The following is a 72,089-nucleotide window of genomic DNA, read 5'->3' as shown; positions in this document are numbered from 1 at the left end:
AGCTTATATCTGAACTGATTCGAGCTAATAGTAGGTCTGCTTATTTTAAGACAAGTTGTTTGCAACACAAAAGTCGCTAGATTTGTAAGTAAGTCGCCAAATCGTTATTCCCAAATCACCAAAAAAGTCGCTAATCGGTAAAATTATTTTTTTGACGCTATCTTGGAAGGGTAATGCCCTAGATTTAGCGACTTTTCCCCCAAATTGGAAACACTGCTATAATTGAATCATTTCACACATACACAGAATCAACAATAACCCAAATTGAATTGTATTTACCTAACAATTGAGAATTAAAATCAAATTTCTCTTCAATTTATTCAGAAGTATTTTTGTTTCGCCCACACACCTTGTTCGTGACGAGAGACAGTAAACGATAAGGAAAATAAAAAACTAGAAAACCAAATTAAAATATAAGAAAGATAATAATGTATTTTGCACAGAAAAAAAAGGAAAGAAATTTTGCTTCGATTTGTATGCATGGTGGAGACTTTGAAGTTTATTTTTGGTATCAGTAAATGAATTAAAAGAGGGAAAAAACACATCTCCGGATGACTGCCCTGTGAGACTCACTATTCAGGTTTTCTTTTCAGAATTCTTAAAATAAAATCTCTTTCTCCCTTCCTTGATAGTTCTGGGAATGGTTGTCACAAAGGAACAAATACTAGGAAGTTACTATCTAATTCATATTTGTATATATATATATATATATATATATATACAGGGTGTTTCAAAAAACATTAACAACGTTTGGGAGGTGATTTCCGGCACCAGGATAAGACAAAAAGTAAAGACCAACCAGGGTGCACAAATGCTTCCTTTCGGAGTTACAAGCTGCCGAAAGCATGAAAAAGTGAATTTTAAAGGTAGATAACTCCAAAACTACGAAACCTACCGTAGTCGGGTCAAGACTTAACTTAGGAATTAGTATGTACCCTAATCAAATTTCCAAAGTTCAGAGTCCTGCAGTACTTGCGCACAAATTTTTATAGAGGTAGTTGGTGAGTACTTCAAATTATATGCCTGTAGTCAAGCTCTCTCTATAAAAATTGTTGCGGAAGGATTCTGAAACATGGACATTTTAATAGGACACATATTAGTTCCTAAGTGAAGTTTCGACCTGCCTACGGTAGGTTCCATAGTTTTTCAGCTACGGATCTTTAAAGTTCATTTTTTTTATATTTTCGGCAGCCTATAACTCCAAAACAAAGTATTTATGCACTCAGGTAGTATTATATTTTTTGTCTTATCTTGGTGTGAGGAACGTCGTCGGTGTTGTTTTGAAACACCCTGTACATATCGGAAGCGGTGGTGGGGATTATAAATGAGATTAAAGAGAAAGTGAAGTTATAGAAATTAACAAATTAACGCTAGTTTTAATTAAAAACATTCTGGAGTTTAAACTCTAATGATATCGCTGAAAGAAGATAAAAAACGTTAGTGACAATTCTCTGGAAGAAAACTTTCGTACAGTATTGGTGATCAGTAGAGTATTTTTAGAAGCGTCTTAACAAAAGTTCTTTATTATTATTACGGAGTTAACTTTCAGCGCCGCTTCTGTTGTCCCCCTCTTCCGTCTAAACCCCAGGAGACTAACTTGCGTGCCCCCTCCCCTTCCCAGTGTTAGTCCCCATCCCAACCAGTTCTACTGCTTCTCTCAGGCACTTGTTCCAGTGACCTATTTTTCCGGAGGACTGGTTTTGCATCTTTCTAATTCTCGACTCTCTTTTCCCTTTCTCGCGCCTACACAGCCTGAAGCACACTGGTTTGCGTAGACTTCGGCTGAATTAGGTCATTCATTTATTTACTGATAGTGTTGACGTCTTTTGTAATAATGTTTTTTCTTTCTTTATTACCAAAAACGTTTTCTAACTACATCTACTACCTACGTTCTTTCAAACATTACTTAGTTGTTGCACGTAAAGGATTTTTAACAAAATAGTTTTCATTTGGATATATACAGGGTGTTAATAAACTCAGTGTCATAAATTTACGAGGTGATACCTAATCTAATATAAATAAAACAAAGAGTTTGTTTGTGTATTTGTCTGTCTGTCTGTCTGTGTGCGGTCTGGGGACCAGACGAGTGGACCGAGAGTTACCAAATCTTGATCAGGGATACCTTGTACCAGGCCCCAGATCAAGACGAAGCCCTTTTTTTTAAATTTCGAACCAGTGGGGTCTCAGGGGGCATTTACCGGAACCGGCTTGGGAATCAGATAAATTGACCGAGAGTTATCAAATTTTAGTCACATATACCTTGGCCCAGGCTCCAGACCAGAGTTAAACGTTTTCGTCAAAATTCGAACAAGAGGGTTCTCAGGGGGACGTTTACTGGGACATTAGTGTAGAATTCATAGTTTTCGCGATCGCTGAAATCAATGGTGAAACTCCGATCGCATTAACTTCCAAATTCACGCTATTCGGCTCCGGGCCGGGGGTCACCAGGGGAGACATATAAAAGTAATCAAAAATGATCTATATTAGTGTCAAATCCATAGTTTTCGCGGTCTCTGAGATCAATGGTGACACTTCCATTAGCGATGACTTGCAAATTCAGCTACAATTCTATGCGGGTCGGGGGTCGGCGGAGGGGGATACCAAGACATGTAAAAAAAAAATAGCCCAAAATGACTTATATTAGTATCAAATCCATAGTTTTCGCGGTCGCTGAAATCAATGGTGAAACTCCGATCGCATTAGCTTCCAAATTCACGATATTCGGCTCCAGGTCGGGGGTCACCGGGAAGGGTGAGGTACCGAGACATATAAAAGTAGTCCAAAATGACCGATATTACTGTCAAATCCATAGTTTTCGCGGTCGCTGAAATCAATGGTGACACTTCCATTAGCGATGACTTGCAAATTTAGTTACAATTGGATGCGGGCCGGGAGTCAGCGAGGGGGATACCTAGACATGGAAAATATAGCCCAAAATGAATGATATTAGTATCAAATCCATAGTTTTCGCGGTCACTGAGATCAATGGTGATACTCCCTTAGGCGTTGACTTCCAAATACAGCACCCGTGCGAAGCATGGGTATATTAAACTAGTATCAAATAAAAGAAAAAGTCTTAACAAACATTGCTCGAGAAACGCTTCTTTCAGAGATAATAAATCACTCAGAATGCGAATTATTACAATTTGAAACGCCCTGGCGTGAAACTTACGGGACCTCTTGGAAATTGTTTACGAAATTACACAGGAAGCAGGGCGAAATCACAGGAGGCGGATCAACCCAATCCAAAACTTCCTAACTAAATATACATTTGTACATTTTCTCAATAAAAATATATTGGTTTAATAGGGAACTGATTGATGTAGCATGAAAATTTGAGCTTACACTTCATCTGTGCTCTTTGTCTTATTAAAACAATCTAGTTCTCTCATTTTTTTCTGAAAACATACGCGGAAATATTTTACAATTACTTATCGTCTTTCCGGGTGAAGAATAATACCCGTTCACTACATACACATGGTGGCTTCTATAAAGGTAACCAAGAGAGTTCTGTGGCTTTTTCACCCACCGCCTTCGAACATCGATGTCACCTAAGACATACCTGGAAGATCAAAAATAGTCCCCATCAGCATCGACGACCTTCTGCCAACGTTCTGAAAGGCCATGGATTCCATCGCGATAGAGCTTGGTGGGCCGTGAAGCCAAGAAGATATCAAGTGCATTTTACACCTCTACTAGGGATTTGAACTGACATCCTCTAAGGTGATTGTCTAAGGAATGGAATAGGTGATAATCAGACGATGCTGTGTCCGGGGAGTATGTCGGATGCAATAGTTTTTCCCATCCAAGGCGTAAAATGGTGTTCCGAGTCTTCCTAGCCATGTGGGGTTTAGTGTTGTCCTGTAACAGAAGGACTCCTTTGCGATTCAGAAGTGGTGGTTCCAGAGTTTTGGGTTTTGCTGTAATACGGTTCAACTGCTGACAGTACACAGTTGCATTGATGCAGTTCACCAAATACACAGTAGGACCTTCTTGCTGTGCAGTGCTGGTTTCGGCTGTTTTGGAACCAGTTCATGGGATACTAATCAATGATGACGGCACCGTGGACCCTTGTACAGCACTCACTTCTCATCGCATGTCTACATCCTGTCCAGAAATAGCTCCTTCCTCAGACGAGAGAGCAAAGAAACACAGCTGTCTGCTTGCGTTGCCTTCTGGCCCGGAGTCAAATCATGTGGGATCCATCGATCCTACTTGTAGTGTTTCCCAAGTTGATAGACGTGCTATCGAATGGTTTGTCCACTCACACTGAATTGTAGTTGCAGTTCCTTACATACGTGGCCACTGTTCTCCACAGTTTGTCTGAAGATCTTCATTTTGTACTTGTGTTAGTCTTCCGGCAAGTGGTGTGTCTTCGAGTGTTTCGTCACCGTCCTTAAACTTGTTAAATCACTTCTGCACTGTTCGCGTAGTCACGACACCCTCACCAAAGGCCTGGCACATCTTCCGCCCACTGCAGCGGTATTTGACCCCAGTTTGAACTCGTACAGCATTCACGCCCTTATGACGCTCTGTGGAGGTCCCATGTTCACCTTGTCCTTACTAAAGTTCACGGTGTAATTGAACTGCCACAACCACGTAGTATGGTGGATATACCCAAACCAAGAACTGACCTTCGCCTTATCTTCATTCGCATTCAACTCACGGTGTGAGGGCCAATTGAACACAGACCTCCACAAAAAGCGACAGAACTTTCTTGGTTACTTTTATAGTATTGGACCCTCCTTTCCAAAAGTTTAGACCCCTCGGAACAAATATTTCTGGAGGCGCATCTGACAGGAAGTAATACGCAATTATCTATCTGAATATCAATGTTTGACCAATCCTGTGATACCCACATAACTGGTACTCAATTACTACTTCAAAGTTTTTCTCCGTACCCCAATTCGTTCCGCCAGTACCTGGATATTGCGAAATATGCATGCTCAGGCAAAGTACACAGTATTTTCTGTGTTATTGGTTAAACCATTTAAAAAAAAAGTCCCATAATTTTTCAAGTCAGGGAGCTTTGAAACACCGTGTTTCGCATTTACGGGGGGGGGGGTGTTATAACTCTGAAGAAGAGGCGTTTTACGACCCTTTTCTTTCATCATTTCGCTGACAGTAGAAGACGTGGAAGCACGTTGTCTAACGTGAGTACGACATAATCCAAAAAGAAAGTTCTGGAAGGATATGGAGCAGTTGCTACAGCGATAGTGCCGCTGAATAGAGCTTCACGGAGACAAAGTTGAAAAAATGAAAATATCTATTGCCTCAATATTATTATGATTCATTTCAAGGTCAAAAAATAATGTAGATTAATGTGGAACGCTTCTTGCACAGTATAGGCACTGCTTGCTAAGTTACAAATGTGAATTTGGGACACAGAGAGTCTTTTCTTTTTAATTCAAAATAGTAGTGTTTCATGTTACTTTTTTCAGGAGTTCTCAAGGTCTATGGTGACCTTTCTGTTCATAACTTCTCTTAACATGTGTCCTGAGAAAAGCAATTTATACTTTTAAACTTACTAAATGGTTCTGATATCCAATTAAACCTCCCCTTTCTACAAACAAAGTCTTTATTAAAAGCTATGCAGGTTTTTAAATACAAATTTAGCTACGAACTGTGTTGAAATGTCCTATTTTCACCTCATCGCAAAACAAAATCAATGACACTTACGCCATAAAAGTCCTTTTGTAGTCACTTCCAATTTAATGCAATGTGTTTGTCCCTCTGAAGTTCTAATTGCTCTAAAAGTGTCTATGAAACTTTCTAGATTGCCAGAGAAAGTTGTTCGTTCAATCTCAACTTACGTTTCTGGCAGCACGAGAAGAGTTGAGAGAACGGCAAGAGTACTTCTGTGCGGAAACCAAGAAAATAGTGAACCTAATGGCGTATTTATAGGGTGGGCTTTTGTGCCCAAGCAACCTCCTCCCGAAACAAATTTGTTAGTTTTTAGTATTCCACGTACAACAATAATCCTTCTTATGATTTCTAAGAATTCCATTTACTTTCCATTTTCTTATGCTATTTTTTCAGAAATAATAATGTATTTGTCAAATTTCATTCAATGTAACTACTGCGTTCTTTTTTTCTTTCTTTCGTCTTGTTTCTTTTTCTTAGTTGTTACTTTCTTTTGTTTCTCCTGCCATACTTTCGACCATTGTTTGTGATTCAAGTCGGCCGTCTCAGTAACACCAAAACTAGAAGGATCTGCCTGGTAAGCGAAACTGGTTTTCCACACTAATTTGCACGGATATCAACATAACAGGACTTTAGTTATTACAGCAAAGGAATATTTACATCGTAAGTAGCGCGGGAAATTAGGTAGACAAAGAGGATGCTTCCTTTTTCTTCTATGAATAGAATAAAAGATTAGATTCACTGCTAAAATTGTGTGTATCATATCACATAAGATTCAACAGTCTGCAATTCTTGCCATTAAAACTGCAATGAGCATATTTCAGCTTCAACTTGTCTTAACATTTTCTTTCAGGTAAAAACGCACATAGATAAAACTTAATATTTCCATTTTTTCTAAAATGAAATCAGTTAATTGCTGCCTGTTTTCTCGTGTTGCACATAGCCCCCCCCCCCCCCAAAAAAAAATTCTAAGCCACTGCTTCCTGTTAACTACTTAGAACAATGGAGCACTCATGTCAGGGAAATCCTTAGAGAATCCAAAGAATTAAACCATATGAAATTGTTTAACATTGCACTCACATCTTACTGCGCTATTGGTTAGCGTTGTAAAATCTAAGATGGTAGTTGGTCACCTACAAACATGTTTGGATTCCATTGCAGGCATTGAAGAAATTCCATTGGAATAGAAACAATGAAGTTTCTGAGCTAAAGTAATTGGTTTATGGTGTGCTTCCAAACTATGGGGATTCAATACTAAAACCGGAAGTTATAGATCTACCACTTCCGGCTTTAATAGAAGAATAAGATATTAGATAAGATCTCAGAATCTATTTTTGAGATTCTGAGAATATTAAGATTACCTGATCTTAAATCTTTCTCGTAGCTTTTAGTTGTTCTGACAGCTTTCACGTTACAAGATTTTATTTTGCTTGTAAAACAATTTAGTATATTCCTTTTTAAAAGTAAATAAAGAATATATAGCTTGGGCGCTTTAAAAATGCTTTTATAAGTTAGTGAGAAAAATTCATTTTTTCATTAGAGGCCAACAATATAACTAAGTATTGTAATATTCAACGGTACAGAGGTTATCCTTCACTTTTTTTAATTATGAAAGATGTGCAGTTTATATCCAAGTTTACAAATAAGTAATCATCCAGAAAGTTGTTTCCTCTATAATTAGTCTTCCTGCCTGTTGCAGCTCAGTTTATTTTTTGCTGCTTACGAACGATCCTGTCCGTTGCAGCTAAGTTTAAAAGAACTTCTTGTCTGTTGTAGCTCAGAGATATTGTTGTATCTCCTGCCAGTTACAGCTTGGAGAAGGATACTGAACCTCTGGCCTGTTGCGGCTCTCCTCACAATCTTGGCGATTCTGTGACGATCAACGTTGAAATCGGAAATCGTTGATTTTTACCACTTCCGGTTTGAATTGAAGGTCAAAGGGAAAGGTGAAACCTATTCATGGGATACTGAATCCGTTTAAGAAACAAATTTTGATATCTCTTACCGTTTGTTCTTTATGTAAATCAACATTAAAACTGGAAGTACTAGGAAATTTTTACCACTTCCGGCTATGGTTGATTGTTCCTGGTGATTTTGATGTACGAGGAATGTCCAATAAGTTATCTACGTAGACAGGAAGGAATGGAGATAGGCTCCTAGGTCATCACTGTTTTTTGATATAGTCCCCATGGAGGTCTATGTACCGTCGCCACTTTGTGCGCAGCGAAGAAATCCCAGAGAAAAGATAGTCTTTGTAATGGCCTGCAAACAACTGGGAAACAGCCTGTTGGACTTCATTGTCCGACCAAAACTGTTGTGCCCGCAGGTGCTGTCCACTGCATGGACTCCTGCTTGCTCTCAGGATCCCAATAGTGAATCCAGGTTCCGTCCCCTGTCATCAGATGTAACTTGTGCAAATCCATTGTTCGCGGTGTAACACAAACCCTGTGCTCATGGCCACTCCGACTAACCTCAAATTGCGCAACAGGGTTCTGCACCGTGGTCTTGGAGTCCATTATGCTCCGCCTCACCCTTCCTGTCTAGGTAGATAACTTGTTGGACGCCCCTCGTATTTTCTGGAGACGCTACATCGATTACAAGAAAATTGCCATTTTTGTTCTATGACGAACAACGCTGAAGCCGGAAACAGTTAATTCCCACCATTTCCGGTTTGATTAAAGGGTTAATGGAGGAGATCGAAACTTTTATTGGCATATTGAGTCCATTACCACTTCTCGATATGCCTTAACTTTTTTACTCTGTTACCTGTGCACAGGTCGACAAGCGGACGTTCGGACATGGCCGTTCAATGTATAAGACTTCCTATATCAATACAAACTATAATTTGAATATGTAAAAAAACATGCATACATATAGATATATATCACATTGAGTTTTGTTCATTGGTATAAATATAAACAGCTCAGGAACCATTGATTGAATACCGAGTTCTTGTTTTATTATGCATTATCTGTTTCTCTGGAGAGATTAAATACAATCAACCGCCCCAACTTCTCTGGTATCATTCATAACAACGTTCGTGCGTTGTATGTTGATTCTCCCGTCCAATCCAATTACATGCTAACTCCAAAGTTTGTCTCTTTGTTCAAAAGCGCTTATATTTATTTGTTTAGGAGTTCAACATCCCACACAATCTACTTCACCTGTCCGTGCAACAACTATCATTAAACAATGTGTACATTTTCCCTTCCCAGTACTCATAACCTTATATATATATATATATATTCCACATTTGCCAGTAGGTGGTGCTGTACGTCTGTACAAGAACATTTCTCTCTTCATAAACGCTTATATTGATTTGTCCTTGACATTTATTCAAATGAAGATGAGCAAAATGCGTGTGTGTTGTGTTATGTTGTGTTGGAGGAGGAACAGAACGTGTGTGTGTGTGTATGTGTGTGTGGCGTGGCTTTGCAGCACCATAAGCAAAAAAAAAATGGAAAAATAAAATGAATAAAACAATCAGTGAGCGAATCTCTGGGATAGTACAGCTATTTGCATTTTGCGTGGAAGAAGCAACAGGCTTCTAGAAGCTACTAATCTAACGAAAAGAGACTTGAGTATGAATCAGGGTTATAGGGTACGTGTACAGAACAGCAAGTTGTAATACTGCCAGATAGAAAATTTTCAGGTCATGTTAGGGCCAGTTCTAGGCAAATTGCCGTCCTGTGTTTTGGTATCATTTACCGCTCCCTGTCTTTCTTCAGAAAGAGCAAATCTTAAAAGACACAATTTTAAGTATGCTACCCTATGAACAACTAAGGAGAGGCGAAACTGTACTCGCATTCGGAAAGAACTAAGCACTACAAATACAATCTCGTTGTGTCTGTTTTTTTTTTTTTTCTTTAAATAATAATCTATTATATTAGTGAAAGATAAGCAAACACACTTGCAAAGAAAAGATGGTAATCCTTTTTTATAGAATTCATTGTAGAGTTTCAATCTCAATATATCAGTTTGCAATTCCAGTGCAACTAGTTCTTTTATCTTTATTTCTTAATTTTCCTTCTAAATTTGTTAAAAAAATAAAAACTTGTTTCCACCTTCAATGATAAGGAACTTGTTTGCGACAAAGACAAGACTAGTTTTCATATCAAAACTGTGATAACTAACTAAGTGGAACTAACTAGGTGTTCGCTGCTGATTGAGAATTAAGTTCTTGTATTTGAGAATAGTCAAGCAATTCATGCTGGAATTTGTTCGACCATTTGCTTTAGTACTGTCCGTGTGACCTTAAACTAATGCGACCTAAACACGATTTATGAATGTAATATTGAAATAGAAGGTCAGCTTAGTAAAATTTAACTACCATCATCATCATGAAGTCTGTTTCCAATAACAAATATTAATTTTAAACTAACAAATTCGCACGTTCTGCACAAGCGCAGGACACTATTGTTGTCTGAATGATTGAATATGATACAAAATTTAAAATATTTATGGCTAGAAAAGTAGTTTTAATAACGCGTTAAATAATATCTTTAATTAAGAATTTCTCGATAATTACTCGAATTTAAGACGTCCTCGAATCTAAGACGCACCCCGATTTCGCTGGCTTAAAGCGTTCTTTGATATTGGTCATTTTTGGTGATTTTTATATATCCTTCTTCCCCTCCCCATGTTGCGGGGCACGGCATGATAAAAATTATCCCAGGCCCGAATGTCATGTATATTGAAAATTTGATCAAGATCGGTTGGATGGTTCAAGAGTTAAGTTCTATTTATTTTTATATACTAATCTCCTCTTCTCCTCCCCTACTCTAGGTTCTACCGTCAAATTGAAATATTTTAAAATACTTTCCAGGCTCGAATGTCATCTATGTTGAAAATTTGAACAAGATAATATCAAAACCATCCCGGATCCAGACCTCATCTATGTTGATAATGTGACTAAGAGCGATTCCGTGGTTTACGCGTGATGAAGTCACAGAGATAGCATTTTTTTCTTTTGCGTATATGTCCCCCTTCTTCTCTCCTACATTGCGCCTTCAAAGTAAAATGATAAAACATCCTAAGTCCAAACTTTATCTATGTTGAAAGTTTGATCTAAATCGGTCGGGTGGTTCAAGAGTTATTAAGTTTTATTAATTTTCATATATCTCTCCCTCCCCTTCTTCTATTCTAAGTTCCATCGTCTAAGGGATATGGGTAGGGTTATTTTTAATTAGAGTCGACTTGATGTTGTAACGGTACTCTAAGAAGAAAGTCGTTTCTGGTGTACGTAAAAACGTAAGTTCCATATGTAGTTTTTGGACTTCACATACAGCCAACGTATAACTGAAAAAAATATATTTTATACGGATTTTCCGTATAAGCATTCTGAATAAACGAACTTTCCGTACGAACGGAAGAACTGTGTACAGGCGGTCAGGATTTCACATATAGCTGAAATTGTATGTAACTTACATATACATATGTAATATACGGAAGACTGTTAGATGTTAGACATCCTGCAATGGCATGATGTAACATCTAACCGGGAAAAGTGCAGTACATATGTAGGATATGGATAACGTATGCTTCGTACTGATTTCTGTAGTAAACATATGGATTCCGTATATTTGTACAATAAACTGCTGTCTAAATAACGGATTTTTCTGAGTATGTGTAATATTTCCACAATAACGCCTTTTCTTTCTTAATATGAAAAAATATATACATTAAAAAAACTTTTGCACAGAAGCTGCTTTGTTAGTAAAACGGAGAGAAGAAAAAGCGCTACAATATCATAAACATTTTATTTTTTTTTTTATAAAAGCACATCACAAAACGCGGTAAATGAAAGGAAATAAAGGACCGCAGTGCGGTGAAGCTAAGGAAGAGGGGGGGGAGAGCTAGGAATATATCGAATAACATTGCATACACAACGTAAGCAAATGACACACACACACACTCACTCGTCTCATGCTTATAGAACAGAGGAGTACAGAAATCCTTTTGTTTTGTTTGTCTCTGTATGTATGTTGCAAAGAGATCATTAAACACTAAGAAAAACACTGAATATACACGTATATACAGAAAGTCTTTCTTTCCTATTATTACATGATAGTTTGTTTGTTAGTAGACAAACAGGACACACAAATACTTTTTAGTAGGATATACAATATATGTGTTTTTAAAACTAATCAACTAAAGAGAGATAATTGGAAACAATAACAGGGAAAGAATTTTACTATTGAAACGAAAGATAACTTTATCTAGACATACACATGTGGGTTGACAAATAAACACTGGTGGGTAGTATGTAAGGACGAACCAATTAGCGTGTCATTTGTATTGTTGGTGCCAAAGGAAATATTGTTGGGTTGCGAAGCAAACAGAAAGACCCAGTGCAAAAAAAAAAAAAAAATAATAACAAATTAATATTGTTGTCCATAATTTGTAGACTATGGCCCAGTGGTAGACCGCTCACCTCTTGTGCGTGAGGTCCCTAGTTTGATCCCCGGTTGTGCCCGTTTGTTTTCTCGGGGTCCTTCCACATGATTATGCAACCAAACCTTAATCATCTCTCTCCCTTAGCCTAAAGGGCATAATAGTGGGGCGTTAAACTGAGGATAAAGATTAAGATAAAAGAAGGTGGACGACACCAATCCCCAAGGGCGCCGATTTCTCTGTAAATTTGGGGAGGGGGGGTTATTCAGATGCGGAAGGTATATATATGAAGATTTTAAGACAAATTACACTCAAATTATGCCAAATATTGTGTACTTATAAATACAATAGAGGGTCCCACATGAGCTTTGGGGAGTTCGGTCCCCCTCGGCACCCCCAGGATCGGCGCCCTTGCCAATCTCAAAAGCCGACCCCAGCTTACTGAGAAAAATTCTTAGAAGAAGAAGAATACTTGCACACACGTAAAATAAAATGGTTTAAGCTCTTTTTCATTTGTACGTGTTTATGTTCTTTATGTGTTCTTTATGGTGTGTTCAGTACATAAAGGAATATAGTCCATTTTTTTTCATTTTCGACATATTTCTACAAAGTCCTCTAGCGAAATGTCTTTGTCATCGTCTATCAAGACATAGGCATTGACAACTGTCCTGAAATTTAAGTATGTTGTAGTATGGTATTTCGCCCAACAGATGTCGGCATTCTCTATTGTTTTTAAGTTAAAATTATATTTTAGTACGGTTTTACGGTCAACAGATGTCAGTACTGTCATCACGGTTAGTGAGATCACAAAATGGCAGGAGCACGCTTGACGTTCAAGCAGCGTTAAGTGCGTTTTAAAGAGCTTTATCAGGTTTGGGAATGCCATCGAAGTGCAGGGTTAGTGGAGAGGGGAGTTTGGTACCAACCCGTCTAACAATCAAACGCATTGTTTGACAAGTTTGAGGCGCATGGAACGATTTGCGATATTCGCAAAGGAAGATCGAGAAGAACGCCTACAGCAATAAGTCCTGCTTCGTCGACTGTCGTGTTAGAAAACTTTGAAACGTCAGCACAGAAGTCTGCTACGTAATGTGGAAGGGAGGTGGGGGTTGCACTACAAGTGTACAATGAATTTTGAAAAACGCTAAGTGGGAATGCTACATTCAGCGATTACTGCATGCCGTTAATGGTGATGATCCCGATCATCGAATGCAATTATGGGAATGGTATCAGCCCATTGAGTTTCCTCCCCGTTGGCCAGATCTTAACCCCATGGACTTCTTCTTGTGGGGAACTATGAAACAGGAAGAGTATCGAAGTAAGCCGCGCACTCTCGAGAACCTTCGCCGGAAGATTACAGAGGCATGTGCATCAGTCTCCATTCATACATTGACCTCTGTAGCTGCAACAACCGCTCGTCGTTTTGTTAGGTGATTGACCACCAACGGCGAACATTTTGAACATCTTACTCGAAGGTTTCTAATACCTGTTTGAACAATAATTAAACGTAATTAAAAATATGATATGTAGTTATTTTCTCCAACAGTGTATACATTTTTCTGGCTAACTCTCTATTTAAGATCTCTCTTTGAATCTCTTCCCAGAGCTTAAAACATTAAGGTCCATACTTTGTAACTAATTCTTAAAATGTTAAAACAAAAGTATTTATTTTTTCATGTACTTAAGCGTATCGTTCAGAACTTTGATAACTAAACATGATTACTTTGTACTCTGATCGCCCCACATGTTAAAAAAAAGCATTATAATGTCAGGTGTGTACATGGTTAAGTACTGGAGATGAAAGTGCAGAGACTCAACTCCTTCACGGAAAAACAAGTCATCGATAAATAAATATATAAATCTTACAGATCGATGTTTTCACCATCTGAGAGGTTTGTCACTTTGTTTTTCTCGTTGCGTAAAGGTTGAGCTCAATAATTTCACCATAACTTCTTTACGAGACAGCTCAACTGACGAGGAAATATAAATTGGTTACAGTCACTGATCACATATGCACAGATCAGATTCATCCTTATTTTTCTGGAATATTTTTCCTCCAAATGTTATATAACGCTTTAAGTAACAAGAATTGACTTCTCTACGAGGACTGAACTGTTACGAATTTGACATTCTGTAATAGTTGTGTAATCTATTCTAAGAAATGAAAGAAACATGACAAATGCCTCATTTCGCTGCATATCTGTGACCTTTAATATCTTCAAGAAGAAGTACAGAGCAACTGCAGAGGCTAATTTCAATAATTTGTCATCGAATTCAAACCAATTGTTTTTAGATCAAAAGATCGAATATTTTTCAGTCAAAAATTTTTTTGTAGGTCTTATATCTTGAAAACTACATGTAGTGTAGCCAAACCTAAACTATCCGTTAACTAGTATGATGTGCATATTCCATAAAAAAGTACGAAAACTCGATTTAGGGGCCGTTCTAAAATTTTTTGGTCCCTGATCCAAAAATTAATTATTGGCCAAAAATGCAATCTTTCGAAGCATTTTTTTGGATCATTCCTAAAATTCTTGTTAATAGAATAATTGATTTTGAGATCCGTGCGGCTTAAGAGTCTTCATCCCAGCGAAATTAAAATACCGCTAATTTTACAGTAATTATGTGATATCTTGAAATAGATAAAAGATAATCGAAATATGGAACAAGAGCGCCCTAAACAATATTATTTTACATGAAATGCCGTTATTACAACTCACTTATCGGCATTTATTTTCGTGTTTCTAAACGGCTGAAATGGAAAGCCACTTGGTGACTCGTGATAACGGTACCTCACGCAAAATAATATTGTCTAGGGCGCTCTTGTTCCATATTTCAATTATATTTGATCTATTTGAAGATATCACATAATTACTGTAAAATTAGCGGTATTTTAATTTCGCCGGGATAAAGACTCTTGCCTTGATAGAGCGCTTGCCTTTGGTGCTTAGGGTCTCTGCCTCGATTCCAGATTGCGCTAAGTGAGCTCTGTGGTGGACAGATACAATTTGCTTGAATTTTCTCCATATTAATCCCTTTTACACCCACTTTCTTCATTTCACCAGTTCGTTCATGATCATACTCACTACCAAGGGCGACGATTTCTCTGTAAGTTTGGGGGGCATTCAGATGTGTGTTTGGTTACAGATAAGGGTCTAAGAAGGCATATATGAGGATTTTAAGACAACTTGAATTCAAGTTATGCCAAATATTGTATGTTCATAAAAATACATATAACAGTAAAACATACATATTCATAAAAGTACATGCGGGGTCCACAGGAGCATTGGGGGGCCGTGCTCACCAGGATCACCATTGCCTTTCTTATACTGAGAGCACAATCATGAAATATTAAACTAAACTAAAGTTATTTATTTTGGTTTTGCTTTGCTATAAAATCATTCACTGGTAAAGAAAAATATTGTAACTGGAATGTATCAAAACAATTGCTACAGTTTTGCAGCTAAATATGCAGGAACTCTCTTGTCTACTGTATATGTTTAGAATACTCCCTTTTGGCGCTGGAAACCGGAGTTTAATTCTGGGTGGGAAATCATGTAGCTTGAATCAAAAGTAAGACGTGCAGTAGCTCAGTGGTAGAGCTCTTATCCTTGGTGCGAAGAGTCACTGGTTCTATCCCAAGGCAAAACAGTTTATGATTGACAACATTGTATCCATGGATATCCTTCCTTTCCCTCCTACATTATCATTCCAAAAATACTTCCATAATCCTTCACTGGGGCTCGCTATTATCAATGCTCTTGGGGTTCGGTATATTGAATGGGTTTGATATCCTTAATGGGCTTCGTATCCTGAATACGGTTGGCTATCCTTAATGATCTCAGTTGCCACAATCAGGATTGATATTGTCAGTGAGGGACATTACCCTCAATAGAGTTAGCAATCATCAATGGGATTCGCTATTCTGAATGGGGTTCGAGATCCTCACTTTGTTTCGTTATCCTCAATGTTGTTGGCTATTCTCAAGGGTTTGCTATCCTAAATAGAGTTCACAATCCTCGACTTGTTCATTTTCGCTCTCACTAGTTTCATTGGGATTCGGATTGCTCAGATTTGGCCTGGGGCTTGCTGTAACTGATAGGTCTTCCGTTTATACAGGCAGTCGCTTAATATTTGCACAACAGGGTCATCTACTTGTATTAAATTTTGTGAATGTTCTTTCAGATTGCAGCATGAATGTATATCTTGTTCTATTAAACAAAGGCAATTAATTTCTGACACAAGTATTCTGGTCAGAAAATTTGTATTATTTCTGTAAAGCAGGGTTTCTCAATCTGGAGATCACGACACCCTAAGGGATCGCGAGTGGGTTTCATGGGAGTCGCGGAGATAATCTGAAGAGATAAATATAAATAGAATCTAAAACCGGAAATTATTTTTGAGTATTATTTTGAATTTTGTTCTGATAGGCATATTTTCACTTTTATACATACTGTTAAGAACAACACAAAATAGGTCTACTAAACATTTTCAACGGGTGTAGAGTTGTTTAAAAATCAATTTAAGTGAAAGGGTACAGTATGAAACTAAGAAGAACTACGTACTGAAATACCAGAGAAATACAAATGCAACAAAACCTGCATATTGAAACAATTATAATGAAAACTAATGAGATGCTTGAACATGATGTGGTTTCACTAATGCGGCAATGTCCAGTTCAATCTTTGTGACGCATATTATGAAGTCATTTTCAACTCATAAGCGATTCCTTGTCGTTGTGTTAATGCTTACCATGGAAGAAAAACCACTCTGGCCAATGGTACTCATTTTGAATCAGTATGAGGGATCGGATTTGATATTTCTAATATGAATGAACTGACTAAATTTGGTTTTAATCCATTCACTGTTAGGGAAGTTACTGTATCCACTATATACTACAAGAAATATATTCTACTCTTATAGAAATAGATTAATATCGTGAGATCTCCGCAATAAGTATATTAAAAATCCCACACACGCTTATTAAAAACCAGAAATTATAAGGTGGTCACAGGCAAGAGAATGTGATAAAATGGGTGTCGTGATAGGAATTAGTTGAGAACCACTGCTGTAAAGAATACTTTATCTCCAACCCTTAAATAAAAAGTCATTTCAGTAGAGGTCATTCAAAATATTAAAGAAAAGAAAGCAATGACTTTTTTTAAAAAAAAAATGCATTCAATAATGAGAGAAGAAGAACCAATTTCATTTCGTCGAAGGTCTCGGCATCTTATCTTTGTTTGGCTTTTGTCTGGTGATTTGTTCCCGCGTTCAATCTTAAAGCCTGGCTGTGTCTGCTGTCTCATCCTATCGTTGCATTACTTGTCACGCAGCCCAAGTGGTTTAACTCCAAGATTCAACAACAATCCTCTGCCACTCACTCAGACTCCAAGAGATTTGATGGTGGGTCATTTACCTTAAGGCATCGAAAGGATTTAGTAAGAAGTTAAACCAATCTGGCGACTTCTTTGTCAATAAAGCAATCAATCAGAAGTTATCTGTTCTTTCTTTACAAAATAATCAATCACACACACACACATTTATATATACATACGGCTTGGCAGACTCCGGTTAAATACCCGGTTAGAGTTTGTAAAGTTTATATTTCACGTTTAGCTATAGAGCATATCTAGCATATTCTCGAAATCGAAACAATTGATGTCTACTGTCAACAACACGTTCACAATAGATTTTACACATTATTTAAAAAAAAAACTATTCTTTTCTAAAATCTTATCGTGAGACTTCCATAGGCATTTACCTTCTCAGATGCCAAACACTGGCAAACAAACATGTTAAAAGACACACAAAGGTATTAATTATATCTGAACAACACATTGTCAAAGAAATATGTCTTATAGAAACACACAGCTAAATAGGCGAATAAACATGTTAAAAGACGCACAGAGGTAATAATTATATCTTAGAAACACACTGCCAAAGAAATATGTCTTATAGAAACATACAGCTAAATAGGCAAATAAACATGTTAAAAGACACACAGAGGTATTAATTATATCTGAACAACACACTGTCAAAGAAATATGTCTTATAGAAACACACAGCTAAATAGGCGAATAAACATGTTAAAAGACACACAGAGGTAATAATTATATCTTAGAAACACACTGCCGAAGAAATATGTCTTATAGAAACATACAGCTAAATAGGCAAATAAACATGTTAAAAGACACACAGAGGTAATAATTATCTCTTAGAAACACACTGCCAAAGAAATATGTCTTATAGAAACATACAGCTAAATAAGCAAATAAACATGTTAAAAGACACACAGAGGTAATAATTATATCTTAGAAACACACTGCCAAAGAAATATGTCTTATAGAAACATACAGCTAAATAGGCGAATAAACATGTTAAAAGACACACAGAAGTAATAATTATATCTTAGAAACACACTGCCAAAGAAATATGTCTTATAGAAACATACAGCTAAATAGGCAAATAAACATGTTAAAAGACACACAGAGGTAATAATTATATCTTAGAAACACACTGCCGAAGAAATATGTCTTATAGAAACATACAGCTAAATAGGCAAATAAACATGTTAAAAGACACACACAGGAAAATAATTATATCTGGGAAACACACGGCCAAATAAATGTGTCTTATAGAAATACACGACAAATAAATGTCTCACAGAAATACACAGCCAAATAATTGTGTCTCACAGAAACAGAGTAACACACAGGCAAATGAGTGTGTCTGAAAGAAACACACAACGAAATAAGTGTATCATACATAAAAGCAGAAACACACAGCTAAATAAATGAGACTTTGATACACACTGCAAATAGATGTAAAACTTCGAAACAAAGGAAAACACAAGCAAATAAAGCTATCTTAAGAACATGCTGGAAAGCAAATATGACACATTTAGTGCACAATGAAATCAAAAAATCTTCTAGACATTTTGAACATATTTTATCTTTATAATCTCTATCTAAAGCTCCTTTCAAAGCTTAAAAAGTTAATGTCCACATATTGTAAACAACTCTTGCAAGTTAAAAAATAAACCGTGTAAACTTTTCCATTTAACTAAGCGTTTATTTTTCTCACAACATTGATAATATGACTTCATTCCCTTGTCTTCTGAACGCCTCATATATCATAGATACACCCAGAAATGCACAGGAAAATAAATTTGTATTAGAAACCTGTAGGCAGATTAATGCGTCTTAGAAGGCAAATAAATATGTGTCATAAGTGCACAAAATAAATGTATATGGTTCACATAAGCACAAAGGTACACATGCTAACAAATGTCTGAAACACAGAGGCAAATAAAGTTGTCTTAGATACTTATTGAAAACAAGAACAAATAAATGTCTCTTTTATACAAAGTTGAATGAAAATGCGAATTCAGTTCCTGCACACGCACAGACACACATGTGATGTAGGGTTGACAATCACAGCTATGTATGCTCGCTGTTTTATGGAAGGAGCTTTTAAAAGAAAAAGAAAATATGCGATTAAACCTAGTATTATTATTATTTTCAATCTTTATTGATTTTTCTGAAAAATATAGAATACTATATATTTCATACAAGTTCAACTCAACTCATCCGATCTATAATAGATCAATCTTCGTATAGTGGTAGACTTTGACCTATTGCTGGGTGATCAGAAAGTAAGGTAAAGGGTAAGAAAGGGGTCACGGTGGCTCAGTGATAGAGCGTTCACCTCTGGTGTTTGGGGTCCCGGGTTCAAATCCAAGTGAACTTTGTGGTGGACAAACACCGTGTGCGTGGGTTTACTCGGGGTTCTCCCGTTTCCTCCCACTTTCTTCATTCCACCACTTCATTCGTTTCTCATCGTCGTCTCCTTTAGCCTAACCAGCATTACCGTGGGACGTAAAACTCAAAGACTTCATTTCATTTCATTTTTTTCGAATGTGTTAAGTAAATACATCCATTACAAATGTAAATATAACGTAATATCGAAATGTTGTGCTCAGTGCTTGAATTACTGTAATCCCCTTCCGTAAAGAAACAAAAAGTGTCGCTGAGGGAAGTGTTTATATGGACTTGTACTAAAGGATGAATGCGTAATAATTTCCGTAAGTCATGTCCCTTACGGACTGTATTAAAAGTAAAAAGAACTGAATGTGAACATGCAACATAATTATGGAAAACTAAGAATGCAGACAGAACTAAAGAATCATAAGGATTTATGAGTTTCTTGGGGGAAATTTGATTTTATTCTATTTTTAGTTTACCATCTCTTTCACACAGAAAAAAATTGTAGGTGGCGTACTTAAAAAGATAGGTTACATGCGTAATTCCTGTAGCTTTTGGACTTAACGTACAGCAGACGTATAACTGAAAACGCCTGTTTTATGATACTTTCTGTATAAGTGTTCCATCTATACGTACTTTCCGTATGAAACAATGTAGGCAGTCAGGATCTCACATACACCTGGACGTATATAACATATAGCTGACGAAGGTAACATAAATATATGTATGTGATATACGGAAAACTGTTAGATGTCAGACATCCTGTAACGGCATGATGTAACATCTAAGGGTAGTGCCTATGTAGCATGCGGATCACGTATGCTCCATACTGATTTCTATAGTAAGCAAGAGGATACCGTATATTTGTACAATATACGCTGTCCAAAGAACGGATTTTTCTCTGTGCAGCAGCTAGGCTATATGAGACGTGAATTTACAACTTAACGTGGAATTCAAACCACATGAGCCCCCGCCGGGAATCGAGTTGAGTTGAGTTGATCTTGAGTTTAACGTCCTTTCAACAGCGAGGCTATATGAGACGGGACCTACTGATTGACTTGGAATCCGAACCACATGAGCTCCCGCCGCAAATCGAACTTGGGTCTCCCAAGCCAAAGGCGTGTACGCTAATCTCTTTGCAACGAAGGAGCTTCCTCCGGGAATCGAACCCAGGTCTCCCACGCCAAAGGCTTGTATGCTTGGAAAGACTAAAATTAGTTTTCTGTCGTGTAACCGTGCAGACACTAGTTTCTGATCGAAATTTGTTTATGACTGCCGAGTTCGATAGGCCGCAATTAAAGATTTATTTTTAAGTTGCAGAAAGGATTTTGTGTGCTGTATACGTATGAACTGACAATAACTCTGTCCGTTATGTAGAGCTTTCTAGAACGTTTGGAGTAAAACAAGAACGTGTCCGTGTCCGTATCTGAGAGTGTTCGTAGAAAAGCAGGGTTCTTTCTCGTAATAATACATATATTTTGCCTAGACAAAAAAAAAGTTTGTGCTTATTATGGAAGTGCCCGCTATTAAAAGATGTCCATTTCACCTCAATCATTTAAGGCAGGGATTCTCAACCTGTGGTACGCGAGACGCTGTTGGTGGTATGTACGACTTATAGTAGTATTAATTAATAATATGCTTCGGTGGTACGCTTGTCGAAAAGGTTGAGAAACCTTGACTTAAGGTATCCAGACCAGCACGAATTTTAAAATATGTCAAAACTTAGTGCCCAACTAGTGCTAAATTCTGACAAGATCAAAATCTGCTATTATACAAACGTCAAAAAATCACATGAAGATAGTCCCAGCTGCCTTTAATAATGTACCACTTATTTCGTAAACTATGTCGAAAATTAGTGTTAGATTAATGCTAACGATATCAAAAAGGAAGAAAATAAGTGCTGTTTATCTCATCATAGAAATGAGGGATTCATTGTTTTCTTTGATGATGCCGCCTATGAAGATTTTCGTATATTTTTTTCATTCTGATACGAGTGTTAAATTTCTCTCTATGCGATATCGTCAGGACTAATTTAATTGTAACTTTGTGTGTATGAGTTTAATCTAAATCAATTAAGTAGGTAGGGGAACCTAGCCCCATCCAGATTTTTTTTCACGTTTGTGTAACAACATATTTTTTAAAAACATCATGGTCGTCAGCACTAATTGGGTACTAAGTTTTGGCATAGGTTTTAAAATTAGTGTGAGTGTCCGTGGGGCCAGGTTCACGGACATCATTTTTACTGATTTTAAGATATCTGTGTGGATAGGATTATTATTTACTCACAAAACAATGTGTTTTATTCCTATTCGTAAATGCTGTCTTTCATTGTTTTTTCAACTCTAAATTTCATACAGATTTCAGAAAGCAGAAACGATAAAAACCTTCCAAATGTAACGTCTTTTAACAGGATATTTTCTAATAATTATAATGTAATGTATTTAAATCTACAAGGATTCAAATGTGTCTTACATATAAGCAAATTAATGTCTCTTAAAATGTAAACAAATAAACGAATTGGTCATTGTTAAAAGAAGATATGGTCTACTAATTGCATTGTATTTAAATTTATAAGAAGTAAAATGAGTCTTACATATAATCAAATTAAGGTCTCTTTAAATGTAAACAAATTAACGAATTGGTCATTATTAAAAGAGTATATTTATGTTCTACTAATTATAATGTATTTAAAGCCACACGGATTCAAATGTCTTACATATAATCAAATTAATGTCTCTTAAAATGCAAACAAATAAACGAATTGGTCATTGTTAAAAGATAATATGTTCAACTAATACAGTGTATTTAAATTCATAAGGAGTCAAATGTGTCTTACATATAATCAAATTAATGTCTCTTAAAATGTAAATAAATAAGCCAATTGGTCATTGTTAGAAGAAGATATGTTCTACTAATTATAATGTATTTAGATCTACACGGATTCAAATGTGTAAAACAAATATAATGAAATTAATGTCTCTTAAAATATAATGAATTGGTCATTGTTAAAAGAGGATATGTTCTACTTATTGCAATGTATTTAAATTTATAAAGAGTCAAATGTGTCTTACAAAATAATCAAATTCAGGTCTCTTAAAATGGAAACAAACAAACAAATTGGTCATTGTTAAGAGAACATGTGTTTTACTAATTAGAGCGTACTTAAATCCACATGGATTCAAATGTGTTTTATATATAATCGAAATTAATGTCTCTTTAAAGTAAACAAATAAATGAATTTGTCGTTGTTAAAAGAGAATATTTCCTACTAATTTTAAGGCTTTTAATTCCACGAATTCAAATGTGTCTTACATATAATGAAATTAATATCTCTTAAAATGTAAACAAATAAACGAATTGTTCATTGCCAAAAGAGGATATGTTCTACTAATTATAATTTATTTAAATTCACACGGATTCTAATGTGTCTTACATATAATCAAATTAATGTAAATAAATAAACGAATTGGTTATCGTTAAAAGAAGATATGTCCTACTAATTGTAATGTATTTAAGTCCTCACGGATTCAAATGTGTCTTACATATAATCAAATTGATGTCTTAAAATACAGATAAATATATGTGTGTTAGGAATACACTGTGCCATTCTACATTTTTGTTCTACTAATTATTTTATAATTACTGATTTGTATTTAAGTTTGATATTATTTCATTTCTCAATGTATATGTATTTAGGACCTCTTTGTCAACACTTGTGAGATTAATTTCTGCCTTTTATGTGATGTATCAATTCGAACAGTATTATCTTGGTTTGGAAATAAATAAATAAATAAGGTAATATAATTCAAAGGGAAGAATATACAATTTTGGAAGTCATTCATAAATTCCCACTAGTCTTCCTCTGCGTCTACTGTCTCGTCCATTTTGACTACGGGGTTCGATTCCATTTATTTCACCAGTAGCTCTGCAGTCTGCAGCCGATTCTATGAATGAACGTAAACTCGAGGTAGAGGGGTGAGGAGAGCGCGAGAAGGTTATAGCTGGTCGGATGACGTCAGGGAACTCTGAAAACGGAACGACACGGTTTCCCCCTCCCTTCCTCTCTAACCCTTAACGCGAAACCACTCTCCCGGCCTCACTGATGCTTCCTGCTGTATGAGCTCCGAAATTCTGCTCAAATTTCTACGAATAACAAGAAATTTAACCTTATTTAGAAAGCTTTTACGGAGAAATAGATATCTCTAGCACAAATCTATTTTGCTTTCAGATATGTAAACAAGACTATAAAAGGTAACGCCCATAAACATATTCTGCAGCATATCTCGGACTTACCATATGGTAGCAAGAACTCGAACCTTTGCTTATCTATTTCTACAATTTAGCAACCTAAAACAAAGTATCGACACTATCTAATTAATACTAAAATATCTATCATACTGACCCATCCCACAAAAGCTTAAGACAATCCTCAAAAATGAAAGATCTCACGTGTTACATCCAAAACAATGTTTACTTTGTTTTGTTTGTCTGCAGTATGAAGCGTATGAGCACTTGTCTATCTCAGCCAGAATCGATATCATGGCCCCCACACGATCCGTAACGCCATTCGCTACTTGGTCACTAAGCAACCAACTGCAAAACCGCTCTTTACCGAATTGACCAATCACGGTGCTTCTTACAAAAAAGACATACTGGCGAGGGTTTCTGTGCAGTTTCTTTATGCAGCTGCTGGGTCAGGGTTGGAAATCCTATTAGAATCATTGACAAGTGTCGTAGAATATTGTTTTCGGCACATCTTCGCGCTAGTGTCCCTTTAATTTAATAGATATGAAACCTTTAAACTCATCAGTTTTATTTGCATCAGAAGAAACAATTTGTTCCAAATAAAGAAAACAATGAGAATTCTTTAAGTATTAATAGAATATATACATATTTTCTTCAGATTTTTTGTGAATAACTCATTAAAATTAAATAATAAAAATTTTTAAATTTGGAAAGTTTTATCAAATAAAATTGTTTTGAAGACGTTTTTTATTAGGAGATGTATGTTTGTACAGTAGTGCACCCACGGAGAGGTTAGGAAAACTCAAGTTTCTCTTTTTCAGTAACTTAGAGAAACAGAATTTGGAATATAAACAATAATGATAGTAGTAATAACTTTTATTATTATTATTATTATTATTATTATTATTATTATTATTATTATTATTATTATTATTATTATTATTATTATATTTTTCTTACTTTTTTATGCTTGACTTTACTCTATTTGCCAGTACAAGTGTATATCTTTTCTTTTTTGTTTTGATAGTGCAATGTATTTTAATTCTGTTGAAATAAATGACAATTATCTCAAATGTAAAGAAACAGTTCAAAACTATAATATGCATCATAAGTTTAACTAAAAGCCATCTTTCATGTCTAAATTAGTTACCTAAAACTGTAAACGTTTCTCAAATTAGTAACTGTAAATGTGATAGTTGTATAAAGAAATCGAATATACTTTTGGGATCTGTTAATAATCCGAATTTTGATAATCTGCCTGATACTGAAAATAATGAATGAAAAAGGGTTAGCCAACGAAGTTCTGATAGCAATCAATTTTCTATTAATTTGGAGAATCTTTCAAAATCAATAGAGAAATTACTTGAATAAATTTGTTCTATATTGTTAACAGGAACTTCAAAATGTTAGCGGTCAAATTGCCATTTTGTAAACAGAACACCATACTGAGACTATTGATAGTTGTGGAAAATATATCCAACCGTGATAGTGTAATCTTAAATTCTGCTCCTGAAACTGATATCGAAACTGTGTCTGATATTAATAGCTAGGAACAGTCTCCTAGTTTAGATGGTAATATTAACACTATTGATGACGCATCATTTAACTATCATTCAGAGCTTTAATCTCAGGGAATTTCAAGAAATAAAAAGCTAATTTCTAAACATATAGTTTTGAGATCTCGAACTTCAAACTCAAAGAAAGAACGAAGGAAACGTGACGTTAATAATTCTGAATTAGTATCAAAATCGTAGAGAAAAGCCCTATTTGTAATTTAGATTTACTCTATCAGTTGTGATTGATGTGGATCAACATATTGTTAAACAACAAGAAAACGTTGTAAGGTTATGTGCAGGGACGTACGCAAACGGTGGATCCTGAGCATTCGGACCCTCCTTCCGAAATCCTGATTTTTCTGTACATTTGCTCTAAGTTTAAGGATGATTTTACAAATGTTGATATCACTTTTTTTCCTCGTAATGACTTTGTATCCCACGAAAAGTTTAAACTCGCGTTCCGACATAAATTCCTGCGTATGTGCCTGCTTGTATATACCAAATTTCAAACCAAATAAACTCTTACTCATCGTTTCATGTTGAATTGAATGAAACTGAGTTTCCCACATTAAACAATCGTGCACTGTGTTCTAGCAGTATTCTATATTACTGTTTTTTTTTCTGGCAAATTATGAAATCATCAAGAATTTACTGATAATACTGACTCTTACACTAACCATGATCAGTCTTAGAACACGATATCAAAATGTGCATGGACTTTGAACTAACAAAGTGTAATTAACTTTTTTTTCTTCTGATCTTGATTGTAACTATGATATTAATAGCAGTTACTGAAACTTAGTTGTCAGATCCTCCCAATGATTGTAATTATTTTCCTGATACTTAGATACGTATGTTTCAGAACAAATAGATGATGTTACACAGAAATGTGATGCAAGGGAGTTGACTGTCTGTTGGCTGTTAAAAATTGTATTCTTGCTTACTGAAAATATGAACTAGAAAAAAATGAGTGTTTGTCCGCAGTATGAAGCATATGAGCACTTGTCTGTCTCGGCCAGAATCGATATACTGCCCCTATAAGAATTTATTAATATCATGTGTTTATCTTCACCAGTTTTTTTTTCTTTTCAGTATTTTGAGAATCATCTTAAATATGTTTAATTATGATGTATTGATAGTTGGACTTGTTAATATCTCTAAAATTGATTGGACCAATATTGAGCTACTCCTGTAATATACAATTATTTCAAGATCAAATTTCATTTTTTTTTCAACTTTTTTTTGGGGGGGACAACACGAATTTAAGTGTGGCTTCATCGGTCTCTAATTTAGACCTAATATTTTTCTAACAAAAACGCTGAGTATATTATATATCCTGATTCTATTGTTACCCTATTGATATTGAGCTTTTCCTTCGTGACAGCTATGAACTGTACGAAGTTCTTGAACGTTTTAAATGTACAAAAGTGGATTACTATTCTCAACTTCTTCAAGTCGGTTGGTGCAATATTTTATTAGATAATAACAATAATGCAGTCGCATGTGAAGTGGAAGAAACCTTAATATCAACTATGAAGCACTGTATTCCAGTGTCAAAACCTAGAAAATCAAAATTTTCCTAATAACATTCTATATTTATTTTTCTTATTAAAAGTGAAGAATTCTATGTATGATAAATATACAATTACTTTATCGTGTGATGATTGTACTGGTTTTTACGTTATCGTAGAGCTTTAAAACTACAATTGAAAGAGGACCAAAGTGCTCGTTAGTTTTGAAAACTATTTGAGCAATTCTCCTGACAAATTTTGGAGATATATTAATTCTGTTAAGAGTCTTCATCCCGGCGAAATTAAAATACCGCTAATTTTACAGTAATTATGTGATATCTTCAAATAGATAAAAGATAATTGAAATATGGAACAAGAACGCCCTAGACAATATTATTTTGCGTGAGGTATCGTTATGACAAGTCACCTAGCGGCTTTCCGTTTTCAGCTGTTTACAAACGCGAAAATAAATGCCGATTTTCAACATGGCTCGAAATTGAAAGCAGATAAGTGAGTCCTGATAACGGTTTATCATGTAAAATAATATTGTCTAGGGCGCTCTTGTTCTATATTTCGATTATCTTTTATCTATTTGAAGATATCACATAATTTCTGTAAAATTAGCGGTATTTTAATTTCGCCGGGATGAAGACTCTTAAGTGCAGGTTAAGGACATGTTGGCTCAGTGGTAGAGTCCTTACTTCTGGTGAGTGAAGTTCCTGGTTCGATTCCCAGCCATGTAAGCTTGTGGTGGACCACATCGTGTCCCTGGATTTTCTCAGGGTACTCCCATTTCCTCCCACTTTGTCATTTCACCAATTCTACCATTATCATTCACTTGCCTTAATCATTGTCTCCCTTAGTCTAAAAGGCCATTATCGCGGAACGTTAAACTGATACAATTCATTGAATCTTTTTTTGCAAGTCATCAGGTATAATAAAGAAAAAATGAAATGAAACGGAATCGTTAAGTTTAACGTCCCACGATTATAGGGTTAGGTTAAAGGAGACGGTGATAATGAGTAATGAATGAAATGGTGGAATGAAGGAGGTGGGAGGAAACGGGAGAACCCCAAGAAAACCCATGCACACGGTGTTTGTCCACCACAAGGTTCACTTTGCTGATACTGGGATCGAACCCGGGACCCCAAGTACCAGAGGTGAACGCTCTACCACTGAGCCACTGCCCTCCCCCAGGTATAATAAAGAATAATTCAATGATAACTAATAGTAAGTTTTAGCCGATTCTGGTTCTGAGTATTTCACATCAGTTTTACACATGTTTCATGATGTATATGTTGAATCCCTCTCATTATCTAACAATTTTTGTCTCTGAAACCACCCTTAATCACTACTTAGCACGTATTAGAAGCTATTAAAACACTAAAAGGTAAATCGGCTAGCGGTATTGATAGTATCATGAAGAGAATAACTGATATTATAAGCTCTTGTATTGGCTTACCTGTTCAATTAGATTCTTAATACCATTACTTATCCGAACATCTGGAAAACTGTTACCATTACTCCCATTACTAAACCTAAGGGTAATTCTATTAATGATGTTATTAATGATATACCAAAGATCTTTGAAAATATAATTTATAAACATTCGTATAATCGTATTCATGGGAACATTGACATTAGAAACATGATTTCATGAATGGTAAATCCTCAGTAACAAATTTGTTAACTCAAATACACAATAGACTTCCTGTAGTATAATTACGAAGTCACGGTGGCTCAGTGGTAGAATGCTTCCCTCTAGTATATGGAATCCCTGGTTTGAACTCCGGCCAAATAAGTTTGTGGTGAACAACATAATGTCCATGGATTTTCTCAGGGTACTCCCGTTTCCTCCCACTTTCTTATTCTACGAATTATTTCATCTTCATTCACTTACTTTAATCATCATCTCATTTAGCCTAAAGCGCTTACGTAATCGTGAGACGCTAAACTAGAGGATTTAATTTCATTTTCATTTTTCATCACTTATTGTTGAAAACATTAATTAGGTATGAACTACATGACTGTACAATTAATTACTTTACCTCATGTTTGATTGACATGAAAGTTGTTATAAAATATAACGGCAGTTTCTCTTCTGCTTTTAATATTACTTCTGGAGTGCCGCATTGTTCCTGTACATAAATGATATATCAGAGCGAATAACTGTTAGAAACTTATTATATGCTGAAAATATAAAAATTTCTCATTCTATTACTTCTAATCATGATCATTAAACCTTGCAGAATAATATCAGTACGATTGTACATGATCTAAGATGTACTTTTTATCTACGAATTTTGAAAAACACAGGGAATGCTGTTTTCTACGAAAACTAATCCTTCGTTATTCAACTATAAAATGTATGATTGTGCCATTTATCTACTTTTAGAGGAAATCCTCATCACCACTGATACAGAAACACATACACTAATGGTCTTAATATTTATTAACACAAATGTGGCACTTAACTACCTTTATTAGAACGGTAAATATCTATTAAGATGTAAGAGGAAATACACTCTTCGTTACTCACAAACATAAACGTAATCTAATCGATTTCACAGAATCAATCTTAATGGTAGTATTTTCAAACTTCATAACCATACGACATTAGCTCTTGATAAGGTACCAATTCTTATAAAAGATATTGTGGAAGAGCCTCGATCAAAGCGACACCTATCAATATAGGGTTAAAAAATTAAAGTCAAAATATATGTATGTTAAATTCACGTATTTTTGAAATTTTTGCATATCTTTTTCATCAATGTTAAATTTTTATTTGTTGAAATAACTCCCGATGTTTTTGAAATAATAATTTATTATCCAAATTAATTTCAAGACATTTACCTTATTAAGAAATTTAATTTCTTGAGAATATATTTTATACTTGAATAAAGAAGGACTAGTTGTCGTAGAAAATATTATTGCCTGTTTCGAAAATTCGAAGGTAAAACGTTTGTCTCACACCAATGTACAATTTTAAGGACTTTTTTCTCTTTAAAGGTATGTCTCTGAGCTTATTGACGTATTCTATTTCGTGATTTACTACTTGAGGAAACGACTTCTATGATTCCTGACGTCAACAAAGATCCCGAACAATGTAAGCAAACATCACGTATCCAATGGTCATTACAAATCTTCTGAAACTACTCAGCGCTAACAATACAAAAGACTTAAGAGAATAGATATGATTAACAATATATGATTGAAGATACATGTAACTTGTTCCTACGGAACATAGAGTGCAGCCGTTGGATTGGATTGATTGTACACAATCCCTTTCTGAACCGTGACGTCAGACCCACATGAGCTCCAACCGGAATTGAACCAGGATCTCCCGCGCTAAAGTTGAGTGTGCTTACTACACAATGCTCAATCATTTGCTTTGTATATATATATATATACAACTGACAAAATGATGAAAAGTGCATAATTTGCTGCTTACAATGTGTGAGGCAGTCGGACAGACGATTTTATTGTTTGTTTGATAAACGCCTGTAGTACGTTAAGCATAATAGAACAGAGTGGAATAAATCTTCGAGTTTGAAAGAGAACAAACTATGGGTGGTACGTTACTTGGAGCAAATGTATCTAAGATAAAGACTTTGTTATGCATGTTGCGAGGAGCGTTGTCCAAACTGATGACGCCCTACAGAATTGAGCTGTTCGGGAGAACATAATGGTCAAATTTTCTAATTTTCGAATAAATTGAAAAAGAAGTTTGGTCTTTTACATGAATTTAATACAATGACACATACGAAATAAGCTTCTCTGCTTTCTATAGATACATTTTAGAATAAAACAACCTACATACTCTTCTATGGTTCGGGGGCCGCGGTGGCTCAGTGGTAGAGCGTTCACCTCTGGTGCTAGGGGTCCCGGGTTCGATCCCACCCCCCGCCAAGTGAATTTTGTGGTGGACAAACACCGTGTGCGTGGGTTTTCTCGTGGTTCTCCCGTTTCCTCCCACTTTCTTCATTCCACCATTTCATTCATTACTCATCATCACCGTCTCCTTTAGCCTAACTGGCATAACCGTGGGACGTAAAACTCAAAGATTTCAGTTTTTTCTTCTATGGTTCGGTCATAACCCATTCTGTCTAATAACTCAGTTTTACCGGACGTAGTACTTATCATTATGGTTGCTTGAGACGCTGAATTCATATAGGAACAAGAGAATCAACAGTGTCAGTATTCACCAAGTATTGAAGATAATTGTCACGAGAACTAGAAGCAAAGGGATTTCAGCGATGGCAGCAAAGGAATTGCGAAAGTCAATCAACTTCTCGATCAGCCAGTTGTGACGATCACAGTTCGTGCCAAATTACTTAACTAAGTATCGGCGGTCCAAACCGCTGATTATTGCCAACAGTGCTTTAGTGTAATTCAAATGGTGCCGAGGGTATGCAACGTGGGTCGCTAATGATTAAAAAAAGCTTGAAATCGTCAAATTGTGCTGCAGGTATGCCAAGCGGACCGCCGATGATTGAAAACGCTTGAATCCTCCCGATGATTACTCTTTTAAATTATTTCCAACAACAAATCATTTTTATGAATGGTGTATACTGAAAGACGTTATTCTCTGAAGTGTTTTCGTCCTATCATGAAACATGTCGGTGACTCAGTAGTGTTGTGGACCGTAATTTCGTGGCGTTTTCCGTGAATACGCTCACAGGTCGTACTACTGCGAATGATTACGTGGACTATGAATTCATATCAGAAAACAGTTTCCGGCCCTCTTACCGATTTTATTCTAATGCTGTCGACAGATATATAGGTGGACAGACGGATACAGTCAATCTATAAGACGTTAGATAGTTATGCATTGCTTTGTTTACACTTCCAATTATAATACTAATAATAATATTTTTATTGTTTTAAATGTACTTACTTTTTGAGATGTGATAAATTATATTTTAATGAAAATATCACGAGTTTATTTACCTTGTGAATTGTGGCAATCTCAATGAAAATTTTAAATTGAACAATAAGATCCGGGAACCTACTATACAACTGAAATATTTAAATATATATATATATATATATATTAAGCTTTTAATATTATACAATATTTCAATGGCGAGATGTTATTGTTGAATGACTTAATATCTAAAGCAGTTACAATGTGGAAGATCTGTATCATTAAAAAAGAAAAGCTTTCAGCTACTTAATTTGTATTTCTTGCGTGTATTGACTTTCATTGCAAAAGGAATTGATTCACAAAATCTATACCCAAGCTTTAGATTACAAAACGACTGACAAATTTATTCTCTTTGGAAAGAATTAAAGATATGATTCATGATCGATAACCCAATGTAAAGATTTTGTTTCTTTGACACTATAGGAAGTCGAAGCACTTTTTTATCTGTAAGAATATTAATTAACGCGTAGAAGTGGCTTTCTCTGCAATCAAACTATAAATACACAGGTCTTGTGTATGTGGTAGCTCAAATCGTAATTCGCATCCTATTATTGTACTCCGAATCTTCCTGTTGACTGTCGGATGTAAGGACATTTATCGGCTTTCCAGGAAACAAACGCACCGACACTAGTGTTCTCCACAAAACGACAAATAACTTGCCTTGTCTCTATTTTCTTCACAAAAACCAAGGACGTTATAAATAGAGGATCTGCCCATATGTATCTTCATCCTATTAAATCGGTGAAGCCAAAAAGCAACCGAGCATCGGCTCGTCTGATTGGCTACTCTCGTTTCTACCATCGTCTGATTGGCTACTTTCGTTTCCGCCATGATTGTTGGTTCAAAACATTGCGATCCTATTGGGCGGAGTGGGCAGAGTAGGGGTGGCGAAACTGTGACATATTGCTTCAAGATTTTGTTATAAGGGCTGATCCTCTATTTTATAAGATCCTTGGCAAAAACAGACAGAAGTCAAAAAAAACATCTTTTTAAAATTGAGACAAGTCGAGAAACATAATAATTCTCTCGTCTCGAAAACGAGATAAGAATTGACATGTCACTATACATTTCATGAGTTTCGTGAGTAACACTAGTTACACTCATTTTAAACACTATTTTAGTCTTACATAACTCATAATATAAACGCCACAAATCGATAAAGTGATTGTACGAACATAATGATGAGCATTTACCAACATTTACAGATATATAAGTCGTTATAAAATATATTACAATAATAAATTTGGTTTAAATGTTGTAGTATCAGATCCTTAGTGAATCTCTCATGGAGCACCACAGAATTCTGGTAATTTCTGGTAGAAATTCGGAAGAAACTCAGGACGTAAAGTTTGTATAGACAGCGTCATAGAAAATAATACAAGACTTTGCTACTGAAATTGCTACAACACCTTGCTTTGCAGGTGCATAGGCAATCCAATTTACATCCGTAAATAATTAGTTACGTCTGGTTTTCAATTAGTCCCGCTCTTCTTGCCTTATCCAAAGTAGTCTTCCTTAACTCATCATTGCTGTGACATGACGTAATTAACTTCTTCTAACCATAATGAAATTCGTTTTGTGAGATTTTAGAATCTAGTATTACAATATGTTCATCAGATTTACACGTTCACTAATTGTACACTTTGTCGCGTTTAGGAAGTTGTTTCTGAACAAAGCAGGTCTATTCACAAAACTACAGTATTATCTGGAATATAAAATGAAACACAGGTTACTTTCTGCGGTTACTAAACGTATGTGTCTATAACCAAAGTTTGTGGTGGAAGACATTAAGACACAGGGGTGGCAAGAGATATTCAAACATAAGGACACACATCTCTCTCTCTCTCTCTCTCTCTCTATATATATATATATATATATATATATATATATATATATATATATATATATTGACATGTGCAAGGTTAGTATTGGAGAAACACATAATCGGACAGCCTCCATATTCTGAGGAAATTTGTGATTTTCTGAAGCAGAAGAGTCCAAGTTTCTCAGTCAAAACTTCAAGAATTATACTCGCAGTTGTCAAATTAAGGTGAAGAATTCCTTTTGGAACAGCAGGTGATCGCGTAGAGAGAGAAAGATCTTAACATTTGAACAATTTAGAGTTGAATAATCACCCTGTTTATTTAGGGCTAGAACGTATACCTGTGGTGCATATGTCCAGAATTCGATTCCCAGTGAAAGAGCTTTGAACGGTACTTTTAATTCTACCTTAAACTATAACTCCACGCCTTACATAGTTCTGAGCTAGAAAGTTGATTTTAATTTTCAATAAACAAATAATAATGCAAGTAAATTTCAGTATGATGATTAATTATTATTATCGAAATAAACAAGGAAAAATTACATTTAAACTGCAAGAAAATTGAAATTGTTTTAATTATGCATTACTTGCAGTTTGAGAAATAAGTTATTTTCTTTGTATCTATACATTAATTGGATGCTACTTGAAAATAATATATGAATATCAAACATAGATAATGAAACGCATAGGATAGCTTATTTGTCCTTTTCATTCACTCATAGTCAAGCTTTTAACTTACTTGTAGTGATAGAGAACAGAGAAGTTATAAATATATAGTTCCGTATTTATTTTTAATTATAAAAGTCAATAGATAACCAGTAACAAAACGTATGGATATCCAATGTTTGGATTACTTGATGTTCTAAGGTTTTGGTGTTTACCACTGAATAGTCCGCAACCCACTTTACACTGTCGTTAATTGGGTTGTCAACCTGCAAAGGATAAATTCAACGTCAGTTTTATCTAGTTATTTCAAAGCGTAGATTCAGTTAAAATAAAAAGTACAGATTAACAATCTACGAACGAAAACCTGAATGAAAAAACTTGAAAAGCAATAAGAAAATTATATTTTTAAATGTTGTGATAAATTTATAGTGAAAATTTTCCCATCCTGCTCGCTGATTTTGCTTCCTGTAACGAGTATGTTCATTCATTTGTGTGGGTGGTGTGTTGCGAGACGCGCGAGGGGAGAGGTAGCAACTGGAAAAGAGATCGAGAGAGATGCGGGTCTATCCCTCCCCTGTGTCCCCTCTGCAGAGAAGAGGGGAGGAAAAGACCGGAGTTATAAATACTGCTTGACACGCGCGTTTCCAAGACTTGACTACAAGACAGTGAAACAGGTGGTTGACTCTGGGATTACATAAGTTTTTGAAAAGTTTGTTTTTTTATATATATACATTCAACTCTGCAACAACCAGTTGAGAAGATCTGCATAGATATTAATCTCTATCAACGGTGTGGACGCTCACCTCAAGACACTCAACTGCAACTGGATATTAATTAGGTAAGTGTTAATTATTACTATTATTTTTTATTAAAAGCTATTTTCTAAAATACAACATTGTAAACACTACTGAGAGAAATTTCAAAGGCAATGATTTAATTCCCAAGCTTTTTAAATAACACCCTTTTACAAAGCACACTCTGAACTTTTTAACTTTTCAGAGATATAATACATTTAATATGTTAATACTATTGCTTAATATAATTAATTGTAAACACTACTGACATAAATTTTAAATGCAATGATTTAATTCATTTGTTTCTTTAAATAACACCGCTATGCAAGGTACATCCTAATCTCTTTAACTTTCAAAAAATATATTTAATATTTAATAATATTGCTTATACTAAGTATAGTTACCCCGTTAAAGGATTATAAGGAATCATTATACGAGATAGAAATATGATTTTTGAGAACGAAAACGTCTTGTATAAAATTCATAAATAAGTAGATTCATTCGACTAAAACATAATTAATTTTATTAAAATTTTGCCAACTCTTTTGCGGTAGTCGATTTAAATATTATACTAACTCTCCAAAATTGAAACTGTCTACATTTAATTCACTCTAACTATTAAGTAGGTTTTAATATATATTTTTCTGCAACATGGAAGTATACCGGAGACCTGTAAATTGACAATTTGCAGAGAAACTTATAAAGATCATAAATCATTCACGTCATCCTAGAAATAAACTAACTAACTAACTCTATGGCCTTTAGAACTCGAAGATTCAAAGCCGCGTTCACAAAATCTCTCCACTGACTTCTATTCTTAGGCAATTTGATCCAGTTTCTACTTTGTATTCCTATTTCTGGGAGTTGCATCTAAATATTCCTTCCTATCTGCATCTAGATCTTTCTAATGGTCGCTTTTCAATTGGATTTTCAGTAAAAATCTTGAAAGCGTTTCTACTTTCTTTCATCGTAGCTACATGACCTGCCCACCTGAGTCTTCTAGATTTGATTACCCTAACTACGTTTGATAAACAATATAAATTATGTAGTTCCTCGTTATGAAGTTTAAAGAGATAAAGGAGAAGGTAACAAAACCACTCTACATATAGGTATATTCTTGTTAATTACTGGTTGGGACTTAAAAATAGTAAATGTGATTTAATTGTATCTAGGCATATTTTCTGATTTTCTTTTATTGCGTAAGTTATTGATTTTGAAAACGCAATTATGTCACCCAGTAAAATACGCTATGTCACATTAATTCTTACAAAAGATATTTTAATTCTTGAACATTGAAATAGAGGTTAAATGTGTTTTTCAAAACTTGTGTCTTACTTAGAAAAGTATGTTTTTTTAATATATCGAAAAGTGTTTTTAACATCTATTACTGCAATATTATTAAGTTAATCTACTCAACCAAATTTTCATAGAATTTCCGAGTCTTTTTTAATCTATCGATTATCTTTAGTAGTCATTTTACAATGACATCAGCATTTCACCAAAACGACGGCGTAAGAATGTTTGAAACACAAAATATAGACAACATACAATTAGGCTTTTTAAAATATATAAACATTAAAATTAAAGATCCTTCTATTATAAGAAGTTAAGAGTGTCTTACATTGAATGAATATTATTTGATATCTGCAACTTAATTCCTGGCGAATTGAAGCCAAAATTTCCCAGCTTCTGTCTAATCTTTATATAAAAAAATGACCACGATATTTAAATTATTATTTCCTTGCAATTGTACGTTGGACGTTTTACTGATTTAACATAAAAATAAATATAGGATTCGGTTGTCCAAAGTGAATTGACATGTGATTGGTTTAGTTCATCTATGGATAGAAATGCTATCCTTCATATATATATATATAATCCTAATTCTGAATCTATGCTCTCCCTGTATGTTCTTTCTTTTCTATTTAGTACTATGTTCATTTAGTTTACTTCATAGTTTACTTGTAACAAGATTTCTTAAATTATCTAACACATTTACGATATGGGATTATGAAGTTTTAATAGTTGACTTTCTTGTTCCGAAAACAAAAATATTCCTTCAGTTTCTCTTCAAAAGAAATGATCTACTAAGGGGATGATTATTCTAATAGTAAGACTGACATGCTGCATCCTCAATTTACAATTAATCACATAGCCCCGAAATCAGAAAAAAATAAACTGACCAGCCCTATCTCTCCTTCACTGAATCAGTAGCCTAACTAGTTAGATTTGCTAAGAGTTCAAATGCTTGTTTGCAGGGTTGAAGACAACTATGCTACCTGTTCGGAAAAATAGAAATTTTACATAATTAGAGACAGTGTAAGAATCACGAAATCAAATAACATTCCTTACAAGCTAAATATTAATTGTTCACTTTAATATTTCGAAAAGATAGTGCTTCGTAATTGAATATCTTGAAATGTTATATAATCTTTCTTTATCTCTTTATACGCCACTATGTATAATTGTATAATATCACATTACACAAAAATGATGAAAAATTATTGGAAGATTTGAAATGTGGGTGTAGAGAAGAATGGAGAGAATCGAACGGAAAACGAATGAGAGGACGTTAGAAATGGTGGGGAGAAAAGAACAATTTTAGATATTATTAAGAAGAGGAATAGAAACTGGTTGGAAGGTTTGCTAACAAGGAACTCTATCATGAGGGACGTGGTAGGGGGTATGGTCTAAGAAAAGAGAAGGAGAGGGTGAAGGAGACTACAATTAATGAACGATATCAAAACAGGGAAATCGTAGGTGAAGACGAAGAAGTTAGTGAAAGACCGTGGAGCATGGAAATTTCTAGGCCGCGGCAAGTAACCTTGCAGTAATGGAAGAATATCTATGATGAAGGTTATTTACGTGCTCTTTTATACCAGAAATAATTATGTATTGCATCCACCAGTTTTACCAATAGCATTGTACTTGTATATCAAATTCTTTTGTAGCAATCCGTGTACAGTCAGCGACAAAAGCTCTTTCCGTTTGGTATAATTTATTTTCGAATAATGGTGGTATAGCTGGAATGTACAGAAAATTTCATTTTTTTTTAATTTACTGAAAACTACTCAAATTGTCCCTTCATTCTAAAGTTACTTACGAAATTAATTTAATCAAACAGTAAGAATTTTTTGTCGCTGACTGTACACTACCATTTTAATTCTATTTTCTTGAGTTTTCCTGTTTAAAATTTCGTCCACATTTTCAGTATTTTTATTTTGTTTCAAACAATATTGCCATTCATCATTCTGATTTATTATGATCTTCCTTTCATACTACAGAAATCTTATAAATTTCAAGGAAAATGTAAAATATAATAAAATGGATATCTAAAATTTCACTACCAAACGAACGGTGTGCAACGTTTTTCCGGGGAACTTTAGATAATATTATTAAATCAAAAATTGTAACTCAAATTCAAATAAACAAGACTTTTAGTAATGGTCTTAGAAAACGGATCAAAAGATTGCAATCTTGACCAAGAATTAGTTTTTGGATTAAAATTCATGAACGGCCACTAAATCGAGTTTTCGTATTTTCTAGGGAATAAGCACATCATACTGAGTTAAGTGATAGTTTGGGTTTGGCTACACTATATGTAGTTCTCTAGATATAAGGCGTACAAGATTTTTTTTGATTCAAATAGTTATATTAGATCCTTTGATCCAATGTTTCTACTAGACTTAATAGTTTTCTAAGGTAAAACTTCTGTATCTTGTTAGCGAAATTGATAAAATTGGATAATGTATATTTATAATAATCTATAATATTAATACCAAATTTATAATTATAAAATTCCACATTTCATCTCTCATATTTAGACTTTGGCAAGAAAAAAAAATTAACAACACGTTCTTCCGGAAAACCCGGGCGGCCGTTATTATACTTGTCTTCTTTATTAGGAACGATATGAATTCATATGCCATCTGGTACGACTATTTGATGAGCATTGCGAACGCAATGTTGTAAAAAGAAACTTTATCACAAAACAATTAAAAAGAAAAGAAAGAAGAAAAGAAAAGAAAAGAAAACAAAACAAAACAAAAGAAAACAAAAGAAAGAATCCGGTTCGGAAATGGTGTTCTTTTTCTTATGCAGCGATGTTCAGGTAACGGAAGACTTTTGTAAAAAGTAATTGAATGGGCGTGTCGTGAGTCTAATCTCCTCAGAGCTTGAAAACACGAAACCTTTTCCTTTAAAAAAATCATTCGTCAAAATAAATGTGATCAAACGTCACATATCACGTTCTCTCTAGCCAATTCCTTGTAAATATGGGGTTTCGTAGTCATTGGAGAGACACTTGCAGTAAAGAGATTTGTTTTCTTTAGTCTTTGGTAGGCAGTTATGCCATCTCTTCGCTATTTAAAGTTTTCACATTGTGCACTTTTCTTTTATAGTATATAGTATGTATATATATACAGGGTATTTCAAAACAGCACCGACAACGTTTGGGAGATGATTCCTGACACTAAGATAAGACAAAAAGTGTAGACCAACCTGGGTTCACAAATGGTTCCTTTCGGAGTTATAGGGTGCCAAAAATATTTTTTTAAAAAAATTGAAATTTAAAAGTCCGTAGCTCCAAAACTACGGGACTTACTGTAGTCGGGTACAGACTTCAGTTGGAAACTAATATGTGCCCTATCCAGAAATATATGTTTCAGAATCCTGCGGTACTCATACAACAATATTTATAGAGGGACTTTGGCTAGAGTCATATAATTTGAAGTACTCACCAACTCCCTGTATAAAAATTGTTGCGTGAATACCTTAGGATTCTGAAACATGTATATTTGGATAAGGCACATACTAGTACCTAAGTGAAGTCTTAACCGACTACGGTAGCTCCCATCGTATTGGAGCATGGACGTTTAAAGCTCATTTTTTCATGTTTCTGGCAGCCTATAAGTCCAAAATGACGGATTTCTACACCCAGGTCGGTATATACTTTTATCTTCGTGTCAGGATGTTTATACAGCTGCGGAGTTTTTTTTTAATAATTTGATTTGATATGAGTTTAGCGTTCCTTTCAGTTGCGAGGCTATATGAGACGTGGACCTACAGCTTAACATGGGATCTAAACCACATGAGCCCTCGCCGAAAATCGAACCCCGATCTAACACGCCAAAGTCGCGTATGCTAACCACTTTGTCACGAAGGAACTCTAGCTGCGGAGTTATAGCCCACCGAAAATTACGCAGTGATATGAGAAAAGAGTATGAAAATCGTGAATAAAATATCATATCAAGATCATGTAAAAAAAAAAAGTAGTGCTTATTTTTTTTATCTTCTTGAGGTGTAGGTTCAATTAACATATTCATGTATATGGAATATGTGCCAGTAGAATAACAGAATTTATGGCTCAAAATAAGCATCAAGACTTTTTTTAACCCGACCTCGATCTGACATTTTCGTTCTGGTGTTACATTCCTTAAATTCACAATTAAAAAGAAATATTTCGACACAGTATGACTCCAAAATTATGCTTTTTTGTACTACATTGATTTTCATTATTTTAAAACATATTTTCGCGCAAGAAATCATCTCCCAAAATTTTGTCGTCGTTGTTTCTGAATACTCTGTGCATATATAATTTTTATTTATTTTAAAAAAAAAATCTTTACAAAATTTTGTCAGACTTATTTCTGTTTGGCATTGACATTTATTTACAGTAGGAAAACCTTCTTCTCGCACTTTCTCGACTGCGACACCTTCAGGAGGTGATATTGTCACTCCATACTGCGGACACATTTACCTCAGGTTTCCTCAGGTACCTATTTTACAGAGACTAAGTGAATCTCTGAGCTTCATTGGAACAAGAGTAGAATGAAGGAAATTCCCTTCTCCATTGACAATCGAACTCGAACCGCAAAGTTGGAAGGTACATAGCTTTCCTATTAAGCCACCGCTGCATTTATTGATAAGTATATAGGTCTGTTTTGAAGAGAAGTAGGTGATTAGCATGTTGTCGAACAAGACTATACAACATTCAGGCAGTCTATTAAGGGAAGTTACATTATCGTGAAAGGATTCTAAATCATTATCTGGTATGTGATGGATTAACAGATAATAGAAACAGCAAAAAGTGATACGAGGTTATTGTAGAAAGCAGGAAAGGAAATAATAACTTAAAATAATTTTTAAAAATATATATATAAAAGTTTGAAAAGAAATTGATCTGTATATCGTGATAAAAGATAAAGTGGAAGTAAAAGAATGGAGAAAAACATAAAAATTATGATTAATGGATAGAAATAAAGCGTTAACTTGTATTCCAAGAAAAATGACCTTAGTGAATAGAAACTTCTTAGTCTAGGAAGAAGGTGGACTAGTAGTTTGCCAGTAGAGATAGAGTAATGGTCATAAAATTATCAATGATAATGGAATTAAATCTGTCAGTTTAACGTCCCACGATTACGCTCTTTAGGCTAAGGGAGATTATGATTAAGGCATGTGAATGATAATGGAATAATTGATGGAATGAGAAAGTGGAAGGAAATAGGACCACCCCGAGAAAATTCACGGACACGATATTGTCCACCGCAAAACATACTTGGGTGGGATCGTACCAGAGGTAAGCATTCTACCACTGAGCCTTGGTGGGCTCCATAAAATTATAAAGATGATGATGTTGCGGCGTTAGAAGAAACCACAAAGGATGATAAAGAGTATTAAGAGTTCTTAGAAAATATCTTGTTGCTAATAAGGATAGTTATTATTAGAATATTTAGAACACTTTTGTTTCCTAGAGAAATACTGGGGGCCGCGGTGGGTCAGTGGTAGAGCGTTCACCTCTGGTGCTTGGAGTCCCGGGTTCGATCTTAACCCCCGCCAAGTGAACTTTGTGGTGGATAAACGCCGTGTGCGTGGATTTTATCGGGGTTCCCCTTTCCTCCCACTTTTTTCATTCCACCATTTCATTCATTACTTATCATCACCGTCTCCTTTAGGCTAACCGGCGTAACCGTGGGACGTAAAACTCAAAGAATTCATTTCATTTTCTAGAGAAATACCGTACTATTAAAATTTGTAGATAATAACATCTAGGATTGTATAGTTACTATCAAACTTCTGGGAAAACTATGATTTAATAGTGTTTGTATCAGAGACGCTATTTCAGGAATGAAACAAAAAAATCCCTTATCTTCTCTGAGTTTGAGTAACACATGCTTTTCAATCAATCGTATACTAATCTATTTATGAAATACGTAAAATTTCCATATCTGTCAAGCATCTTGTCCATCCCTATGCTGCTGGTTTGTATCTTTTAATAATTACAGAATCCTGTATGGAGAGACGTCACATTCAAAATTGGTATCCCTTATAATAAAATATTTTCCCCTAAATGTAGAATGAAAAAACCCGTTTTCACCACAGCTGAAGATAATAAAAAGAAATATCTCTTGAAGACAAAGATAGGTGTGTTCATATTAATTAGTTTATTCAAAACTAGTTGACTAAATTATAACGAGAATGCATCTTCTTAAATTAGATTCTACATATAAAATAATACTATATTTTAAGATTGTTCTTTTTAAAATAAATGTATTTTCTTCTAGGAAAAAAAAGTTCTCCAAATGAGAACATAAAACTGACTCTAATAAATCGTAATGAACTAAGTAATTATGCAATAAACCAACCATAAATGGCTTCTAACTTTTTTTATTAGACTTCATACTACATAACTGGTATACTTTGATTTAAAACAATAACAATAAAATAAGGTATAAATATTTTCATTATATTTAGCAAATTCGTAGTTTTGTAGATTTAAAAGTCATAACGTCACAGGTTAGGCTGGAGTTTTATGTAACCGCTTTCCGGAGAACGGATTTTTCTCAGTCTGGTGTGAGTGAGGAAAACCCAGGAAAAACCTCACTCACGGTGGCTGGTCTGAAAAAGTTCCTACACATTTTCGATCTAGTATCATCGGAAATCGAACCCAAGGCCACTCGCACCTAAGGCAAGAGCGTTATCGATTACGCTATTCGAAGCCACCACACACAATAAGCAAACAATATAGCATTCATACTTACGTATAAGAAGTATTCCAGTATTATTCTTGCTGAAACACAAGAGGTAAAAATTTTAGAAATTGTCAAATTGGAACAAAAATGCAACAGATGAATTTTATTTTTCTAAAATGCAACAACACGAATGTTTATGTATTTGGTTAAATGATCGGATATTTGCAGAAATAAGCTCTTAATATTTAATTTATTGTGATGGTTTATATTATAAATGCAATTGAATATTTCAGGTAAAATACTTTAATCATCAGCTTATAATTTAATTCAAAATTACGTGCAGTTTTTTTATCTTAGGTCTCCCAACAAAAAAGTGGCTACAAACGTGATATTTCTTTGAAAACATATATTTTCTTGTACATTAAGGAGTCGTATTTGATAAGATAAGCAATCTTACATTCCTTGGTTAAAATTTAGTTTAGAGATGCACAAAATAAATGACTGTACACGTGTTTGTTAGTTGAAATAAATCTGAGTTGAGGGTAGATTATCTGAGTTACGCTTGTATTGGTGATCTCCACTTATGTTAAACAAGGTTAAGTTATCTTCGGCTAATTGAATAAAGATTAGGATAGCTCAGCTTCTGTAAGTGTAGTTTAGTTTAAATTAGATTAGCTTATTCAAGCTTGGTCCTTTTTCAGTTCCGAGGCTATAGGAAACTTGGGCCTAAAGTTTAAGGTGAAATCGAAACTACGTATTGCGTTAATGAGTGCTCTCCTACTGTGGATCAAACCAGGACTATGTGCACCAAAGATACGTTTATAGCCACTAGACCAGCTTTGCTAAATATAGTTCAGGTTAGCGTTCATTTGATTTAGCACTCCTTAGTGCAGCCTAGGTTAGCTAAGGCCAGATCAACTTTGGTAAATGTAATTTAGGTTAGTTTGTCTAGTTAATTTTAGAATTGATTAGGCTTACTTTCAATATTTTCAGGAACCACTTTCTTTATTATTTTCTTATGCATCGTTAAACATAACATGTACTTGAACTAAGTTAACAAATGTTACTTTACTACTTGATTATGACTTTTTAAAGCACTAGCAGAAAAAAATACTTAAATCATCATATCTTTCCTTTGTAGAATTGTATTAAACAGAAATTTACTAGATCGGTAGGAATACAATTCTGCACGGTCTCATAGTTTAATTATATTGCTCTTTTGTTTGGAGTTACATATATTAACCCCAAAATTTCTAATTTTTCGGAGGCCTAAAGTAAATCTGTACCCAAATTTAGATAAAGTATTTTAGTTTCTTTCTTAAAAGAATATTTTATCGAAAGTGTACAGCAAACTGCTAGTTCCCACAAAATACAAAAAAAAAATCAATTGCTTATTAGAATATGTTAAAAACTCAAATTTACCGTATGAGTTACAGATAATTGTTTTCTTGGAGTTTCCAAAGTCCTGAATAATTATTTTTTTCTTTTCTTTTCTGTTTTCTTCAGATCTTATTCGTGGAAGAAATGATGTCGCCTCAGAGGTTGCTTTGTGCACTGCTGATAATCCTCCCTCAAATATTTGCATATCCAATTTTTGGTACAAAGAGGTACACTCGATCCTACAGACCAACATGGCAGCAAATGCCACAAAGATCATTAGCCCAGGGTTACAGTATGGGACCATACTCCGCTGCAGACAGCTACGTTGATATGGGATCAACGCTTGATCAGTATTACCAACCCACAATCCAAGAGTATCCCGATGAGTACTACCCACAGGAACCTGCTGTCAGTTATTATCCTGTAGGTAGCAACACTGGATCAGGGTATGGAACGGTCCCCCGTAACATGGGTAATCTTCGATATCAAAGCTACGACACGTTTGTACCGTCCTATTACGAAAGGCAACAGCCAGCGTACGCCTATGGGTATGAAGAACCAGACCCTGTAGGAGAACTGGAAGAAGAGATCGCCGCTGAGGACGATCGAGTACTTCCTATTGGTCGGGAGACATGGTACGAGGGCTCTGTACCATCGCCTCAAAGAGAAGAATACATTGACCTCAGTGATCCAGTAGTACAAGATTTTGTAATGGGTGCCATGTACAATCGGGGGGTTCCTGGAAGAACCTACAGCTACGCTAATGACGATAGGACTGTCATCGGAAGACCTGATGATTGGGTCACCTCAGACGCTTATATCACTGATGACGATAATGATGATGAGGATGTTGAAGAACTCAAATCCCTGGCGCGACTTGTGCAGAAAAAGGACAATGAATTCAGTGAGCACGGGCCCTGGGTTCCTGGTCACAAAATCTACCTTTCTGGTCGCAAAGCAGGTCTTCCAATTAAGATGAACGTTCGAGGAGTCCATTACTATCCTGTCCTCCCCACAGTTGCACCAACCAGAAATTATCAACTGCAACACCCTCGAACAACTCCAGCCACCGTACCAACCCCTCAAACTGTGCAACCTGTCACCACAGCACCTCCAACTACAGCTTCTTACATTCCATCTCCCGTGAAAGCTTCTACCAGCAACCAGGGTCAGAAAGAAGTCGCTCTCTTGAGACCAGCTACCCCTGTAAAACACCCTTTCACGCGACCTGTGATGGAGGAGATGCACCGGGCACAGCAGATGCAGCCAGCGATCAACAGGCAGCCAGTCATTGGTAAAATTGTCCACCGAAGTAGCAGAAGTGACAGCCAGATGGCTTCAGCTCACAAACCGTCCGTCTACCAGACAATACAGAAGCTTCTGAGTATGGAAGAAGGGCTTCAAAAGGTAAGTGTACCAACATTGTTGTCTGTTGTTGCACGCAAGAGCCGAATTGAGGTTTGATTTTCAGCACTGTTATCACTTCGACCAATTCTCTTGATGTGGAAATCTAACACATAGTTTCTAACACTTTGGTGTGGAAGTCTAACATACTGCATGTTTCAGTGAGATAAAATCTCTGTTGATGTATGGCAATATTCGCCTCCTGAAGGTTATTTTCTCACCGAAAGTTTAAGAGGTTCCATCACGGTGAAATGAAAATACCGCTAATTTAACAGAAATTATATGATATCTTCAAATAGATAAAAGATAATTGAAAGGTGGAACAAGAGCTCTCTAGATATTATTTTTATGAGATATAGCATTATCACGACTCACTTATCTGCTTTCGATTTCCAGCAATTTAGAAAATTAGCATTTATTTTCTCGTTTATAAATGACCGCAAACGGAAAGCTACTAAGTGACTCATGATAACGGTACCTCATGCAAACTAATATTGTCTAGGGCGCTCTTGTTCCACATTTCGATTATCTTTTATCTATTTGAAGATATCACATAATTGGTCTAAAATTAGCGGTATTTTAATTTCGCAGTGATGAGGTCTCTTAACAATAGTGATTGTGCTCTCTTTTGTTTATGTCAAACATCAATTCGGTTGCCTTTGTGGTAAAGAAATAGAACTTTTTAAAATCTTAATTTTTATAGAGAGACAGCTCTTATTTGTAGAAGAATACGCTGGTGACTGTTGCAATGGTCTGTCCAAACAGCTTGATAAAAATTCCGAGCAGCCTAACTACAAAAGCTGCTTCTCTTATATGTAAAAAAAAAAAAAAAAAACGGCAGAAGGAAAAGCTTGGTGAGATGAGTGTAGGGAGCACCGAACTCTATTTCGCCCCGGGTGCTAGTTACGGCTCTGACTATGATACAGTATCTAGTGACTTGAAGATTGTTTCTGTCTTTCTTGGGCATTAGCCCCATTATTTCTCTCACATACCTTCGACATACTTTAAATCATAAAGTTACATTGTCGACTGTAATACTCGTAATTCTTATAATAGTAGAAACTTAACTGCTAAATAACACCGAAAAGAATATTGTACACATAAATATACTTGTTTGAAAATGTTATTGACTTCTGAATCATAAACCAATAGGAATATATATCTTTCATATTTTTTTATTCAAATGATGCAAAACAGCTAATCCCAATGGGATGCAGCAGAAACTTTGCAACGTTAAAAGAAATGGAAGTTTCCACGTAGAAATTTTTTACTGGTGTTACACAGCAGCAATATATCTCTTCACATGAAAATAAAACTAAAGTAAAAGATAGGAAACATTTCCGTTAAGGAAACTTTAAAAGAGATACGGACGAAAAAGTAGATTTATCAATTGGACACAAAGTTTTGGATTCAAAAATTATTTTCCCATTTCATCTTTCTTCCCTATCTCTTCTCACAGATTCCCTTTATAGCCAATGGCTATTTCGCATGTTTCCTGCGCGTATGGTTCTGGGTTCGATTCTCGTTGACGATCCCACTTTAATCAGTTGTACCACTCATATAATATTGAGGGGCCGCTGTGGCTCAGTGATAGAGCGTTCATCTCTGGTGCATGTGTCCCTTGGTTCGATCTCAGCTCGCACCAAGTGAACTTTGTGGTAGACAAACACCAAGTGGATGGGTTTCTCGGGGTTCTCCCGTTTCCTCCTACTTTCTTCATTCTACCATTTCCTTCATTTCTCATCATTACCGTCTCCTTTAGCCAAGACGGCATAATCGTGGGACGTAAAACTAAAATATTTATTTTTTCATATAATATTGATAGTTCTTTTTGACGCAGAGCACGCAGTTTGCTGACGAGCTTAGACAGTTATTATATCTAAAACCGAAGAAAGACTATAGGAGATGATTGATAAACTATATGGTTTGGAAATCAACATCTTAAAATCGAAAGTCATGAGAATATCCCATTTAAAGGCTCCCTTATGTGTCAGAGTAGCACAAAGAGAACTTGAAGATGTCGATCATTGCAAATATCTGGGAAGTATTTTGACGAAAGACGCGTACTGCGGCAAAGAGATCAGGTCGAAAATTGACATAGCCAAAGAAGCATTCAACAAAAAAACATCACTTTTAACTAGCAGGCTTAATATGGGACTCAGGGAGAAATTGGTCAAGTGCTATGTATACTGTATGGTTCACAGATTTGGACATTACGGAAGTTAGAGAAGAAATATTTAGAGAGTTTCTAAATGTGGAATTGGAGGAAAATGGAGAAGATAAAATGGACAGAGAGAGCAATAAATAAAGATTTTTAAAACGGATAGGAGAGAAGAGGACGCTTCTATCCAGTATCGTTCGTAGGAAGGCCAATTGGATTGGATACATTTTGCGAAGAAAATTGTCTTCTTCATACCGCCATAGAAGGAAAGATGAAGGAACGCAAGGAATAAGAAGACGAAGAACGCAATTGATAGATAATCTGAGAAACAGAAGAAAATATTGGGAGTTAAAATAATAAGCTGAAAATCGAGAAACGTGGAAAACACATTTCCAGGCCTAAACTGAAAATTGAGAAGAAAAAAATCCTCATTAGTTCCAGGACCTCACAAAAGGCAGAATACTTAATAATAATAATAGAATACCAATTATTCCATGCTTGTAATATTTCTAAATTGCTGTTTACTTGTTTCTCATAGAAATTTTTATGTGATTGTAAGTTCTATAAATTTAAAATTTATGAAAAGAAGTTATCTGTGCCCTCAAAAACGTCAGTCATACGAATTGGATTTTATCTAAAACTTTCCTTCTCATCAACTATAAACTACTCTTGATTGATTGATTGATTGGCGTTCAACATTCCGTTTTAGCAATGCTCGTATATAATACGGAACGTATTGCTTAATGTGAAATCCGAACGGTTAATGGGGTAAGTATGCGGCCAAGAGCAATTCGTTTTACCATGTGATACGCTGGGTTAAAAAAAAAAAAAGAGATTCCGTTAATAAGAGAAGAATAAGCTTTAGAAGGTTGTGCCTTCTTTTTAGTCAGGCTTTCAAAGATATCTGAAAATTTGAGAGGATCACTAGGTGCTAGAGGAGGATGCACAGTGGCGCAATGGTGAAGCGCTTATTTCTGAAGCGTGGGGTCCCGATTCGATTCCCGGCCTACTAAGTTTGAGGTGGACAACATCGCATATATGGATTTTCTCGGGTGCTCCCGTTTTCCTCCTACATTCTGATTCCACTTATTATTCCATCATCATTCACTTGCCTTAATCATCCGTCTCCCTTAGCCTAAAGAACATAATCGTGGGACGTTAAACTGAAAGAAAGTTTTACTGGATGCGCCACTTGGATCCAACTGTCGCAGATATCAAAAATGGACGTTTTTTCTCCTATTTCCTCGCAGAGCTATCCCGTCTTTTCGGTAATGATTTTTTATACCGTACATTGTTAATCGTATTTCATTTAATGAAACCATAGAACTTCTGGTTGTCATGTGTTGGACTACGCCGTGCGTGGTTAGTTTATTTCAAACATTATGTATTTATTTATGAGGCATTTGTCTAAGAGATACATGATATATTCTCCCACATAAATCTAGGTCACGTTCATATCCTTCCGTGAATACAAAAAGTGATGTAATAATAATGTTTTTCAGGATACGAACTCATGTTCTCTTTCATCATCTACGTTGGAGCTAAAAAGAGAATTTATAAAAGGATATCTTTTAACGTAATTGTCTAATGTAATTTTTTTTTCTTTTCAAGTTCCTGTTTCTCGTTAAATTCATCCACCCACATCAAGCAGCAACGCCCTCTGTTTCTTTCAGCTGAGTGTTTGTCTCTTTATGTTCCGCATTTCCGCTGTACTTCCCTTTTATACGCCACCCACACTATGAAAACCCAGCTAAAGCTCCCCTTTCCTCCATTCAACCCTTGAAAAACCCTCTGTCATCTATTTTAGTCTCAGGGACGCCCACGCGCGCTCCATTTCTGCAATTTCATTCACATCTCGTCGCTGCTGAGGTAAAATAGAACCCTCCGCTGCACCAGCTGTTGGCCACGGGAGGGCGGAGCAAGGGAGTATCTCCCTGGCCCGGGGATTTTGGCAATGTGCCCGGACCATACCTCCCCATTCATGAAAATCCTGCAGACGTGAGTTCGTCCGCGTGGGCGGGTATTTTCGGCTGGATCGAAGTTTCCCTGAACAAGGGTTGGCAAGGCTTCTCTCCAAGAAAGTCGGTCCTTTCTGAGAATCTATTTATAGAAACCTCAATATATATTGAGGTCTTTTTTGGAAATATTTCAAGGACCTTCCCTCTGGTAACGATCTACTGCGAATTCGCTTTATCTATTTCTCCTACATTCATATATCAATCTACAAGTATACAGTAAATACGGTTAATTGATTAATATTGGAAGTCATGTATAAAATACTTCCTCTTAACTTATAGAAAAAACGAAATACTTAATTAGCGCCTCACGATTTCGCCTTGTAAGCTAATGAAAGCGGGTGGTTGATGAAAAAACTGGCGGGCTAAGAATGTCTGAAAAAACGGGAAAATCTCAAGTAAATATACAGAAACAATGTTGTCCATTAGAAACTAGAATACCCTAGGATGAAAGCAGTGACCTCTTACATCAGAGGTGAGAACCCTGCCATAAATCTTAAGAACTTATATATGCTGCTTGGACATGCACCTCAGTGGCAGAGCGTTTGTGTCAGGTATGAAGAAGTCTGATATGATACCCCACCATCCGTTTTGGAGTTAGACAACATCACATCAATGTGAATCCTCTTAATATAATATAATATACTAAATTAAATATAATTTATTATACGTATACCGGTGCTATATAACTAATTAACTCTGGAAAGATACGATTATCATTCTTGGGTCAATGTTACGTATTACTGTACGATCACAATTCACTAGTCTAGATCTAGGGATGCGCACGAGACGAGTCCAGACAGGATTTTCTTGACAAAATTCGAGTCGAGACACGGCTCTTTCAATAGAAAAATATACATTTTTTGAGTCGAGACATCACTTTTATAGCACATTTTCGAAAGGAGACAGCCACAAATCTTGTCTCGTACGCATCCCTATTTAGATCAGGGTTTCTCAATCCGAGAGGGTTTCATGGAGTCTCGAAGATAAGTGGAAGAGATAAACATAATTAGAATCTAGACCGGAAAATAATATTATAAATTATTTTGACTTTTGTTCTGATAGACATATTTTTATGTTTATACGTTCTGTTAATACAACAAAAAGAAATAGGTCTACTAAACATTTTCAACAGGTGCAGAGTTGTTTAAAAATCAATTTAAATGAAATAGATACGATATGAAACTAATGAGAACTGCATATTGAAATTCCAGAGAAATAGAAATGCAACAGAACCTGTATATTGAAATACGATTAAAATTGAAAACTAATGAGATACCTGAGCATGGTGTGGTTTCACTAGTGCGGTAATGTCCGGTTCAATCTTCGTGACGCACATTATCAAGTCATTTACAATACTCAATAACTTTCTTAACAACTGTCCAAGTTTTTTAAACCAAAATTAGAAATAATTATTTTTATCACATGACCCAAAATTAAGGGAGTTATGAAGTTTCAAAATTTTCAAACGACCTCCATTTTGAAACACTATGACGTAACGGATTCGATATTTGTAATATGAATGACCTGGCCAAATTTGGTTTTAACCCATTCGCGTTTAGGGAAGTTACTGCATCCACTATATACAAGAAATGGATATCGTGAGACCTCCACAATAGGTAAAAATCTCACACAAGCTTATTAAATACCAGAAGTTATAAGGGGGTCGCGGGCAAGAGGAAATGATAAAATTGGGGTCGTGATAGGTATTGGGTTGAGAACCACTGATCTAGATGCTAAAAAAATAGATTACAATAAACAGGAATCTAGCGTAACATTTGGAATTGAATAAACAACCCTTGTAACTATGTGTTAGTTCTAGAAGTACGCTGCGTAAGTCACTTTATATGAGGTTCAACAACCTCTAATGTAATATTTCTTGCTTCTCATATTATTTTTGTTTGTATCTTCAGTATTGTTTTTCTCTGAGTAAACATCTTATTTTCCTTATAAATATCAATCACCTCTAAGGTGAATGTCGCCGAACGGATGTGACGTATGAATTACTGATGTTCTAGAAACGTCAGCTGCAATACAAATAAAAACCCGGAGAGACACAGCGCTTAACCTAACTAACATAAACACTATTGAGTTTTTTTACACCTATTATCTTGCGACGCCGCGGCGCTTCAAGTGAAAAAAAAAACAGAGTTACAAGACGTTTGACGTCAATGGTTGGCCCGATGACGAACGAAGTTAATTGCAGTAACATGTCACGAATGACATGTTACTTATTGATCAATAGCTAATTTCGATATTTTTAGACATTGTTCTTTTCTCTCTCTCTCTCTCTACGACACACACACACAAGTTGTAATAAAGGTATATTCCGTGCATCAAAGTTAGCCTTTTCTTTTTGTCCAATTGAAAAACTATTCGTGTCTTTTCACGCAAATTTCTTTATATAGACACTTGTCATATTTATACGCCAATCGCTTAGAGAAGGAAGGAACAAAAACGATCCGATCTATTTTGATAGCGTCATTCTTTATCATGACGTAATTCTTTTTCTTTTGTAGCACAAGTTAAGCTATTTTTAAACCGTTCAAAGGACATCAATATCGCGTCTAAATGCATCATTGACTTTGACGTCTTTCCGTTCAACGTATAAGGAACTGAGTTTGTCGTATCACCACAGATAGTAGGTCTCCAATAGTATTTGTCAACGTTGGCTTTACGTCGGAATTGAACAGTTTGCCCTTTATTTGCCAATGAAGCCCTTATGAAAGGTGTAAGATTCTGATTGGGAGTGAAAGATGGAAACGAATGGATAAATTGTCCAACAGACACTTTAAACTACCTTGGAACAACGTATTCTTCAATTTCACTGTTGCAATTCTCAACTATACCGAACCTTAGGTTATGTAGACGGGAACTCATGTGGTTCGGATTCCACGTTAAGCTGCAGGTCCACGTCTCATATAGCCTCGCTGCTGAAAGGGAGCCTAAACTGAAAAACAAATCAAAGCAAACAGCAAGATTATGTAGGATGTACCAAGAGTGTTGCGAGAGTAAGCACTGGAAAACTAATGAGAAATCTAGTATAATCTAAAATATTGTCCCTCCTATGATTTATTGATGTACGCAAAGAAATCTCCAAGTGACATATCCTCCTCCTTAAAGAAAAGTTACACATATGACACTTAAATTTGACCAATGCTGCTTACGCCCTATCGTTATGCAATCATTTATGCATACATGTTGTTAGTGTTCTATAACATACAGGATATTTAATAATCGTTATTTTCTCTAAATATGTAACAGTATTAATCAAAAATAAAATGAAATATTTTAGTTTAACGTCCCACGATTATGCCTTTAAGGCTAAGGGAGGCGGATGATTAAGGCAAATGAATGATGATGGAAGAATTGGTGGAATGTAAAAGTGGGAGGAAACACGAGTACCCCGAGGAAACTCACGGACATGAAGTTGTCCACCACAAACTTACTTGAAAGCGATCGAACCAGGGGGTCGTACGCACCAAAGTTAAGCGCTCCATTACTGCATCACCGTGCCCACAACAGAATTAATACATCGATATATGTATAGTAGATAGTCAGCCTTGCTGAGGCCTACGTCACAAAGGATCTGTTTCACAGCAAACACGGGGAATCTCTTTTAAGAAAGATTAGCCATTTGGCATCAACTTTGACTTTTCACCAGCCCGTTTATTGTTGTTATTATTATCATTGATTACTTAAACAAAATTAAAAATATAGCCAAAACAAGTACATATCATTATTAATCTGTGTTCCATTTCGGCAATATGCCATTGCCTTCATCAGACACAGTATGAAAGTAAAATATACAGCTAAAACTTATGTTTATTGTCATATATTATTAGATAATGTATATGATAAAGATAATGATTGCCAAAATAATCATTAGTAGTAGTATTAATTATTTAATTTGCTTAGATTTTATTTTAATATAAGTTGTACGAAGGTTTGAAATTAGAATGAGCAATATTTAAATATTGATTATTACGAGGGTGATTCAGAAAGTAGTGCCTCCAAGGTGATTTGTGTTTGACATACAGCATCGATACAGGTATCAGTGGAAAGCTTGAAATGTCAGCTACAAGTTCTGTCATCACTTTTCAAAATAATCCCCATTACGTGCAACACGCACCAACGGGAAACAAGATTTTTCATGTCGTCGGCGAAGAATTGTGATGGCTGCTCTCACTCCGCGTTACAACTGTAGCGTTGGCGCTTAAGATGATTGTTAAGTTTGGGGAAGAGCCAAAAGTAGTACGGTGCAATATCTAGATTATATTCAGGATGAGGCAGAATATTAACAACACTTCGCCAGCAGATGGGACAATTTTGAATTTTTTTCGCGGTTGCTATACTCCATCGACTGACACTTCGTTTCCAGATCATAATTGTATATCCACGACTCGTCGCTGGCGATAAGTGTTCCTGCGCAAAACCTTCCACAGTGAGAAATTCAATGACAGCCCGCTGCTTCAACCGGACGTCACCATTGGATTGCTCCATTACTCTGGAACGAGAAGAGATAGGAAGGTGAAACAAGTGACATTCTATAGCTTAAGCAATGATGTTCTTGATGTCTGCGTATTAATGTTAAACAGTTCCTAAATGTTTGCGGGACTATTAGCTAAGTAGTGGTCTTGGACGCATTACTTTCCGAATTACCCTCGTACATCCTATAATAAAGGAGTTTATTAGATTAATTAATTATATGGTATATTTTTATGTATAATGTAATCTTATTATTTTCTCCCTGTTGTTTTCGTAGGATAACAACAATAAAGTCCAAGGTCAAGAAGTCTCGAGGTCACCACAAAAGCGCTTCGTTTCCAGCGAAGAGTCCCTTGTGGAAGAACTCAGCGGACTGAAAAAAATGTCAGCGTAAAAAGAAAAACCCTCAGATATTTTTCCTGAGTCAAGTTTTAAGAAAGAAGATAATTAAGCTGTGAGTTTCCATTCCCCCTTTTCCACTCAACATTTCGAAGAATAGGTAAAAGAGAGATAAAGAGAGAAGAAAGGAAAAATATGCTAATTGACTATCAAAGCTTCCATGATGATATTTTTTTTAAGATACAAAAGAAAACGGAAAATGGTAGAGAAGGAAGAATGATAGTTAGACAACATAATAACTAAGGACACTCTACACTTTCCTAAATCTTTCTCTTTACGAAAAAAAAACATATTAGATACAGAACAGGCGCAAAAGCTGCCTTAGAGAGTAAACAAAACAAAAAAAAAAGCAAACAAGAGAACGTCAACTCGCAGGAAGATTTGATCTCTCTCTCTCGCAGGCTGGATGCATCGGAAGATTTGTAGTTTGTTTACTGCAAGAAAAAAATCGATCTCAGATTACGAACAAGATTATTATATAAGGCCTAATGCGTTTTAGCTTTTCTAACTGTCCCTTGTTGGCCGTAAATCTAATGACTACTTGGTTCTCTAGAAAGAACTAAAAGGAAAATTTTATCACGAAAGAGAACAAAACGAAACGTGAAGACAAGCCATGTGCATGTTACCCCACCCTATATATTTTTTCAACAAGTTCCAATGAGAAAAAAAAATGAAGATTTTCTCACAATGTTTCCTGGTGACGTCATCCTAATCTCGAATATTACATAGCATCATGCGACAACGATGCCATTTTCCAACGACAAATTGGATTAATATCAACCTTAGCTTCGAGTTTGTAGTTAATCAGTGTAATGTCCACAGTAGTATCCAAATGCCAGGTGTATATATAGGGTGTGTCGAAAGTACAAGCATTACTTCATCTACAATGACAAAAATATTGAGGCGGATTATTATGGACGGCTATCAATATTTTTATATATATATATACTTGGTTAATTATTTTATCATTACTTATAAAGATTTTAAAAAAATAAACTCTTTGACGATCAATAAGTTCGAACTTCTCTTCACTTTCTGTAAAATCTAAATTTAATTTTTACAAAGTAATTATGTAATTATGAAAAACAATTTATGAATATTAAGAAAGGTTGACGCTCAATTGATCACAAAATTGACGTTCTAACTTGTGAAAAAATTATATTTTTTAAAAAAAGATATCCTTTGTTTAAATATATGGAAGCTATTGTTTTTTCGTCAGAGTTACACTGATCATTCGATGAGCTAGATCTGTGTCAAATATCGATCGCATAATATAACAATATCTTATAGATTAAGTCTAGAGAAATTTTAATAAGACTGACATTCCCACAAAATAAACATGTTTGCAATCAGTAATGCACAATTTCCTTTTCTCAAGTTAATACCATTGATTATGGAAAACGTGAATCCTTTCTCCATAATTTCAACGTAAGTATAGCTTTTATGTATTTAAACAAGGAATACTTTTTTAAATCTAAACTAAGAAAAGAAAGATTTCTGAACTAATTTAATCTTCAAAATTTAAACTTTAAAAAATAGAATATTTCTTTTAAATAAAAGGTATTCCCAAGTATGTATATTGTACAATATATATTAAAAAGAATACAAGCATATCCTGACACTAGCAACACTGCTTCGTGACTCCGTTATACAATAAAATTTAAAAATTACGAATCAGTTTTTTCGGCATTCATGTTACAAAACAGTTTTTCTCTTAAATATTTTCCAATTTATTGCATGTAGTATGTGTGAAAAATACAATAATGCGATCTCATCAATTCTTTCTTTGAAAGCATGTTTTCTTGTTTCGTGATTTTAAATAAGTTTTATAAATATGATGTTATTGTATATTAATTATTAAATATTTATGTAAAACAAACATGTGCATACAAGTACATAAGATATGTCTCTTCGACTGGCAGCTATTTTATCACATGTATAAAAGAAAAAGACGTGTTGTCATAAAATTCAGGTAAAAACATTAGAACGTTTTGTACAAGTAGTATTATTTTATAGGGTAAAAAGAATATGAAAATTATTTAAAAAAATATTCCGTATTGTTAGTTTATAGCTGTTAGAATCTTAGATTTATTAATATATATAAGTGAGTTGTTTTAATTAAAAAGGAAGATAGATAATTTCAAAGAGGAAAAAAAATGCATATTGAATTATTATTAGCAGACAAAGTACCTGTGATACTTCAGAGAAACATGGACTGTGTTGGTAGATGTCATTAGATAATTATAACTATTATCAAATTTTATTTTGCCTATCTTCTTTCTCTAATCTTCTGCTACGAACTACCTTTTAAACACTTTTGTTGCAAATTTACCAATTTAGTTTAAGTTTTGAGAACCTTAACAAAATCTTAACCAATCTAGATTTAATACTTGTTTAAATTGTACATTTTAAACTTATCATATAAAAGTGATTGCAAATTGTTTCAAGGTGACATTTTTTTAACGGTTTGACAAATTGTTTACTGACGACACGCTGGAACAGTGTAACTTAGAGCCTCAATTGGCCCCATCACGGCGAAATTAAAATACCGTAAATTATACAGTAATTATACGATATCTTCAAATAGATAAAAGATAATCGACAAGGGAACAAAAGCTTGCTAGACAATATTATCTTACATTAGATACCGTTATCACGACTCATTTATCTGCTTTCGATTTCCAGCCATTTAGAAAATTAGCATTTCTTTTCGCGTTTATAAATGACCGCAAAAGGAAAGCTACTAGGTGACTCGTGATAACGGTACCTCATGCAAATTAATAATGTCTAACTCATTCTTGTTCAACTTTTCGATTATCTTTTATCTATTTGAAGATATCACATAAGTACTGTAAAATTAGCGGTATTTTAATTTCGCAGTGATTAGGCCTCTTAATGTGAAATAATTCAATAAATTATATATTTAAAAGAATATGTGTGTGTGTGATAATAAAGATAACAACACAGAATTTCAGAATATTACTGATATTAACACAGATGAATTGGATAGTTTTAATTTTGAACTAGACTCAAAATTTGGTTCTAATACTTATTCGAAGAATAGAGAAAGAAGAATAACTAATTAAGTATTTATTATTGTTTTGCTTGTACTTTATTTTGTGTTGTTACAATAACGTTAAATTTCGCACGTGTGTATGTATCAATATATTTATATGCATATACAGTATATGAATATTAACTACAAATGTAATTATTATATATATATACAGCTCATCAAATGTGTTAGAGCTACATATATGCTAACGCGAAATAATGAAGCGAACTGAAAATGTAAAAGAATAAACCATTAAGCTGTCCAAAATGCAAAGTAAAAAAAAATAAAAAACGAAAAGGATTTCTAGTAAAATAGCTGTGTTGGAATGAAAAATGTGTATATTTATAGAAGGTAAAGCAAAGTATCTCCTACGAATCTCTTAACTTTCATTCTGGACACAGTAGATGCTCAATTGCTCTAGGCGGGTATCGAAAGATGGATACGTTACGTATCGTGACGTGTTTACAAGAACTGAGGATTTTTTCCACTATTTTTGTGTGTGTCCGTTCCTTGATATCTAGCTGTACATTTTCCTATGTTAATGTTCCTAACTTTAATTATGTACGTTGTTACTATTACTATTACTAAAATGAAATATTACATAAAATTTGCTTTAGATATAAAACGACTAACTAGTATACTTACTCAAATATTTGTTCATTGGTTTTACGTGCTTTTCTTTAGTTTAAAAAAATCAACAAATTTTAACAAATTAGTAAGTATAAAATTTGTACGTAATAAAAAATAAAAATTTACATTTGTGTCAGCTATTTGTGTAATGACTATAATAATTTAAATGTTCTTTTCTTGCGAATATGATAACATTCATTGTATGTAAAATTTCATATTAATTATTGGTTTTTAGGAATGTGTAAAAAAAGTGTCGGGAATTGATATGATATATTGTTTACTTATATCATTTCTGTATATTTAAACTTATCTTAATAATTTTTAGTTATTAAGTTAAATACATTTAAATAATGTTCTGTGTCGCTAATTTAGTAAGTGCTTCGATTCTATTTATAATTATTTTAGTAATAATTTTTTTTCATAAACTATTTATTTTTAGAAACTTAGAACTAAATAATAATGATAACTTTTTAAAATAATTATCTACACATATCTTTTCATTGCACATCATAATATTAATGACATTTCAAAGAAAATTTTCATTTTGTCATTTTTTATAAAGAGAAACGTTATTAATAACATATAAATAGAGATAGAAGCAGAGAAAGATTGAACAGTCAATAATTTTGTAGAAGCGTCTATCTGAAGGGTTGTTGAAAATATATAGATTTCTAGAAAAAAGTTTAAAATATTCAAATAAAATTTGCTTATCTTTCTAATGATAGACTACATGAATATTTTTATAGAGTTTTGAACTCCAATTTGCAATTTAAAAGATGTTTTTTCATAAAAGAATCTGCTTTTTCTAATATTAATTACACACAAAAAACAATAATATTTTACTTGTGATTTTTTCTAATGATAATCAAGTTACAATTATATCACAAAGCGTACCTATATATATATATATATATATGTGTGTGTACATATACATATTACTTTCTTGAAATTATTTTGATCGCTTTCCAAAGAAACAAAGTGTGCATCTTGTATATAATCCGGTTAAAATCATGACGATGATGATGATAATAATAATAGTTAATAATAATAATAATAATAATAATAACAAGGTACTTTCTAGTCGTTACATCATAATATTTGTGTCTGTATCATCGTGAATAGATTGTTTTAATTTTCATACTGAAAAATGTAACTGCACTTAAGATAAATATAAAAAAACAAAGGAAAATAGTGATTGTATGATTGTGTGTACATATATAATATGTGTGTGTATGAAAGGGTGTAAAAATGTGTGTATACATGTATAAAATATGTAGGGTATGAGTGTGATATGGCTATCTTCTCGAAAAGAAAACATATTCTCAACTTGTGATGCACTAGTTTCATTTTTCATTGTTATTTTTATTGTAACAAATTGTAGTATTTAAAAAAAATGAGTAATTTTTTTTAAGAGACATGAACAATTGATATGTTATTGATATCGTAATTGTTACTACATGTACTGTTACTATTTAAAAACTTTTATTATTTGTCTCTTTTTATATTGTTGTGTTACAAAAGGAAGTAGTATTGATAATGACCGTAAGAGCGTGATAAAAACATAGCTTTAAAATAGACACATTTTTTAAATTTAAAACACATATTTTTGTTTTCAACCATTCACTCTGTTATTGGTAACTTTCTCCTGTTTTCGTGTTTACCATAAGCATTAGACTATGTCTTCTTATTGGTTATACATTTTTTTTAAATTTATTTTACGATGTTTTAACCAAATATAGTTCTCGTTGTGAAAAACCCCATAGCGGATGTGATCGCAGAAAATATGTCGCACTTGTGCAGAAAAATTGCCAGAGAGAAAAAATAGGCAACAGAAGAGTATAAAAACATGCCTGCTATGTGTAGATGTCTTAAATGCACAGACGACTCGCATAAATATAGTTTGAACTGATTTTTACGTCGCGTAAAGCGTAATTTTAACAATCACAGGTGTTTATTCTGCAGAAATTTTTGCAGAATTCCTGCTGGAAAGTTTTGACTTACAAAAGCTCATCGCTGAAAGACAAAGAAAGTTCTGTCATCGGGGTGAAAACATTGCCATTAACAAAACTCTTTTAACAATACTTTTATTTACATTTCTATATCACCTTACACTTCATTTTTGTCTTATGAAACTCTCTTTACTGCTACATAAATTCCAAAACAATTTTACGATGGTAACATTTCTATGTACGTAACAAATATAACAAAATAGTATACTGCACAACGTAAGACTAATTTAAGTATGTACCCAAAATGAATACAGGTATTTGTATACTTAGTGACAACACACAGAACAGTTTTGTTAAGATAAACATATAGATGATTTGTTAAGATATAGGGTGACCTGAAGTTAAATAATATTTTTAATTCGATAAAACTCAAACTTCATAATAAGTGATGTCTTCCAAACTGAATCAATTTATTTTTCAATTTAATTGAGCACGATACCTACAGATATTTATAATTTTATGAATTTATATTTTATATTAATTACAAGTGCTTTTTGTATATATTTGAGAATCGCCACATACATAAAAAACTGTAAATTTAAACAAAACATACCTGGATCATATAAACTTAAGTAGTATACCAAAATAATAATTTGTGCAAATGTAAAGATATTTATTTTGGGTGGTAGTACTCCAGGGTTGAATTTCAGATGAAATTCTACCTGTGTTAGGATACAGAGAAACTTGTAGAAAGTGAAATTTAAATACACTTAATGCAAAAATGTTTTGAAATTATAACTCAACTATTAAGTACAATTTTTTGTTTAAAATATTAATATTTTCAGACACCCTGTATATACAATTAACACATAACTCCATTGGCGAGTCAATTTACTTAGGATACCAATATACAACAATTCAAATATTGGATAGAACTGTGCTTTGAATAGATTATATTACCATAAGAAGCTTCACTTTCTCAGTAATATTTGATTTAAAAAGAGCTGTGATTTTTATTATCACAGTCCAATGTACCTAGGTAGAATGCGTACATAGTTCAGACTGTTTTTTAAAGATAATTTTATTTTCCCAATATTTTCCCCTCACCCACCATTTCTGTGTTCATCACCAGATGTCGTATCTACATAACTTTCTACTATCTGTCGCTCCCATGTCATGTACATATCTCCCGTTGCTTTGCACATATTTTATAGGAAAAAAGATAATAACAACATTGTACATAGTTTATTTTGATATATTCATGAAATAAATGAAAAAATTATGGTTAAAAATTTACTTGTTCAAGTTTTCGTATACAAAAGAATGAAATATACTCACGAAAGAAAGCCTAAAAATGTATTGCGTGTGACACGACAGTTAAAAGCGACCATGTGTTATATCAAGGATAAAGTGATATGTTTCCTTTCGCAGTATGATTGAACATTGCAACGTAATTCATATTGACTTTTGAAAGTATGTGTATGAGTGTGTGCATATGTGTAAATATATTTGAATGCATGTAATGTATGTTTACGAAGAAATTGTGAAATAAATTAAAATTACCTGGAATATATTTATGTGTTTCCTTTCTGCTACCATTTGTTGTTTACAATGATCAAGAGTTTTTTTTATTCTGGAAATATTGACATATGGAATCAGTTCTGGAAGGATTATCAGGAAATCTACATACAACGTAATAAGCTGAAAACATTTAAAAAATGTGCCACAATATAAAAACTTTGTTCTGAAAGTTTGTAATAACGTTAGAGGTGAGTGGAATTTTGATGTTTTAAGGCCTTCATAAGCAACACTGTTGTGAGTTGAGATTTGATGTTTCAGTGCCTTAAGAAGCAACACTGGGGTGAGTTCAGTTTTGATGTTTTAGGGTCTTAATAAGCAATATAGCAGTTATGATGAATAAGACCTACTATTAACGTAAGCTCCAAATTACAACCGGCATCTGATTCCAGGTCAGCTGTTAGGTGCAGATATCATCATATAAGATCAATCTTCACAATTGAGGACCTTCTTCACCACACTATTTCGCCTACAAGAAAATTGAATTACAGCACTTCGCCACTCATCAATAGTACGTAAATGTAACACTTTATAGTGTTAGATTCATCCCCTCCCCAACTTTGAACCCATCGTAACAAACTTTTCTGGATACCGACTGGTAAGCAGGCCAAATACTTTATCACAATTCGTTCGCACTATCATTTCTATTAAGGCTCATAAGTCACAGTCCTTCACTTTTGAATAATTGCACCAAATTTTGGGCTTGTTTGAACATTCTGTATGTCTCCATTATGAGTTCAAAATTCTAGTAGCTCTGGTGCTTTCCATGGTTTGCATAGTTTCATGAAGTGTCCTGTCCTCCTCATTTGTTTAGTGGCCAGTGTATGTCTTTGGTGGACATGCTCCGGGTTCAATTCCAGATGGGAAAGCATCAAACACATTACAGTATTCTCCTTTTTAAACTGTAAGTCCCGTCTTATATAGCATAACATCTAACAGAGAACGAAAATATAAAATAAACAATCATAAAGTGTCTTGAGACAACAATGCAAAAGTACGTAGACAAAGCGTTCGTAATTGAAGATCCCTCTTCAAGTATCGTATTTTTGATAAATTGCATGTTTCGTGTATACTGTTAACAGTTCACAAAACAGCATACCTGGCAATTCAAATATACGAGATAGCAGAGATAGCAGACGTATGGAGTCTAATGCAGATTCTATTTTAGTATATCACCGTAAAATTGATGGTAAGAAAAAATGGCTTACAACAAAATTCGTGAAAAATCATAGTAACTAATCTACACAGAGAAAAATCCGTTCTCCGGACAGCGGTGTATTGTACAAATATACGGGATCCTCTTGCTTACTATAGAAATCAGTACGGAGCATACGTTATCCATATACTACATAGGCACTGCCCTTAGATGTTACATCATGCCATTGCAGGATGTCTGACATCTAACAGTTTTCCGTATATCACATGCATATACTTTTGTTACCTTCGTCAGCTATATGTTATATACCTCCATTTGTATGTGAAATCCTGACCGCCTACATTGTTTCATACGGGAAGTACGTATAGATGGAACACTTATACAGAAAGTATTATGAAACATGCGTTTTCAGTTATACGTCTGCTGTACGTTAAGTCCAAAAACTACAGGAATTACGCATGTAACCTATCTTTTTAAGTACGCCACCTACATTTTTTCTCAGTGTACGTCGACTTCACAAATTCAAAGTTGTTTTACAATATTAAAGTATATAAAAGCATTTAAAGGAATACCTTAGCTCAAAATCGTTTTAGCGCATTAGCTATAGTATCAATTTTCAAAAAAATGGTTTAAAAAACCTAGACTTCAAAAAAGTTATTGGCAAGTTGAGTGTCCAGAAGAACAGCAAAGGTGATTTCATGTACAAGTGAAATGGAGACTTTGTTATGACTGAACACTCCTCATTATTCATAAGTATATATAGTTATTTTCATTGATTCTTATCGTTTTGATTATTTGAATACTGAAAAATTCTAAAATTAGAATTTTCCAACGGGTGTGAACTACCGAAAAATTATGTCACGAGACGCCACTGAATATACTAATCAAAAATGTGGATTTCTTATCAATAAATAATATCCCTCTGACCCAAAGAAAACATGAAATGACGTTATTGTAAATTATTTTCAACAGTAATGTAATTTGAGCAAATAAAACAATTTGAATCACCTGAAATCGTCAGATTTTCCCTCTTCAGACGCCTGCGGACAAGAATAGCTAATTACAATAATTTACAGTTTTAATTAATATTTGTTGAAAGTTGTTTTTTTAATACTCTAAATACATTAATTTAAAGAAAACATATAAAGTGTATCTGTGCCTATCTTCACGCAATTGTGTTTTTAAAAAATGTGTTCACAGGCATACTCAATATTTTTGCCTATGAGGAAACATTTTCGCAATTTGGTCTTTACATTTTAATATTTTATAATTTTTTTCTAAAAATTTGGAAAAAAAATCCCGTTTAAAATTTAAGAATAGCCTTGAGATTTGTAATTTTAATCGTCATATTGCTGCATTCCAAACGTAACATGTACCCAGAGTCTCAGAGTATAATTTATTTCTTTTTTATGCTTTATTACAATAACTCTCTTACTACATGTGTACAGTTTTTGCTCTCGTTACATTTAACGTCGCATAACGGACGTTCTTCCAATTCTTACACCAGACTGCAGCTCATTACGTTACGCATATTCACCGTTAGATCTTGCTCCATGAATATAATAAGGCCACCGCTCACTATAACCCCTGTCGTTGTATATATTGTCTTCATTCATTCGTCCATTGTACATAATTTGATCAATAAACGCTTCTGTTTTCTAACTAACAGAGCCCAACCGAACCCGCTCTGTGTAGCCCTAGAGCAGAAGATTACCACCCTCATCACAACTAACATCATCAGTGGCGTATTTAAGTTTGCTTCCGGGCTTAATCCCCCCCCCCGAAATGTTATTTACTATATTAAAGTAAACTAAATACCTTACAGAATTTTCACATTTAAAGGAATAAAGTTAGCAAAGCCCCCCCACGAAACAAAATCGGTAATACGCCACTGAACATCATATAGTCTTGTGTTCTGTTACCTACACTTCATTTCATCATATATATTACATACCATTCTCAAGTCACTCTTCTTCTGCATGCCTAAGCAGATAAAAGTCCTGATACCCATCTCCAAATGATAGTACCAATAAATGAATGATCATGGCCCCAGAGAAGGCGTTACCTTCTACGACAAGCCCATCTTCAGATGAAAATGAAATTGCACTTTAATTTTAAAAAAATATTGACTTAATCTGTATTACAAAATAAATACTAACCAAAATAAATACTAGTATAGCAATATTAGTATAAACTATCATCACTTCTTCATAATATATAATATAATTACTTATGTAATGCTCTATTACAATATATGTAATGGCTGTCTTAATATCATGTAAATAATAAACGGTAAAAATGACAGTTTGTATTTCACACTAAAACCACGATAATAAAAAAAATCCGATACCTGTCTACTACTTGTCTGTAAAACTAGGTCGTTGAATAATTGCATAAATATGGCATTGGAGTTCGAGATGATTGGTGACTAAACCCAAAAGAATTGTTAAATGAGACAATTAACGGTTTTTAATTAGGAAAGATTTTAAACTGTAATGTGCAGAGGGTCGAGGCATCGCGAAGAGCAGCGAATACCAGAATAAACTGCAGCGACTTATTTATTTTCACACTGTAGTAATTGACTTTAGTTTCGTATTCTACATTTCGTTAAATTGTAATTACTAACTTAGCAGTCTGTTAAAAATACATTAAATTATTACTTAATGATGTATTATAATTAATTATACAGGGTGTTTCAAAACAACACCGATAACGTTTGGGAGGTGATTCCTGACATCAAGATAAGACAAAAAGTATAGACCAATCTGGGTGCACAAATGCTTCCTTTCGGAGTTATAGGCTGCCGAAAACATGAAAAAATGAACTTTAAATGTCCATAGCTCCAACACTATGGGACCTACCGAGTCGGGTCCAGACTTGCCTTAGTTACTAGTATTTGTTCTACCCAAATTTCCATGCTTCAGAATCCTGTGGTACTGCGCAACAATTTTTATAGGGGGAGTTGGCGAGTATTTCAAATTATATGTCCGTAACCAAACTTTCTGTATAAAAATTGTAGCGCGAGCATCTTAAGATTCTGAAACATGTATTTTTGGATAGTCCACATATTAGTTCTTAACTGATGTCTTGACCCGACTACGGTAGATCCCATAGTTTTTTGAGCTACTGACTTTTAAATATCATTTTCTCATGCTTTCGGCAGCTTATATCTCCGTAAGAAAGCATTTGTACAGCCAGGTTGCTCTATACTTTTCATCTTATCTTGGTGTCATCACCTCCCAATGTCCGTGTTGTTTTGAAACACCGTGTATAATGCTCTATACATACATTATAATATCTCAAAGAATAGGTTTATGGTAAACATTTGAGAGGTATGTTTCAACCTTCTTGCTCGTTTTTCATAGGGATTTTAATCAAACTAAAATCAGAAAAAATATCAGATATACCAAAGTGCTAATAATGTTCAAATATTAATTTAAGCAGTTGAAACATTTCCTTTCTTAGGCCATTTTAACTAACTAAATAACTCTATGCCCTATGGAACCCGGATGTTCAATGCCGCGTTCACAAAAGCTCTCCATTGACTTCTATCCTTAGCTTACTGGATATAGTTTCTACTTTGTATTCCTATTTATGCGGGATCCATCTTAATATTGTCCTCCCATCTGCGCCTAGGTCTTCCTAATGGTCGTTTTCCTATGGGTCTACCAGTCAAGACTTTGAAAGCGTTTCTACTTTCTTCCATTCTAGCTACATGACCTGCCCACCTAAGCCTCCTAGACTTGATGACTTTAACAATGTTGGGTAAACCGTATAAATTATGTAGTTCCTCATTATTAATTCCCTCCATTCCCTATTCCCGTTTCTCTTGGGTCCAAATATTCGTCTCAGTACCTTGTTCTCAAATACTTTCAATCTATGTTCTTTCTTACGAGTAAGCGACCATGTTTTGCAACTATACAGAACAACAGCCATGATTATCGTTTTATATATTTTAAGTTTCAAATTCGACGACAGAATTCGCGACGACAAGAGATTTTGAACTGAATAATAACACGAATTCCCTGCTTTTAGTCGACATTTAATTTTTTCTTGAATATCGTGTTGATCTGCTAATCTTAATTCTTGATATTTGAAAGTATCCACTCTGTCGAAAGTATTATTTGATATTTTAACGCATCCATAATTTGCAGTATTACGATAAGGACGAACTTCCATGCATTCTTTGGCCATTTTATGAACACAAAATAGGAAATCAAAATATTTTAGCAATTGCCACGTAACGGCGTTTAGAAGCGCAATTTCCAAAAATGATGGGACACGTGACCACTTATATTTAGTGACAAGATTATACGAAGGCTCCTTAATATGAGGTGCTGCTAGTGAGATACACTATTGTTGCTACATACTTTAAACTCTTCTCTCCCTCTCTTAAGATGTGAATCTTCATTGAAATAATAGTATGATTGGAACCCAGCGTGAGGAAAACTGCTAATTTTGTTCAAAAATTCATTTCAAATTCTTCAGCCTTATTCCAGTGATGATCAGACAAACAATGTCGATTTAACGGTTCTGAAAAAAATAAGAATTGGAAATGGCGGATCTAGAAAATAAAATCTCGGGGGCGGGGCTACTCAGAAAACAGACTATGATTGATATATCATGTTTTTATGGGTCCTGCAGAAGTTCCCAACTTAACTTTATCCTAATGGGTATTATAGTTAGGTTGGACGTTCACATTGTGGACCTCAAATATTGTTTTGCACATTACACAGCAGACCAACTGCAACTGAAACTATAATTAATGTTTCAAAAAAAATTTCCAATAAAGAATAAAATACAACGTTTACTATAAACGTTCAAAAATATATAAATAATAACTTCAATTAGTTTTGTTACTTAAAAAACTGGGGGACTTAGGCCACCCCGACCTCTGGCTAGATCTGCCACTGAGAATTGGCTCCTTCCCCTGTAACAATGGAAATTTTTGAGAACGCTGAGAGATGTGTCCGTTTAGTTTTAATGAGGGTGTTGTATTTCGACTTTCATCTTCCTAGCTTAGTTGGCTGATAACATGCTGTATTTTGGGCCTAATTATTGAAACAATTCTGTCCTCGTTCGAATATGGATTTTAGTCGAAGTGATACAACAGGAATTTTAGAAATGATCAAAAATGGACCAAAAGAATGTGATCTTGGTCAATAATTGGTTTTTGGATCAGGGGCCACAAAATTTTCGAACGTCTTTTTTTTTTTTTTTTTTTTTTTTTTTTTGCCTGCTAGCAAGTGCTAGCAACTACCCGAAGAGAGTTACGCCCTCTGTAGGAGAAGAGAGGTAGATGTACTATTGCAATATATTGGAAACAATAGATGGGCTATGGGTGGTTATTTTTATTGACAAGCAATTCAGGTCATTATGGTTTTAATAACCATAATCATTAGGTTGGTCTTCGAACGTCCTCTAAATCGAGTTTTTGTATCAGGGGCCACAAAATTTTCGAACGTCCTCTAAATCGAGTTTTTGTATCTTTTTTTACGGAATAAGCACATCATACTGAGTTGGGTTTAGTTACACTATTCTCCAGATATAATGCCTACAAGAAAGTTTTTCCCGAAATATATTGGATCTTTTGATCCAAAATCCCAGTTCAAGATCGGTAATAATTGATTCAAAAATTCATTTCTAACTATTTTTCCATTTCCTCAAAATGCGACATATTTTTTTCAAGTTCAAACGAGTGCCTATGTCAATAGTGTACGTATCTTTGGCACAGGAGACACACGGGGAAATCTTGGTGGGAGCTCATGTGGTTGGGATCTCATATTAACATGTATGTCCATGTTTCATATGGCCTGGATACTGAACGGGAAGCTAAACGCAAATAAAGACAAATTAATTTCAAACTCAATATACTAACACTTAATGGTTACCCTTTGACCTTTTGTAATACACATATTTATAATAAACCCGATGGCTGAGCGTTTGTTATTACTCAAATACAGATAATTACCAGAGAGACATTTCGGACTCTCATTAATTGTTTTAATTGAATTTTATGCTGGATCAGAGACACTCATCTCCCAGAGAATTGGTTGCCAGTTTATCGAGTGTTTGTTTAATGAGAACGGTCACACACATATGTAAATATCATATTCGACATATATGTATTTCTCTCATATATTCAGTGAAACAGTGTTGCCATGAGAGTCGCAATATTTATATAGTTTTTTTCATTCGCGTATTACTTTTTTATTCGTATATTTAAAGTGCAATGAATATTTTATCATGTCATTTAAATTTAACAAACCATTTAAATTTCAGTATAAAAATATACATACGTAATTATTTAAAACAGTTGCAGATTTTTTTAATTTTGTGTTCAGCAAATATTTGCTCCATTTATAATGATTAATATTGCTTATTTTATGACAAATATTGTACGTTAGGTCAAACAAGAAAGCTGATATTGTTTGCATATATTTCACCAAATATTTTGTTTATTTGAATCTTAGTTTTTTTTCTTTTTTTTTCAGAATTGTAGCTATGAGAGAATACGAGATATGATCAAAAAGTACGTTGAATAATTTTATTAGAAACAAAGTGATACGCTTACATGGAATTTGATTTAATCTCCTTCAGGTGAATAATTTTATTAGAAACAAAGTGATACGCTTACATGGAATTTGATTTAATCTCCTTCAGGTGAATAATTTTATTAGAAACAAAGTGATACGCTTACATGGAATTTGATTTAATCTCCTTCAGGTGAATAATTTTATTAGAAACAAAGTGATACGCTTACATGGAATTTGATTTAATCTCCTTCAGGTGAATAATTTTATTAGAAACAAAGTGATACGCTTACATGGAATTTGATTTAATCTCCTTCAGGTGAATAATTTTATTAGAAACAAAGTGATACGCTTACATGGAATTTGATTTAATCTCCTTCAGGTGAATAATTTTATTAGAAACAAAGTGATACGCTTACATGGAATTTGATTTAATCTCCTTCAGGTGAATAATTTTATTAGAAACAAAGTGATACGCTTACATGGAATTTGATTTAATCTCCTTCAGGTGAATAATTTTATTAGAAACAAAGTGATACGCTTACATGGAATTTGATTTAATCTCCTTCAGGTGAATAATTTTATTAGAAACAAAGTGATACGCTTACATGGAATTTGATTTAATCTCGTTCAAAGTACTGTCCTTGGCTAGCAATGCACTTATCTCAACGTTGAATCCATCACTGGAAGCATTTCTGGAAGGTTTCTTTTGGAAGGGTGTTCAGATCCTCTATCGTAGCCCTTGCAATGTCAGGAATGATACCAAAACATTTTCCTTTAAGCACGGTTTTAACTTTTGGGGAAGAGCCAAAAGTAGCTTGGTGCAAACTCTGGTGACTAAGGTGTGTGACGACATGGATTGTCACAAATATGTAATGAGGATTTGGGTGAGGTATGTATATATAAATCAGTAACTTATCATTATGGATTATTAGGAAGTAGATGGCGCCATCTTTTATTTTATGGAGACGTACGACCTTATTCTTACTTTGCCCTTTCCACCTTTCTGGTCTCAAACAGGTGTGTAATGAATTGAGAAAGTATATTCGAAGATCTGGTACCAGCTGGTAATGTAAAATGACGAGGCCCTCGTGATCTAGAATTCGGATTGTGATTGGTTGGTTTCGAACCCGGAATGGAAGCCATGGATCAACTGACGTCGATCGTCAGTTGGTCACTGTTTAAGGTACGTAGTGTTTGTTCTTTTACATTTTTGTTAAATAAAATTATCAGTTTTTTTTGTGAAAAATGGTGAAATATGTTTTTCTTAGTGGATTCCGTGAGTATACTCAATGTATTTGTAATAATAATATTTAAGGATTGACATATTTAGACACGAGCAAGTGTAAAAGTTTTTCTGATTGAAAAATTTGACTACTTAAAGACGAAAATTAGAGGTTGGTGTAGGCCATGTTGGAATGGCGCTTTTTTGAGAAAAAATGTATTCTAGGCTGTTTTTCCATCAGGAACTGTAGGATTTTTTTATTATTATCCAATTGTTAATATTCTGTGTACTATTAGTTTTCTTATTTTTTATTTTTTTCTTTATTTATAATAAATTGTTTATCCTTGTTAATTTGAAATAGTAGGTTTCTCATTGCTAAGTAACTTCCCAAAAATAACGGAAAAATATTTTTTGCTTGAATTTTGTATATTAAAAGTGAGAGTGATACATAAACATTATGTGGGTGCGCTACGCGGCCTTTTAATACAGTACCTGCGAAAACTCTCCCCACTTTTTTCGGGATTATTTCCCCGGTGGGAAGGTCTGTAATTTGAAGGTTAGATGTGTGCTGTTCTCTTATTCTTTCAAGTACGGATTTTGGCCCGGGATGGTCATTCTGAAGGAAAGGGGATTATGAATTTCGTTACAGGTGGATGTGGACAGACATGAGCACCTTTTCTGGCCACAAATGCCGAATCAAAAATGAAGTGCGACACGACGCGTTGGCGTGATAAAGAAGAAAGCTACTGGCCTATTTTTTCTGGGTTCTTTCTTCGAGCATTGTTTCGCAAACGTTGCACTACGCTCTTGTAAAATTCGGTGTTTA

The 72,089-nt window shown here is 34.5% G+C and overlaps 1 protein-coding gene across 1 annotated transcript; it reads left to right on the top strand.

Annotated features, from left to right (window-relative positions):
* The first annotated feature begins 35,132 nt into the window (after window positions 1-35,132).
* LOC145685705 (uncharacterized) lies at window positions 35,133-62,344 on the top strand. The gene is made up of 3 exons (XM_081758150.1): window positions 35,133-35,364; window positions 44,797-46,077; window positions 55,016-62,344. Exons 2-3 carry the CDS (start codon window positions 44,815-44,817, stop codon window positions 55,130-55,132), a joined length of 1,380 nt encoding a protein of 459 aa, XP_081614276.1. The 5' UTR covers window positions 35,133-35,364; window positions 44,797-44,814; the 3' UTR covers window positions 55,133-62,344.
* Window positions 62,345-72,089: the final 9,745 nt, after the last annotated feature.

This window comes from Thermobia domestica, chromosome 5 (assembly GCF_964235325.1).
Source record: "Thermobia domestica chromosome 5, izTheDome1.hap1.1, whole genome shotgun sequence".
Taxonomy (NCBI): Eukaryota; Metazoa; Arthropoda; class Insecta; order Zygentoma; family Lepismatidae; genus Thermobia; species Thermobia domestica.
The sequence above is the reverse complement of the archived record's forward strand: the minus strand, read 5'-3'. Positions and strand labels throughout refer to the sequence as shown.

Bases quoted from the DNA above. Each gene is read 5' to 3' on its own strand.
- LOC145685705 (XM_081758150.1), top strand. From the start codon at position 44,815: ATGATGTCGCCTCAGAGGTTGCTTTGTGCACTGCTGATAATCCTCCCT. The intron at 46,078-55,015 runs GTAAGTGTACCA...TTGTTTTCGTAG, and splicing joins TGGAAGAAGGGCTTCAAAAG to GATAACAACAATAAAGTCCA.